A 72,089-nucleotide genomic window follows, 5' to 3' on the forward strand; every position below is an offset into this window, starting at 1 on the left:
TGGAGAGAGAGAGGGAGGGAGAGAGAGAGGGAGGGAGAGAGAGGGAGGGAGAGAGAGAGGGAGGGAGAGAGAGGGAGGGAGAGAGAGGAGGGAGAGAGAGAGGGAGGGAGAGAGAGGGAGGGAGAGAGAGGGAGGGAGAGAGAGGGAGGGAGAGAGAGAGGGGAAGGGAGAGAGAGAGGGAGAGGAGAGAGAGAGGGGGGGAGAGAGAGAGGGGGGGAGAGAGAGAGGGGGGGAGAGAGAGAGAGGGGAGAAGAGGAGAGAGAAGAGAGAGGAGAGAGAGAGAGAAGAGAGAGAGGAGAAAGAGGGAGAGAGAGAGAGAGAGAGAGAGAGAGAGAGAGAGAGAGAGAGGAGTGAGGGAAACATATACAGAGCACACCATAGACATAGAGGAGAGAACGTATAGAGTGTTTCATACAGAGGAGAGAACATATAGAGTGTAAGAGACGGTGGGATCCGCACTTACCATCCACCCATATCTGCCTTCTCCCTCTCTCCAGGGATATGACCCTCATGAATGTTGGACTCCGCCCCCTGCACCTCACCTGTCACTATGGAAACCTATAGAGGAAAGCCCATAGGGTCACTCGCGGCGGGCCATGGCGGCCCAGCATCCACCTCCAGTAATGGCCGGCACTGACCTGTTCACACTGTCCATACAGGTCAACCACAACATAACACAGCTCGGGCAGGTCTTGTGCCCCGACCCCCTGATCCAGGCCATTAATGTATAAGTGGAGACCACCCGAGGAATCCAGCAGGAGACCCACACACGTTCCCTCAGGACACAAATCAAGGTTAGGTCCATAACCTTCACGGATCTAGGAGAGATGGAGCAGTCATGTGACAAGGCATGGAGGACACGTTATGTATAGATCACCTATAGATCAGAGGCGGACATACCTTGGCTCCATTGTAGAGCGCTGCACTGCGCTGGAAGATCCATGCGCTCCTCTTAATGGCGGCCGCTGTGGCCGGGAAGTTAATCCTCTCAGGTGAAACCCCAATAACACCGATGGAAAGGAGGACGTCCAGTGCTGGGAGAGCTGGTCTATGCGGACCTGGGTGGGTGGAAAACAACAATCCCAGAATCAGAGGAGGAGAAACGTGCAGCAGCAAACGTGACACCCACGGCAGGTGGCCTGGCCATAAAGGAGAACCCTACATGAGACACAGGGAGCCAGTGGCCTGACCATATAGGACTATACATGAAGAAGAGGTCTATACCACTCCTGGAGGACCCTACATGAGACACAGGGAGCCAGTGGCCTGACCATATAGGACTATACATGAAGAAGAGGTCTATACCACTCCTGGAGGACCCTACATGAGACACAGGGAGCCAGTGGCCTGACCATATAGGACTACACATGAAGAAGAGGTCTATACCACTCCCTGGAGAACCCTACATGAGACACAGGGAGCAGGTGGCCTGGCCATATAGGACTACACATGAAGAGGTCTATACCACTCCTGGAGGACCCTACATGAGACATAGGGAGCAGGTGACCTGGCCATACAGGACTATACATGAAGAAGAGGTGTATACCATTCCTGGAGAACCCTATACAGGAGTCAGGTGGCCTGGCCATATAGGACTATACATGAAGAAGAGGTCTATACCACTCAGGAGGACCCTACATGAGACACAGGGAGCAGGTGGCCTGGCCATACAGGACTATACATGAAGAAGAGGTCTATACCACTCCAGGAGGACCCTACATGAGACACAGGGAGCAGGTGGCCTGGCCATACAGGACTATACATGAAGAAGAGGTCTATACACTCCAGGAGGACCCTACATGAGACATAGGGAGCAGGTGGCCTGGCCATATAGGACTATACATGAAGAAGAGGTCTATACCATTCCTGGAGAACCCTACATGAGACATAGGGAGCAGGTGGCCTGGCCATACAGGACTATACATGAAGAAGAGGTCTATACCATTCCTGGAGAACCCTACATGAGACATAAGGAGCAGGTGGCCTGGCCATATAGGACTACACATGAAAAAGAGGTCTATACCATTCCTGGAGAACCCTACATGAGACATAAGGAGCAGGTGGCCTGGCCATACAGGACTATACATGAAGAAGAGGTCTATACCATTCCTGGAGAACCCTACATGAGACATAGGGAGCAGGTGGCCTGCCATACAGGACTATACATGAAGAAGAGGTCTATACCATTCCTGGAGAAACCCTACATGAGACATAAGGAGCAGGTGGCCTGGCCATATAGGACTACACATGAAGAAGAGGTCTATACCATTCTGGAGAACCCTACATGAGACATAAGGAGCAGGTGGCCTGGCCATACAGGACTATACATGAAGAAGAGGTCTATACCACTCCTGGAGGACCCTACATGAGACACAGGAGCAGGGTGGCCTGGCCATACAGGACTACACATGAAGAAGAGGTCTATACCACTCCTGGAGGACCCTACATGAGACATAGGGAGCAGGTGGCCTGGCCATATAGGACTACACATGAAGAAGAGGTCTATACCACTCCTGGAGAACCCTACATGAGACACAGGGAGCAGGTGGCCTGGCCATACAGGACTATACATGAAGAAGAGGTCTATACCATTCCTGGAGGACCCTACATGAGACACAGGGAGCAGGTGGCCTGGCCATACAGGACTACACATGAAGAAGAGGTCTATACCATTCCTGGAGGACCCTACATGAGACACAGGGAGCAGGTGGCCTGACCATATAGGACTACACATGAAGAAGAGGTCTATACCACTCCAGGAGGACCCTACATGAGACACAGGGAGCAGGTGGCCTGGCCATATAGCACTATACATGAAGAAGAGGTCTATACCACTCCTGGAGGACCCTACATGAGACATAGGGAGCAGGTGGCCTGGCCATACAGGACTATACATGAAGAGGTCTATACCACTCCTGGAGGACCCTATACAGGGAGTCGGGTGGCCTGGCCATATAGGACTACACATGAAGAAGAGGTCTATACCACTCCAGGAGGACCCTACATGAGACACAGGGAGCAGGTGGCCTGGCCATACAGGACTACACATGAAGAAGAGGTCTATACCACTCCTGGAGGACCCTACATGAGACACAGGGAGCAGGTGGCCTGGCCATATAGGACTATACATGAAGAAGAGGTCTATACCACTCCAGGAGGACCCTACATGAGACACAGGGAGCAGGTGGCCTGGCCATATAGGACTACACATGAAGAAGAGGTCTATACCACTCCAGGAGGACCCTACATGAGACAGAGGGAGCAGGTGCCTGGCCATATAGGACTATACATGAAGAAGAGGTCTATACCACTCCTGGAGGACCCTACATGAGACACAGGGAGCAGGTGGCCTGGCCATACAGGACTACACATGAAGAAGAGGTCTATACCATTCCTGGAGGACCCTACATGAGACACAGGGAGCAGGTGGCCTGGCCATATAGGACTACACATGAAGAAGAGGTCTATACCATTCCTGGAAGGACCCTACATGAGACACAGGGAGCAGGTGGCCTGGCCATATAGGACTACACATGAAGAAGAGGTCTATACCATTCCTGGAGGACCCTACATGAGACACAGGGAGCAGGTGGCCTGGCCATATAGGACTACACATGAAGAAGAGGTCTATACCATTCCTGGAGGACCCTACATGAGACACAGGGAGCAGGTGGCCTGGCCATATAGGACTATACATGAAGAAAAGGTCTATACCACTCCTGGAGGACCCTACATGAGACACAGGGAGCAGGTGGCCTGGCCATATAGGACTACACATGAAGAAGAGGTCTATACCACTCCAGGAGGACCCTACATGAGACAGAGGGAGCAGGTGGCCTGGCCATATAGGACTACACATGAAGAAGAGGTCTATACCACTCCTGGAGGACCCTACATGAGACACAGGGAGCAGGTGGCCTGGCCATACAGGACTACACATGAAGAAGAGGTCTATACCACTCCTGGAGGACCCTACATGAGACAGAGGGAGCAGGTGGCCTGGCCATATAGGACTACAGATGAAGAAGAGGTCTATACCACTCCTGGAGGACCCTACATGAGACACAGGGAGCAGGTGGCCTGGCCATATAGGACTACACATGAAGAAGAGGTCTATACCATTCCTGGAGGACCCTACATGAGACACAGGGAGCAGGTGGCCTGGCCATATAGGACTACACATGAAGAAGAGGTCTATACCACTCCTGGAGCACCCTACATGAGACACAGGGAGCAGGTGGCCTGGCCATACAGGACTACACATGAAGAAGAGGTCTATACCACTCCTGGAGGACCCTACATGAGACATAGGGAGCAGGTGGCCTGGCCATACAGGACTATACATGAAGAAGAGGTGTATACCATTCCTGGAGGACCCTACATGAGACACAGGGAGCAGGTGGCCTGGCCATATCCTATTAATATTATAAATGTGAAAGTTTGTGAGTTTGGATGTTTGTGGGTTTGTGTGTTCGGATGTTTGTTCCTCAATCACGCAAAACCCGCTCGACTGATTTGGCTGAAATTTTCCACAAACATAGTCACTACACTCGATTGCGCAATAGGCTACTTTTCGTCACAATAGCGCACATACGTTTGTGCCAGGACCCCCACAAAACCCAAACTCACACCACCATCTCTGCAATCTCACACACTTTGGACCATAGCAAGCCACAAAATTCCTATTGCCCTCTCCAGCCTCGCCCCTAACCCCACACAATCACATATACATAGACTTTACCACTTTGCCCCTCCCCTTACTGATACTCCAGGAGGCGCTCTATAACGCTCCGGAGCAGCCATGTTTGCTGACCCCCACCGCTCTGACAATCCGCGACACCGCCCACCCATGTCAATACCCCTAGGCGGTCTAATAAATGCAAAAAAAAAAGTTAATGTAAAAAAAATATAAAAACAAATAAAAAGGATTAAAAATTCAAATCACCCCCTTTCCCTAGAACACATATGAAAGTAGTTAAAAACTGTGAAACACATACATGTTAGGTATCCCCGCATCCGAAATCGCCCGCTCTACAAACTCATACAAATATTTTTCCTGTTCGGTAAACGCCGTAGCGGGAAAAATGGTCAAAAGTGCCAAACCGCCGTTTTTTCACTATATTGATTCTGATAAAAATTTGAATAAAAAGTGATCAAAGCAATAACATTTCCCGAAAATGGTAGAACTACAAAGTACACCCAGTCCCGCAAAAAAAGTCGCCCTATACATCCCCGTACACGGACGTATAAAAAAGTTACGGCTGTCGGAATATGACGACTTTTCAAAAAAAAAATGTTTTAACACAGTTTTGGATTTTTTTTAAGGGGTCAAAATGTAAATAAAACCATATAAATTTGGTATCCCCGGCATCGTAACGAAGCACAGAATACAGGGGACATGTCATTTTGGTTGCACAGTGAACGCCGTAAAACCAAAGCCCGTAAGAAAGTTGCAGAAATGCACTTTTTCTTCAAATCCCCCCCATTCTGAATTTTTTCCCTGCTTCCCAGTACATTATATAGAATAAATAATGGCGGCATCAGGAAGAAAAATTTGTCCCAAAAAAACATTAAGACCTCATATGGCTCTGGGAGCGGAGAAATAAAAAAGTTATGGGGTTTAGAAGGAGGGGAGTCAAGAATGAAAAATGAAAATCAAAAAATGCCATCGGAGGGAAAGGGTTAACTTCAAATCCTTCTGTCCCAAAGTCACTATGTACAGTATATACCAACACCGTATATATAGCAGCTCTAATACAAAGTAACTGCAACACAAAAGTCTCACGGATTCTCTGAATTACAGCAACAACAAGATACAAAGTTACATTTCATATCCTATACCTTATACACAGTACGAAAACCTTACCCCCGCCTGTATATACCCACTGCTACAGTCACCGCAGACCAAGTCGCGGGTACCAGCTAGTAGGACTACACATGAAGAAGAGGTCTATACCACTCCAGGAGCACCCTACATGAGACACAGGGAGCAGGTGGCCTGGCCATACAGGACTATACATGAAGAAGAGGTCTATACCACTCCTGGAGAACCCTACATGAGACACAGGGAGCAGGTGACCTGGCCATATAGGACTACACATGAAGAGGTCTATATCACTCCTGGAGGACCCTACATGAGACACAGGGAGCAGGTGGCCTGGCCATACAGGACTACACATGAAGAAGAGGTCTATACCATTCCTGGAGGACCCTACATGAGACACAGGGAGCAGGTGGCCTGGCCATATAGGACTACACATGAAGAGGTCTATACCATTCCTGGAGGACCCTACATGAGACACAGGGAGCAGGTGGCCTGGCCATATAGGACTACACATGAAGAAGAGGTCTATACCACTCCTGGAGGACCCTACATGAGACACAGGGAGCAGGTGGCCTGGCCATATAGGACTACACATGAAGAAGAGGTCTATACCACTCCTGGAGAACCCTACATGAGACACAGGGAGCAGGTGGCCTGGCCATATAGGACTATACATGAAGAAGAGGTCTATACCACTCCTGGAGAACCCTACATGAGACATAGGGAGCAGGTGGCCTGGCCATATAGGACTACACATGAAGAGGTCTATACCACTCCTGGAGGACCCTACATGAGACACAGGGAGCAGGTGGCCTGGCCATACAGGACTATACATGAAGAAGAGGTCTATACCACTCCTGGAGAACCCTACATGAGACACAGGGAGCAGGTGGCCTGGCCATATAGGACTACACATGAAGAGGTCTATATCACTCCTGGAGGACCCTACATGAGACACAGGGAGCAGGTGGCCTGGCCATACAGGACTACACATGAAGAAGAGGTCTATACCACTCCAGGAGGACCCTACATGAGACACAGGGAGCAGGTGGCCTGGCCATATAGGACTACACATGAAGAAGAGGTCTATACCATTCCTGGAGGACCCTACATGAGACACAGGGAGCAGGTGGCCTGGCCATATAGGACTACACATGAAGAAGAGGTCTATACCACTCCAGGAGGACCCTACATGAGACACAGGGAGCAGGTGGCCTGGCCATATAGGACTACACATGAAGAAGAGGTCTATACCACTCCAGGAGGACCCTACATGAGACACAGGGAGCAGGTGGCCTGGCCATATAGGACTACACATGAAGAAGAGGTCTATACCACTCCAGGAGGACCCTACATGAGACAGAGGGAGCAGGTGGCCTGGCCATATAGGACTATACATGAAGAAGAGGTCTATACCACTCCTGGAGCACCCTACATGAGACACAGGGAGCAGGTGGCCTGGCCATATAGGACTACACATGAAGAAGAGGTCTATACCACTCCAGGAGGACCCTACATGAGACACAGGGAGCAGGTGGCCTGGCCATATAGGACTACACATGAAGAGGTCTATATCACTCCTGGAGGACCCTACATGAGACACAGGGAGCAGGTGGCCTGGCCATACAGGACTATACATGAAGAAGAGGTCTATACCACTCCTGGAGAACCCTACATGAGACACAGGGAGCAGGTGGCCTGGCCATATAGGACTACACATGAAGAGGTCTATATCACTCCTGGAGGACCCTACATGAGACACAGGGAGCAGGTGGCCTGGCCATACAGGACTATACATGAAGAAGAGGTCTATACCACTCCAGGAGAACCCTACATGAGACACAGGGAGCAGGTGGCCTGGCCATACAGGACTACACATGAAGAAGAGGTCTATACCACTCCAGGAGGACCCTACATGAGACACAGGGAGCAGGTGGCCTGGCCATATAGGACTACACATGAAGAAGAGGTCTATACCATTCCTGGAGGACCCTACATGAGACACAGGGAGCAGGTGGCCTGGCCATATAGGACTACACATGAAGAAGAGGTCTATACCACTCCAGGAGGACCCTACATGAGACACAGGGAGCAGGTGGCCTGGCCATATAGGACTACACATGAAGAAGAGGTCTATACCACTCCAGGAGAACCCTACATGAGACACAGGGAGCAGGTGGCCTGGCCATATAGGACTATACATGAAGAAGAGGTCTATACCACTCCAGGAGGACCCTACATGAGACACAGGGAGCAGGTGGCCTGGCCATATAGGACTACACATGAAGAAGAGGTCTATACCATTCCTGGAGGACCCTACATGAGACACAGGGAGCAGGTGGCCTGGCCATATAGGACTACACATGAAGAAGAGGTCTATACCACTCCAGGAGGACCCTACATGAGACACAGGGAGCAGGTGGCCTGGCCATATAGGACTACACATGAAGAAGAGGTCTATACCACTCCAGGAGGACCCTACATGAGACACAGGGAGCAGGTGGCCTGGCCATATAGGACTACACATGAAGAAGAGGTCTATACCACTCCAGGAGGACCCTACATGAGACAGAGGGAGCAGGTGGCCTGGCCATATAGGACTATACATGAAGAAGAGGTCTATACCACTCCTGGAGCACCCTACATGAGACACAGGGAGCAGGTGGCCTGGCCATATAGGACTACACATGAAGAAGAGGTGTATACCATTCCTGGAGGACCCTACATGAGACACAGGGAGCAGGTGGCCTGGCCATATAGGACTACACATGAAGAAGAGGTGTATACCATTCCTGGAGGACCCTACATGAGACACAGGGAGCAGGTGGCCTGGCCATATAGGACTACACATGAAGAAGAGGTGTATACCATTCCTGGAGGACCCTACATGAGACACAGGGAGCAGGTGGCCTGGCCATATAGGACTATACATGAAGAAGAGGTCTATACCACTCCAGGAGGACCCTACATGAGACATAGGGAGCAGGTGGCCTGGCCATACAGGACTACACATGAAGAAGAGGTCTATACCATTCCTGGAGGACCCTACATGAGACACAGGGAGCAGGTGGCCTGGCCATATAGGACTACACATGAAGAAGAGGTCTATACCATTCCTGGAGGACCCTACATGAGACACAGGGAGCAGGTGGCCTGGCCATATAGGACTATACATGAAGAAGAGGTCTATACCACTCCAGGAGAACCCTACATGAGACACAGGCCAAAATGAACCCACTTGCAGTTGTGTACCTGGAATAAGAAGAGGCGCGGTAACGGCTGAGCCAGCACCACGATGCCCTGGTTGTAGCTGCCCACGCGTGTCGCAGTTCTGTTTCCATGTGAGAGTTGTATGTTCTTTCCATGATTACCCATAAAATGTAAGGAGTGCAGCTGGAGGGCCGGCAGAGGGTCGCCCTGAAACGAGAGGAACCCAAGATCTCTAGAATTTGCCTATGAGGGGGCAGGCTGACCACGTGGGGCAGGACGGGGACACTCACGTTCTGCTCAACATCTTCTTCCTCTTCGCTCTCAGAATTCACAGATGGCGGCTTCGTGGCGTCAGATTCTTCTAGAACTGAGGAGCTGACAACAGACAGAGTAGTGATGGCGCCGTGGAGGTCCAGGATGGCGTACACACCCTGGGGGGACAGAAAGACGTGTGAAGTTCGCCATCCTAGACAAGTGTTAATATCTCGCTCCTTGTCAGACCTAATCTGGACCAAACTAAAGACCAGGCTAAACTAAAGCTGGATCAAAACGTCTCACCTCAAATCCCCCGCCTCCCCGCCGTTGCTATCTGAAGCTGGACATGTATGTTCTGGTCTCCTAAACATATTACACCGAGCAGCTGCCTCCATCTTACATGGCCTCTGACCTTACACAGTCTCTGACCTTCGGGATCCACTGACTGCCTCTACCTGACATAGTCCCTTACCTTAGGGATCCACTGACTGCCTCTACCTCACATAGTCTCTGACCTTCGGGATCCACTGACTGCCTCTGACCTTACATAGTCTCTGACCTTAGGGATCCACTGACTGCCTCTACCTTACATAGTCTCTCACCTTAGGGATCCACTGACTGCCTCTACCTCACATAGTCCCTTACCTTAGGGATCCACTGACTGCCTCTACCTCACATAGTCTCTTATCTTAGGGATCCATTGACTGCCTCTACCTCACATAGTCTCTTACCTTAGGGATCCACTGACTGCCTCTACCTCACATAGTCTCTTACCTTAGGGATCCACTGACTGCCTCTACCTCACATAGTCTCTGACCTTCGGGATCCACTGACTGCCTCTGACCTTACATAGTCTCTGACCTTAGGGATCCACTGACTGCCTCTACCTTACATAGTCTCTCACCTTAGGGATCCACTGACTGCCTCTACCTCACATAGTCCCTTACCTTAGGGATCCACTGACTGCCTCTACCTCACATAGTCTCTCACCTTAGGGATCCACTGACTGCCTCTACCACACATAGTCCCTTACCTTAGGGATCCACTGACTGCCTCTACCACACATAGTCTCTTATCTTAGGGATCCACTGACTGCCTCTACCTCACATAGTCCCTTACCTTAGGGATCCACTGACTGCCTCTACCACACATAGTCTCTTATCTTAGGGATCCATTGACTGCCTCTACCTCACATAGTCTCTTACCTTAGGGATCCACTGACTGCCTCTACCTCACATAGTCTCTTACCTTAGGGATCCACTGACTGCCTCTACCTCACATAGTCCCTTACCTTAGGGATCCACTGACTGCCTCTACCTCACATAGTCCCTTACCTTAGGGATCCACTGACTGCCTCTACCTCACATAGTCTCTTACCTTAGGGATCCACTGACTGCCTCTACCACACATAGTCTCTTACCTTAGGGATCCACTGACTGCCTCTACCTCACATAGTCTCTTACCTTAGGGATCCACTGACTGCCTCTGACCTTACATAGTCTCTCACCTTAGGGATCCACTGACTGCCTCTACCTCACATAGTCCCTTACCTTAGGGATCCACTGACTGCCTCTACCTCACATAGTCTCTTACCTTAGGGATCCACTGACTGCCTCTACCACACATAGTCCCTTACCTTAGGGATCCACTGACTGCCTCTACCTCACATAGTCTCTCACCTTAGGGATCCACTGACTGCCTCTACCACACATAGTCCCTTACCTTAGGGATCCACTGACTGCCTATACCACACATAGTCTCTTATCTTAGGGATCCATTGACTGCCTCTACCTCACATAGTCTCTTACCTTAGGGATCCACTGACTGCCTCTACCTCACATAGTCTCTCACCTTAGGGATCCACTGACTGCCTCTACCACACATAGTCCCTTACCTTAGGGATCCACTGACTGCCTCTACCACACATAGTCTCTTACCTTAGGGATCCACTGACTGCCTCTACCTCACATAGTCTCTTACCTTAGGGATCCACTGACTGCCTCTACCACACATAGTCCCTTACCTTAGGGATCCACTGACTGCCTCTACCTCACATAGTCTCTCACCTTAGGGATCCACTGACTGCCTCTACCTCACATAGTGGATCCCTAAGGTGAGAGACTGACTGCCTCTACCTCACATAGTCTCTTACCTTAGGGATCCACTGTCTGCCTCTACCTCACAGTCTCTCACCTTAGGGATCCACTGACTGCCTCTACCTCACATAGTCTCTTACCTTAGGGATCCACTGACTGCCTCTACCACACATAGTCTCTCACCTTAGGGATCCACTGACTGCCTCTACCACACATAGTCTCTTACCTTAGGGATCCACTGACTGCCTCTACCACACATAGTCTCTCACCTTAGGGATCCACTGACTGCCTCTACCACACATAGTCTCTTACCTTAGGGATCCACTGACTGCCTCTACCTCACATAGTCTCTCACCTTAGGGATCCACTGACTGCCTCTACCTCACATAGTCTCTCACCTTAGGGATCCACTGACTGCCTCTACCTCACATAGTCTCTCACCTTAGGGATCCACTGACTGCCTCTACCTCACATAGTGGATCCCTAAGGTGAGAGACTGACTGCCTCTACCTCACATAGTCTCTTACCTTAGGGATCCACTGACTGCCTCTGACCTTACATAGTCTCTCACCTTAGGGATCCACTGACTGCCTCTACCACACATAGTCTCTTACCTTAGGGATCCACTGACTGCCTCTACCTCACATAGTCTCTCACCTTAGGGATCCACTGACTGCCTCTACCTCACATAGTCTCTTACCTTAGGGATCCACTGACTGCCTCTACCTCACATAGTCTCTCACCTTAGGGATCCACTGACTGCCTCTACCACACATAGTCTCTTACCTTAGGGATCCACTGACTGCCTCTACCACACATAGTCTCTCACCTTAGGGATCCACTGACTGCCTCTACCACACATAGTCTCTTACCTTAGGGATCCACTGACTGCCTCTACCTCACATAGTCTCTCACCTTAGGGATCCACTGACTGCCTCTACCTCACATAGTCTCTTACCTTAGGGATCCACTGACTGCCTCTGACCTTACATAGTCTCTCACCTTAGGGATCCACTGACTGCCTCTACCACACATAGTCTCTTACCTTAGGGATCCACTGACTGCCTCTACCTCACATAGTCTCTTACCTTAGGGATCCACTGACTGCCTCTGACCTTACATAGTCTCTCACCTTAGGGATCCACTGACTGCCTCTACCACACATAGTCTCTTACCTTAGGGATCCACTGACTGCCTCTACCTCACATAGTCTCTCACCTTAGGGATCCACTGACTGCCTCTACCTCACATAGTCTCTTACCTTAGGGATCCACTGACTGCCTCTACCTCACATAGTCTCTCACCTTAGGGATCCACTGACTGCCTCTACCACACATAGTCTCTTACCTTAGGGATCCACTGACTGCCTCTACCACACATAGTCTCTCACCTTAGGGATCCACTGACTGCCTCTACCACACATAGTCTCTTACCTTAGGGATCCACTGACTGCCTCTACCTCACATAGTCTCTCACCTTAGGGATCCACTGACTGCCTCTACCTCACATAGTCTCTCAACTTAGGGATCTACTGACTGCCTCTACCTCACATAGTCTCTCACCTTAGGGATCCACTGACTGCCTCTACCTCACATAGTCTCTCACCTTAGGGATCTACTGACTGCCTCTACCACACATAGTCTCTTACCTTAGGGATCCACTGACTGCCTCTACCACACATAGTCCCTTACCTTAGGGATCCACTGACTGCCTCTACCACACATAGTCCCTTACCTTAGGGATCCACTGACTGCCTCTACCACACATAGTCCCTTACCTTAGGGATCCACTGACTGCCTCTACCTCACATAGTCTCTCACCTTAGGGATCCACTGACTGCCTCTACCACACATAGTCCCTTACCTTAGGGATCCACTGACTACCTCTACCTCACATAGTCTCTTACCTTAGGGATCCACTGACTGCCTCTGACCTTACATAGTCTCTCACCTTAGGGATCCACTGACTGCCTCTACCACACATAGTCTCTTACCTTAGGGATCCACTGACTGCCTCTACCTCACATAGTCTCTTACCTTAGGGATCCACTGACTGCCTCTGACCTTACATAGTCTCTCACCTTAGGGATCCACTGACTGCCTCTACCTCACATAGTCCCTTACCTTAGGGATCCACTGACTGCCTCTACCTCACATAGTCTCTCACCTTAGGGATCCACTGACTGCCTCTACCTCACATAGTCTCTTACCTTAGGGATCCACTGACTGCCTCTACCACACATAGTCTCTTACCTTAGGGATCCACTGACTGCCTCTACCTCACATAGTCTCTCACCTTAGGGATCCACTGACTGCCTCTACCTCACATAGTCTCTCACCTTAGGGATCCACTGACTGCCTCTACCTCACATAGTCTCTCACCTTAGGGATCCACTGACTGCCTCTACCACACATAGTCTCTCACCTTAGGGATCCACTGACTGCCTCTACCACACATAGTCTCTCACCTTAGGGATCCACTGACTGCCTCTACCACACATAGTCTCTTACCTTAGGGATCCACTGACTGCCTCTACCTCACATAGTCTCTCACCTTAGGGATCCACTGACTGCCTCTACCACACATAGTCTCTTACCTTAGGGATCCACTGACTGCCTCTACCTCACATAGTCTCTCACCTTAGGGATCCACTGACTGCCTCTACCTCACATAGTCTCTTACCTTAGGGATCCACTGACTGCCTCTACCACACATAGTCTCTCACCTTAGGGATCCACTGACTGCCTCTACCACACATAGTCTCTCACCTTAGGGATCCACTGACTGCCTCTACCACACATAGTCTCTTACCTTAGGGATCCACTGACTGCCTCTACCTCACATAGTCTCTCACCTTAGGGATCCACTGACTGCCTCTACCACACATAGTCTCTCACCTTAGGGATCCACTGACTGCCTCTACCTCACATAGTCTCTCACCTTAGGGATCCACTGACTGCCTCTACCTCACATAGTCTCTTACCTTAGGGATCCACTGACTGCCTCTACCACACATAGTCTCTCACCTTAGGGATCCACTGACTGCCTCTACCACACATAGTCTCTTACCTTCGGGATTCCGTTGGCTGCTGCTCCCATGTCCTCTCCATTTATCAAAATGTGCAACGTGTCATCACTATCACGACGGAGCCCAAGTCTGCAGCCGACCTGAAGGAGATGTGTAGAAAGACAGGGGGACGTATTCTAGATTAGAGGACAGTTCTGTATAATAGATCAATATATTACAGCGAGGAATCATTTTCTACCACGGTACATTACACAGACTAAGGGGGGAGGGGCTGTGTTCTAGATTACTACAATACAGTCATACTCTAGAACATAACACTATAGAGGCTGAGAGAGGGGGATGTGTTCTAGATTACTACAATACAGTCATACTCTAGAACATAACACTATAGAGGCTGAGAGAGGGGGATGTGTTCTAGATTACTACAATACAGTCATACTCTAGAACATAACACTATAGAGGCTGAGAGGGGCTGTGTTCTAGATTGCTACATTACAGAGTCATACTCTAGAACATAACACTATAGAGGCTGAGAGAGGGGGATGTGTTCTAGATTACTACATTACAGAGTCATACTCTAGAACATAACACTATAGAGGCTGAGAGAGAGGACTGTGTTCTAGATTACTACATTACAGAGTCATACTCTAGAACATAACACTATAGAGGCTGAGAGAGAGGACTGTGTTCTAGATTACTACATTACAGAGTCATACTCTAGAACATAAGACTATAGAGGCTGAGAGAGGGGGATGTGTTCTAGATTGCTACATTACAGAGTCATACTCTAGAACATAACACTATAGAGGCTGAGAGAGGGGGATGTGTTCTAGATTGCTACATTACAGAGTCATACTCTAGAACATAAGACTATAGAGGCTGAGAGAGGGGGATGTGTTCTAGATTACTACAATACAGAGTCATACTCTAGAACATAACACTATAGAGGCTGAGAGAGGGGGATGTGTTCTAGATTACTACAATACACAGTCATACTGTAGAACATAACACTATAGAGGCTGAGAGAGGGGGATGTGTTCTAGATTACTACATTACAGAGTCATACTCTAGAACATAACACTATAGAGGCTGAGAGAGGGGGATGTGTTCTAGATTACTACAATACACAGTCATACTGTAGAACATAACACTATAGAGGCTGAGAGAGGGGGATGTGTTCTAGATTACTACATTACAGAGTCATACTCTAGAACATAACACTATAGAGGCTGAGAGAGGGGGATGTGTTCTAGATTACTACAATACACAGTCATACTCTAGAACATAACACTATAGAGGCTGAGAGAGGGGGATGTGTTCTAGATTACTACAATACACAGTCATACTCTAGAACATAACACTATAGAGGCTGAGAGAGGGGGATGTGTTCTAGATTACTACAATACAGAGTCATACTCTAGAACATAACACTATAGAGGCTGAGAGAGAGGACTGTGTTCTAGATTACTACATTACAGAGTCATACTCTAGAACATAACACTATAGAGGCTGAGAGAAGGGGATGTGTTCTAGATTACTACATTACAGAGTCATACTCTAGAACATAACACTATAGAGGCTGAGAGAGGGTGCTGTGTTCTAGATTACTACATTACAGAGTCATACTCTAGAACATAACACCATAGAGGCTGAGAGAGGGGGCTGTGTTCTAGATTACTACATTACAGAGTCATACTCTAGAACATAACACCATAGAGGCTGAGAGAGGGGGCTGTGTTCTAGATTACTACATTACAGAGCCATACTCTAGAACATAACACTATAGAGGCTGAGAGAGGGGGCTGTGTTCTAGATTACTACATTACAGAGCCATACTCTAGAACATAACACCATAGAGGCTGAGAGAGGGGGCTGTGTTCTAGATTACTACATTACAGAGCCATACTCTAGAACATAACACTATAGAGGCTGAGAGAGGGGGATGTGTTCTAGATTACTACATTACAGAGTCATACTCTAGAACATAACACTATAGAGGCTGATACAGAGTCATAGTCTAGAGATGTGTTGACTATATTCTATAGGGGCTCTCATTCTAGATTATAATATTAGGGTCTAGATCATGTTCTAGTCTTCTATGACTCAGGACTCTGCATCCACACGTATTACTGTCAGACTCCAGAACTCGACCTACATGGATCCGATCCAGACTACTGCAGTAATTCTCGCGCAGGCGCTGGCCGTTCCTCAGAACCTCAGACCCAGAAACCAGCCAAGTGACCCGCGAGCGAAGATCCACAGCAGATGGTGGCAGACCGCCCCCCAGGAAGGGCGCCTCGTGAGGTGGGATGGAGGTGACGCCGATATGGCAGGATCCAGACCAGTGCGGGTCCAGACGCTCGACTTTCACCTGAGAAGAAGATGGAGGATGAGGCGGCAGATCTGCCCGGGCGCTCACTCATGTCATCCAGATTATAGCAAGTGACTGGACCCCCCCATTGTGTCCCCCCTAAAATCCAAGTACCCCATCTGCTACGTACCTCAAAGACCTCATTGACCAGGAGTTCACTACTACTGAACACAATGCCATCCCCAAACCCCGCGGTGCGCTCTGCTCGAGTCCCATCACACAGCATCGACACGTTCTTCCCACAGATGGAGTGGAACCGGTGAGACACACTGGGAACTGGAGCAGGAAGAAAACGAAAGGTAGTGAGGTGAGGAGAGGCGGGGGAGCTGAAAACAGAGGCGGCGAGGGGCGCAGACGGTCAACATGGCTTCTCCATACAGTGCCGGCCACCAACACTGGTGGGCGGTGAAGAGGAAGGCCATGGATTGGATATACCAACAGGGGGAGACCAACTCACCTGGAGAGGGGGTGGGCAGGGATTTGTCAGTCACATGACTCGCTGACAAACTGTTGTCTATAAGGCCACTCCCACCAGTCAGCGACACCTGGACACACTGACCGTACAGATCAATAACCGCATAGATATCTGAGGATGGAGAGAGACCGAGGGGGTGAGCAGTCCAGAACAGAACGCAACGCACATCCCCCCGCCCCCCCAGCAACATCGGCAGTCCTGTACAGAATGCACCGCATATCCCCCCGCAACATCGGCAGTCATGTACAGAATGCACCGCATATCCCCCGCCCCCCCCCAGCAACATCAGCAGTCCGGAACAGAACGCAACGCACATCCCCCCGCCCCCCCCAGCAACATCGGCAGTCATGTACAGAATGCACCGCATATCCCCCCGCAACATCGGCAATCATGTACGCAACGCACCGCATATCCCCCCGCCCCCCCCCCCCCCCGCAACATCGGCAGTCATGTACGCAACGCACATCCCCCCGCCCACATCAGCAGTCCTGAACAGAATGCACCGCATATCCCCCGCCCCCCCAGCAACATCAGCAGTCCTGAACACAATGAACCGCATGTCCCCCGCCCCCCCAGCAACATCGGCAGTCATGTACAGAACGCACCGCATATCCCCCCGCAACATCGGCAGTCCTGTACAGAATGCACCGCATATCCCCCCGCAACATCGGCAATCATGTACAGAACGCACCGCATATCCCCCCGCAACATCGGCAATCATGTACGCTACGCAACGCACCGCACATCCCCCCGCCCCCCCCAGCAACATCGGCAGTCCTGTACAGAATGCACCGCATATCCCCCCGCCCCCCCCCGCAACATCGGCAGTCATGTACGCAACGCACCGCACATCCCCCCGCCCACATCAGCAGTCCTGAACAGAACGCACCGCATATCCCCCGCCCCCCCCAGCAACATCAGCAGTCCTGAACACAACGCACCGCATGTCCCCCGCCCCCCCCAGCAACATCGGCAGTCCTGTACAGAATGCACCGCATATCCCCCCGCAACATCGGCAGTCATGTACAGAACGCATCGCATATCCCCCCCGCCCACATCGGCAGTCATGTACAGAACGCATCGCATATCCCCCCGCCCCCCCCCGCAACATCGGCAGTCATGTACGCAACGCACCGCACATCCCCCCGCCCACATCAGCAGTCCTGAACAGAACGCACCGCATATCCCCCGCCCCCCCCAGCAACATCAGCAGTCCTGAACACAACGCACCGCATGTCCCCCGCCCCCCCAGCAACATCGGCAGTCCTGTACAGAATGCACCGCATATCCCCCCGCAACATCGGCAGTCATGTACAGAACGCACCGCACATCCCCCCGCAACATCGGCAGTCATGTACAGAACGCATCGCATATCCCCCCCGCCCACATCGGCAGTCATGTACAGAACGCATCGCATATCCCCCCGCAACATCGGCAGTCATGTACAGAACGCATCGCATATCCCCCCCGCCCACATCGGCAGTCATGTACGCAACGCACTGCATATCCCCCCGCCCCTACCCCCCCCCCCCCGCAACATCGGCAGTCATGTACAGAACGCACCGCATATCCCCCGCCCCCCAAGCAACATCGGCAGTCATGTACAGAACGCACCACATATCCCCCGTCCACATTGGCAGTCATGTACGCAACGCACATCCCCCCGCCCACATTAGCAGTCCTGTACAGAACGCACCGCATATCCCCCCCCGCCCACATCAGCAGTCCTGTACAGAACGCACCGCATATCCCCCATCCCCCCGCCCACATCGGCAGTCATGTACAGAACGCACCGCATATCCTCCCCGCCCACATCGGCAGTCATGTACAGAACGCACCGCATATCCCCCCGCCCACATCAGCAGTCCTGTACAGAACGCACCGCATATCCCCCCGCCCACATCAGCAGTCCTGTACACAATGCACCGCATATCCCCCCGCCCACATCAGCAGTCCTGTACACAACGCACCGCATATCCCCCCGCCCACATCAGCAGTCCTGTACACAACTCACCGCATATCCCCCGCCCACATCAGCAGTCCTGTACAGAACGCACCGCATATCCCCCCGCCCACATCAGCAGTCCTGTACAGAACGCACCGCATATCCCCCCCCACCCACATCGGCAGTCCTGTACACAACGCACCGCATATCCCCCCACCCACATCAGCAGTCCTGTACACAATGCACCGCATATCCCCCCGCCCACATCAGTAGTCCTGTACAGAACACACCGCATATCTCCCCGCCCACATCAGCAGTCCTGTACAGAACACACCGCATATCCCCCATCCCCCCGCCCACATTGGCAGTCCTGTACAGAACGCACCGCATATCCCCCATCCCCCCGCCCACATCAGCAGTCCTGTACAGAACGCACCGCATATCCCCCATCCCCCCGCCCACATTGCCAGTCATGTACAGAACGCACCGCATATCCCCCATCCCCCATCAGCAGTCCTGTACAGAACGCACCGCATATCCCCCATCCCCCAGCCCACATTGGCAGTCATGTACAGAACGCACCGCATATCCCCCATCCCCCCGCCCACATTGGCAGTCATGTACAGAACGCACCGCATATCCCCCCCCTCCACACACACAGCGACGCCAACACCCGGCAGTCCTGTCCAGACCTCCCAATCTTCCCATCCTACAGAGCTCACCTCTCCCTGCCGGCAGTCCGGTACAGGCCACCCCTTGGTCTTCCCCATTAATGTAGTAGTGCAAGTCCCCCCGGGCCGTCTTCATCATGCCGATCCTTGACCCTGCGCCCAGAGAATCCAGATCACAGCCATAGTTGTTCCTTAAGGTGTTGCCGTCCTGCATGATGGCTGTGCCGCTGAGAATATAGAAGAGCAGAGGTGTCACCTCCCAACCAGAGACGACATGGTGGGCAATATATTTACCTCCTGCCCCCCTGAAGGGCACCCACAGGACTTACCTCAGCATCCATGTGTCATAGTCAATGTCAGTCATCGTGTTGGGAAACTCCAGGTCCTCTGGACGGATGGCTGTGACCCCTGAGAAGCAGATATATAAGTGATCGCAAAATGGGGAGGATTGGGGGGGCAGCTAGTAGTGACCGCCATACTTGGGCCCTCACCTGCTTCTATGGAGCCTGACCAGCGATCCACCATCTTCTGGATAACAATCTCAAACAGCTCGCCGTCCCTCAGAGGCCTGGCGGCAGAGGAAGAGAATGGTAGGAAACAAAAGGCAGGGCAATATGGCCGCCGAGGAGAAAGCCACTCACCGGTTAGACATAACGATGGCGTCATTGAATTCACTGCGCGAGTTATTTCTCAGGGCGGTGCGGCCACCATTGGTGATGAGCGCGTTACTGCCGTGTAGGTGATGGAAGCGAAGGTCTGACAGCGACAACTGAGTGCACGGCGTCCCGGGTGTCAGGGCCAGGGCCTCGTCGTCTTCTCCAGGCAGAGGAACAGAGTCTTGGAGAAGAGAGATGTTAATACAGGCGGAGTCCTTCTACCATCCCCAGTCACTGGTGGAGACCACCTTAGGGGGCACTTACCAGCCTCATCAACTATGGTGGCCTGGGCAGCCTGACCGTACAAATCCACCACAGCAAAAACGTTGGGCGGCACATTCCAGGCGGCCACACCCTGAGCCACGCCATTCACAAAGAAGTTGAGGGTGCCATCTTCTCTGCGCACCACCCCCACAGTGTCACCTGCCTGAAGGAAGGAGAAGAGGCCATGAGCACCGGTCCTGCACCGCACAGCCCCGGCACCGCCACACGCAGCGCACCTTCAGCCGGTCCAGGTTATGCCCGTACTCGTCCAGGATGGTGGTGCCGTTGTGCATGACTCCATTGCCGGTCATCATCCAGGTTCCTGCAGGAGATGCAGAGAAGTCAGAGCAGCACAAGAGCGCCCCCTGCTTGGCCCACGTCCTGCCACACAACTTACCTGAGCGCAGATTGGTCATGGTGGACGGCAGCTGTAAATAAGCTGGATTATGGGTGGTGACACCAATCTCAATAGACCCCGCCCACTTATCCACCATTTTGTCTATCCGCACCTGGAAAACCTCGTTATTATGAAGGGGCCGGTTGCTGAGAACCACGCCATGGTTGAAATCATCGGTGGCACTGGAGGGATAAGGAAAACAATGTCACCATGGAAATACTGCTGTGATGGGAGGGGCCAGTACGAAAACGTGCGCATGTACATACTGTGGACGGAGAGCAGTGCGTCCGCCATTGATGATTGAAGCCTTCTGACCACAGTTTGTATGAAAAAGAAGCTGCCCGGGGTCGGGGGTTTGTGAATTCTGGCGTCCGGCATCCGGGGATCTGGCCCTTAAAATCGCATTATTTCTCCGCAGTCGGTCAGCGTGGTTGTGGTTATGAACTATCGTCACTTTCACCGCCATTCCATACAGGTCCACAACTCCATAAACCACCGGGGGGGTCTGACACGAGGCGACGCCTGCAGGAGAAGCACAGAACCGAAAAAACTCCTTACAACCCCTAGACACATGACACACAGGAAAGGAGTCTGTGGTCGCACAGTGGTCTACTGGAATAGACGGGCGCAACATAGCGCCAACATCACCGGACAGGACAGCGCCAACATCACCGGACAAGACAGCGCCAACATCACCAGACAGGACAGCGCCAACATCACCGGACAGGACAGCGCCAACATCACCGGACAGGACAGCGCCAACATCACCGGACAGGACAGCGCCAACATCACCGGACAGGACAGCGCCAACATCACCGGACAGGACAGCGCCAACATCACCGGACAGGACAGCGCCAACATCACCAGACAGGACAGCGCCAACATCACCAGACAGGACAGCGCCAACATCACCAGACAGGACAGCGCCAACATCACCAGACAGGACAGCGCCAACATCACCAGACAGGACAGCGCCAACATCACCAGACAGGACAGCGCCAACATCACCAGACAGGACAGCGCCAACATCACCAGACAGGACAGCGCCAACATCACCGGACAGGACAGCGCCAACATCACCGGACAGGACAGCGCCAACATCACCGGACAGGACAGCGCCAACATCACCGGACAGGACAGCGCCAACATCACCGGACAGGACAGCGCCAACATCACCAGACAGGACAGCGCCAACATCACCAGACAGGACAGCGCCAACATCACCAGACAGGACAGCGCCAACATCACCAGACAGGACAGCGCCAACATCACCAGACAGGACAGCGCCAACATCACCAGACAGGACAGCGCCAACATCACCAGACAGGACAGCGCCAACATCACCGGACAGGACAGCGCCAACATCACCAGACAGGACAGCGCCAACATCACCAGACAGGACAGCGCCAACATCACCAGACAGGACAGCGTCAACATCACACAACATCCCCAGACAGGACAGCGCCAACATCACCAGACAGGACAGCGCCAACATCACCGGACAGGACAGCGCCAACATCACCAGACAGGACAGCGCCAACATCACCAGACAGGACAGCGCCAACATCACCAGACAGGACAGCGCCAACATCCCCAGACAGGACAGCGCCAACATCACCAGACAGGACAGCGCCAACATCACCAGACAGGACAGCGCCAACATCACCAGACAGCGCCAACATCACCAGACAGGACAGCGCCAACATCACCGGACAGGACAGCGCCAACATCACACAACATCCCCAGACAGGACAGCGCCAACATCCCCAGACAGGACAGCGCCAACATCACCAGACAGGACAGCGCCAACATCACCAGACAGGACAGCGCCAACATCCCCAGACAGGACAGCGCCAACATCACCAGACAGGACAGCGCCAACATCCCCAGACAGGACAGCGCCAACATCACCAGACAGGACAGCGCCAACATCACCAGACAGGACAGCGCCAACATCACCAGACAGCGCCAACATCCCCAGACAGGACAGCGCCAACATCCCCAGACAGGACAGCGCCAACATCCCCAGACAGGACAGCGCCAACATCACCGGACAGGACAGCGCCAACATCACCAGACAGGACAGCGCCAACATCACCAGACAGGACAGCGCCAACATCACCAGACAGGACAGCGCCAACATCACCAGACAGGACAGCGCCAACATCACCAGACAGCGCCAACATCACCAGACAGCGCCAACATCACCAGACAGGACAGCGCCAACATCACCGGACAGGACAGCGCCAACATCACCGGACAGGACAGCGCCAACATCACCGGACAGGACAGCGCCAACATCACCGGACAGGACAGCGCCAACATCACCGGACAGGACAGCGCCAACATCACCGGACAGGACAGCGCCAACATCCCCAGACAGGACAGCGCCAACATCCCCAGACAGGACAGCGCCAACATCACCAGACAGGACAGCGCCAACATCACCAGACAGGACAGCGCCAACATCACCGGACAGGACAGCGCCAACATCACCAGACAGGACAGCGCCAACATCACCGGACAGGACAGCGCCAACATCACCGGACAGGACAGCGCCAACATCACCGGACAGGACAGCGCCAACATCACCGGACAGGACAGCGCCAACATCACCAGACAGGACAGCGCCAACATCACCGGACAGGACAGCGCCAACATCACCAGACAGGACAGCGCCAACATCCCCAGACAGGACAGCGCCAACATCACCAGACAGGACAGCGCCAACATCACCAGACAGGACAGCGCCAACATCACCAGACAGGACAGCGCCAACATCACCAGACAGGACAGCGCCAACATCACCAGACAGGACAGCGCCAACATCACCGGACAGGACAGCGCCAACATCACCGGACAGGACAGCGCAAACATCACCGGACAGCACAGCGCCAACATCACCGGACAGGACAGCGCCAACATCACCGGACAGGACAGCGCCAACATCACCGGACAGGACAGCGCCAACATCACCAGACAGGACAGCACCAACATCACCAGACAGGACAGCGCCAACATCACACAACATCCCCAGACAGGACAGCGCCAACATCACCAGACAGGACAGCGCCAACATCACCGGACAGGACAGCGCCAACATCACACAACATCCCCAGACAAGACAGCGCCAACATCACCAGACAGGACAGCGCCAACATCCCCAGACAGGACAGCGCCAACATCCCCAGACAGGACAACGCCAACATCACCAGACAGGACAACGCCAACATCACCGGACAGGACAGCGCCAACATCACCGGACAGGACAGCGCCAACATCACCAGACAGGACAGCGCCAACATCACCAGACAGGACAGCGCCAACATCACCAGACAGGACAGCGCCAACATCACCAGACAGGACAGCGCCAACATCACCAGACAGGACAGCGCCAACATCACCAGACAGGACAGCGCCAACATCACCAGACAGGACAGCGCCAACATCACCGGACAGGACAGCGCCAACATCACCGGACAGGACAGCGCCAACATCACCGGACAGGACAGCGCCAACATCACCGGACAGGACAGCGCCAACATCACCGGACAGGACAGCGCCAACATCACCGGACAGGACAGCGCCAACATCACCGGACAGGACAGCGCCAACATCACCGGACAGGACAGCGCCAACATCACCAGACAGGACAGCGCCAACATCACCAGACAGGACAGCGCCAACATCACCAGACAGGACAGCGCCAACATCACCAGACAGGACAGCGCCAACATCAGACAGGACAGCGCCAACATCACCAGACAGGACAGCGCCAACATCACCAGACAGGACAGCGCCAACATCACCAGACAGGACAGCGCCAACATCACCAGACAGGACAGCGCCAACATCACCAGACAGGACAGCGCCAACATCACCAGACAGGACAGCGTCAACATCACACAACATCCCCAGACAGGACAGCGCCAACATCACCAGACAGGACAGCGCCAACATCACCGGACAGGACAGCGCCAACATCACCAGACAGGACAGCGCCAACATCACCAGACAGGACAGCGCCAACATCCCCAGACAGGACAGCGCCAACATCACCAGACAGGACAGCGCCAACATCACCAGACAGGACAGCGCCAACATCACCAGACAGCGCCAACATCACCAGACAGGACAGCGCCAACATCACCGGACAGGACAGCGCCAACATCACACAACATCCCCAGACAGGACAGCGCCAACATCCCCAGACAGGACAGCGCCAACATCACCAGACAGGACAGCGCCAACATCACCAGACAGGACAGCGCCAACATCCCCAGACAGGACAGCGCCAACATCACCAGACAGGACAGCGCCAACATCCCCAGACAGGACAGCGCCAACATCACCAGACAGGACAGCGCCAACATCACCAGACAGGACAGCGCCAACATCACCAGACAGCGCCAACATCCCCAGACAGGACAGCGCCAACATCCCCAGACAGGACAGCGCCAACATCCCCAGACAGGACAGCGCCAACATCACCGGACAGGACAGCGCCAACATCACCAGACAGGACAGCGCCAACATCACCAGACAGGACAGCGCCAACATCACCAGACAGGACAGCGCCAACATCACCAGACAGGACAGCGCCAACATCACCAGACAGGACAGCGCCAACATCACCAGACAGCGCCAACATCACCAGACAGGACAGCGCCAACATCACCGGACAGGACAGCGCCAACATCACCGGACAGGACAGCGCCAACATCACCGGACAGGACAGCGCCAACATCACCGGACAGGACAGCGCCAACATCACCGGACAGGACAGCGCCAACATCACCGGACAGGACAGCGCCAACATCCCCAGACAGGACAGCGCCAACATCCCCAGACAGGACAGCGCCAACATCACCAGACAGGACAGCGCCAACATCACCAGACAGGACAGCGCCAACATCACCGGACAGGACAGCGCCAACATCACCAGACAGGACAGCGCCAACATCACCGGACAGGACAGCGCCAACATCACCGGACAGGACAGCGCCAACATCACCGGACAGGACAGCGCCAACATCACCGGACAGGACAGCGCCAACATCACCAGACAGGACAGCGCCAACATCACCGGACAGCGCCAACATCACCAGACAGGACAGCGCCAACATCCCCAGACAGGACAGCGCCAACATCACCAGACAGGACAGCGCCAACATCACCAGACAGGACAGCGCCAACATCACCAGACAGGACAGCGCCAACATCACCAGACAGGACAGCGCCAACATCACCGGACAGGACAGCGCCAACATCACCGGACAGGACAGCGCAAACATCACCGGACAGCACAGCGCCAACATCACCGGACAGGACAGCGCCAACATCACCGGACAGGACAGCGCCAACATCACCGGACAGGACAGCGCCAACATCACCAGACAGGACAGCACCAACATCACCAGACAGGACAGCGCCAACATCACACAACATCCCCAGACAGGACAGCGCCAACATCACCAGACAGGACAGCGCCAACATCACCGGACAGGACAGCGCCAACATCACACAACATCCCCAGACAAGACAGCGCCAACATCACCAGACAGGACAGCGCCAACATCCCCAGACAGGACAGCGCCAACATCCCCAGACAGGACAACGCCAACATCACCAGACAGGACAACGCCAACATCACCGGACAGGACAGCGCCAACATCACCGGACAGGACAGCGCCAACATCACCGGACAGGACAGCGCCAACATCCCCAGACAGGACAGCGTCAACATCACCGGACAGGACAGCGCCAACATCACCAGACAGGACAGCGCCAACATCACCAGACAGCGCCAACATCACCAGACAGGACAGCGTCAACATCACCAGACAGCGCCAACATCACCAGACAGGACAGCGTCAACATCCCCAGACAGGACAGCGCCAACATCACCAGACAGGACAGCGCCAACATCACCGGACAGGACAGCGCCAACATCACCGGACAGGACAGCGCCAACATCACCGGACAGGACAGCGCCAACATCACCGGACAGGACAGCGCCAACATCACCGGACAGGACAGCGCCAACATCACCGGACAGCACAGCGCCAACATCACCAGACAGGACAGCTTCAACATCACCAGACAGGACAGCGCCAACATCACCAGACAGCGCCAACATCACCAGACAGCGCCAACATCACCAGACAGCGCCAACATCACCAGACAGCGCCAACATCACCAGACAGCGCCAACATCACCAGACAGCGCCAACATCACCAGACAGCGCCAACATCACCAGACAGGACAGCGCCAACATCACCGGACAGGACAGCGCCAGCATCACCAGACAGGACAGCGCCAACATCCCCAGACAGGACAGCGCCAACATCCCCAGACAGGACAGCGCCAACATCACCGGACAGGACAGCGCCAACATCACCAGACAGGACAGCGCCAACATCACCAGACAGGACAGCGCCAACATCACCAGACAGGACAGCGCCAACATCCCCAGACAGGACAGCGCCAACATCACCAGACAGGACAGCACCAACATCACCGGACAGGACAGCGCCAACATCACCAGACAGCGCCAACATCACCAGACAGGACAGCGCCAACATCCCCAGACAGGACAGCGCCAACATCCCCAGACAGGACAGCGCCAACATCACCGGACAGGACAGCGCCAACATCACCGGACAGGACAGCGCCAACATCACCAGACAGGACAGCGCCAACATCACCAGACAGCGCCAACATCACCGGACAGGACAGCGCCAACATCACCAGACAGGACAGCGCCAACATCACCAGACAGGACAGCGCCAACATCACCAGACAGGACAGCGCCAACATCACCAGACAGGACAGCACCAACATCACCGGACAGGACAGCGCCAACATCACCGGACAGGACAGCGCCAACATCACCGGACAGGACAGCGCCAACATCACCGGACAGGACAGCGCCAACATCACCGGACAGGACAGCACCAACATCACCGGACAGGACAGCGCCAACATCACCGGACAGGACAGAGCCAACATCACCATAAGGCGCCGGACAGGACAGCACCGAGAATCACTATATAGCATTGTACAGGGCAGCACCAGACATCACATGAAAGATCTAGTGACATCAGTATCTCACCTTGGTCCATGCCATTGATGTAGAAGTGGAGGGCGCCATTAGATTTCCTGGTCAGCCCAATATGATCTCCTTCCTAGATACAAGAACAAGAGATACCGTATATACTCGAGTATAAGCCAACGTTTTCAGCACATATTTCATGCTCTCCTCGGCGTATACATGAGTCAGGGTCCACGGAGCACGGAAAACTGGAAGGACCTGGAAGGGGGACGTCCTTTAGTGCTACTGCTCTGTGATTGGCTTGTCATGAGGTCACGTGACTGTGAGGTCATCAAAAGTAACGTGACAGTAACACACAGGTCCCTGCCGGGGTCACTAGTCCTAGTAATGTCTGCTGTATGGAGGAGGAGGCTGCAGTAATGTGACAGTAACACACAGGGACCTGCTGGAGTCACTAGTCCTAGTAATGTCTGCTGTATGGAGGAGGAGGCTGCAGTAATGTGACAGTAACACACAGGTACCTGCCGGGGTCACTAGTCCTAGTAATGTCTGCTGTATGGAGGAGGAGGCTGCAGTAACGTGACAGTAACACACAGGGACCTGCCGGGGTCACTAGTCCTAGTAATGTCTGTGGTATGGAGGAGGAGGCTGCAGTAACGTGACAGTAACACACAGGGACCTGCCGGGGTCACTAGTCCTAGTAATGTCTGTGGTATGGAGGAGGAGGCTGCAGTAATGTGACAGTAACACACAGGGACCTGCCGGGGTCACTAGTCCTAGTAATGTCTGTGGTATGGAGGAGAGGAGGCTGCAGTAACGTGACAGTAACACACAGGGACCTGCCAGGGTCACTAGTCCTAGTAATGTCTGTGGTATGGAGGAGGAGGCTGCAGTAATGTGACAGTAACACACAGGGACCTGCCGGGGTCACTAGTCCTAGTAATGTCTGTGGTATGGAGGAGGAGGCTGCAGTACGGTGACAGTAACACACAGGTACCTGCCGGGGTCACTAGTCCTAGTAATGTCTGTGGTATGGAGGAGGAGGCTGCAGTAATGTGACAGTAACACACAGGGACCTGCCGGGGTCACTAGTCCTAGTAATGTCTGCTGTATGGAGGAGGAGGCTGCAGTAATATGACAGTAACACACAGGTCCCTGCCAGGGTCACTAGTCCTAGTAATGTCTGTGGTATGGAGGAGGAGGCTGCAGTAATGTGACAGTAACACACAGGTACCTGCCGGGGTCACTAGTCCTAGTAATGTCTGTGGTATGGAGGAGGAGGCTGCAGTAATGTGACAGTAACACACAGGTCCCTGCCGGGGTCACTAGTCCTAGTAATGTCTGTGGTATGGAGGAGAGGAGGCTGCAGTAACGTTACACACAGGTACCTGCCGGGGTCACTAGTCCTAGTAATGTCTATGGTATGGAGGAGGAGGCTGCAGTAATGTGACAGTAACACACAGGTACCTGCCGGGGTCACTAGTCCTAGTAATGTCTGTGGTATGGAGGAGGAGGCTGCAGTAAGGTGACAGTAACACAAAGGTACCTGCCGGGGTCACTAGTCCTAGTAATGTCTATGGTATGGAGGAGGAGGCTGCAGTAACGTGACAGTAACACACAGGTACCTGCCGGGGTCACTAGTCCTAGTAATGTCTGTGGTATGGAGGAGGAGGCTGCAGTAACGTGACAGTAACACATAGGTACCTGCCGGAGTCACTAGTCCTAGTAATGTCTGTGGTATGGAGGAGGAGGCTGCAGTAACGTGACAGTAACACACAGGTACCTGCCGGGGTCACTAGTCCTAGTAATGTCTATGGTATGGAGGAGGAGGCTGCAGTAACGTGACAGTAACACACAGGTACCTGCCGGGGTCACTAGTCCTAGTAATGTCTGTGGTATGGAGGAGGAGGCTGCAGTAATGTGACAGTAACACACAGGTACCTGCCGGGGTCACTAGTCCTAGTAATGTCTGTGGTATGGAGGAGGAGGCTGCAGTAATGTGACAGTAACACGCAGGGACCTGCCGGGGTCACTAGTCCTAGTAATGTCTGCTGTATGGAGGAGGAGGCTGCAGTAATATGACAGTAACACACAGGTACCTGCCAGGGTCACTAGTCCTAGTAATGTCTGTGGTATGGAGGAGGAGGCTGCAGTAATGTGACAGTAACACACAAGTACCTGCCGGGGTCACTAGTCCTAGTAATGTCTGTGGTATGGAGGAGGAGGCTGCAGTACGGTGACAGTAACACACAGGTACCTGCCGGGGTCACTAGTCCTAGTAATGTCTGTGGTATGGAGGAGGAGGCTGCAGTAACGTGACAGTAACACACAGGTACCTGCCGGGGTCACTAGTCCTAGTAATGTCTGCTGTATGGAGGAGGAGGCTGCAGTAACGTGACAGTAACACACAGGTACCTGCCGGGGTCACTAGTCCTAGTAATGTCTGTGGTATGGAGGAGGAGGCTGCAGTAACGTGACAGTAACACACAGGTACCTGCCGGAGTCACTAGTCCTAGTAATGTCTGTGGTATGGAGGAGGAGGCTGCAGTAATGTGACAGTAACACATAGGTACCTGCCGGAGTCACTAGTCCTAGTAATGTCTGCTGTATGGAGTAGGAGGCTGCAGTAATATGACAGTAACACACAGGTACCTGCCGGAGTCACTAGTGCTAGTAATGTCTGTGGTATGGAGGAGGAGGCTGCAGTAATGTGACAGTAACACACAGGTCCCTGCCGGGGTCACTAGTCCTAGTAATGTCTGTGGTATGGAGGAGGAGGCTGCAGTAATGTGACAGTAACACACAGGGACCTGCCGGGGTCACTAGTCCTAGTAATGTCTGTGGTATGGAGGAGGAGGCTGCAGTAATGTGACAGTAACACACAGGTACCTGCCGGGGTCACTAGTCCTAGTAATGTCTGTGGTATGGAGGAGGAGGCTGCAGTAATGTGACAGTAACACGCAGGGACCTGCCGGGGTCACTAGTCCTAGTAATGTCTGCTGTATGGAGGAGGAGGCTGCAGTAATATGACAGTAACACACAGGTACCTGCCAGGGTCACTAGTCCTAGTAATGTCTGTGGTATGGAGGAGGAGGCTGCAGTAATGTGACAGTAACACACAAGTACCTGCCGGGGTCACTAGTCCTAGTAATGTCTGTGGTATGGAGGAGGAGGCTGCAGTAATGTGACAGTAACACACAGGTACCTGCCGGGGTCACTAGTCCTAGTAATGTCTGTGGTATGGAGGAGGAGGCTGCAGTAACGTGACAGTAACACACAGGTACCTGCCGGGGTCACTAGTCCTAGTAATGTCTGCTGTATGGAGGAGGAGGCTGCAGTAACGTGACAGTAACACACAGGGACCTGCCGGAGTCACTAGTCCTAGTAATGTCTGTGGTATGGAGGAGGAGGCTGCAGTAATGTGACAGTAACACACAGGGACCTGCCGGGGTCACTAGTCCTAGTAATGTCTGTGGTATGGAGGAGGAGGCTGCAGTACGGTGACAGTAACACACAGGTACCTGCCGGGGTCACTAGTCCTAGTAATGTCTGTGGTATGGAGGAGGAGGCTGCAGTAATGTGACAGTAACAAACAGGGACCTGCCGGGGTCACTAGTCCTAGTAATGTCTGCTGTATGGAGGAGGAGGCTGCAGTAACGTGACAGTAACACACAGGGACCTGCCGGAGTCACTAGTCCTAGTAATGTCTGTGGTATGGAGGAGGAGGCTGCAGTAATGTGACAGTAACACACAGGGACCTGCCGGGGTCACTAGTCCTAGTAATGTCTGTGGTATGGAGGAGGAGGCTGCAGTACGGTGACAGTAACACACAGGTACCTGCCGGGGTCACTAGTCCTAGTAATGTCTGCTGTATGGAGGAGGAGGCTGCAGTAATATGACAGTAACACACAGGTCCCTGCCAGGGTCACTAGTCCTAGTAATGTCTGTGGTATGGAGGAGGAGGCTGCAGTAATGTGACAGTAACACACAGGTACCTGCCGGGGTCACTAGTCCTAGTAATGTCTGTGGTATGGAGGAGGAGGCTGCAGTAATGTGACAGTAACACGCAGGGACCTGCCGGGGTCACTAGTCCTAGTAATGTCTGTGGTATGGAGGAGGAGGCTGCAGTAATGTGACAGTAACACACAGGTCCCTGCCGGGGTCACTAGTCCTAGTAATGTCTGTGGTATGGAGGAGAGGAGGCTGCAGTAACGTTACACACAGGTATCTGCCGGGGTCACTAGTCCTAGTAATGTCTGTGGTATGGAGGAGGAGGCTGCAGTAAGGTGACAGTAACACACAGGTACCTGCCGGGGTCACTAGTCCTAGTAATGTCTATGGTATGGAGGAGGAGGCTGCAGTAACGTGACAGTAACACACAGGTACCTGCCGGGGTCACTAGTCCTAGTAATGTCTGTGGTATGGAGGAGGAGGCTGCAGTAACGTGACAGTAACACACAGGTACCTGCCGGGGTCACTAGGTCTAGTAATGTCTATGGTATGGAGGAGGAGGCTGCAGTAACGTGACAGTAACACACAGGTACCTGCCGGGGTCACTAGTCCTAGTAATGTCTGCTGTATGGAGGAGGAGGCTGCAGTAACGTGACAGTAACACACAGGGACCTGCCGGGGTCACTAGTCCTAGTAATGTCTGTGGTATGGAGGAGGAGGCTGCAGTAACGTGACAGTAACACACAGGTACCTGCCGGAGTCACTAGTCCTAGTAATGTCTGTGGTATGGAGGAGGAGGCTGCAGTAATGTGACAGTAACACACAGGTACCTGCCGGAGTCACTAGTCCTAGTAATGTCTGCTGTATGGAGTAGGAGGCTGCAGTAATATGACAGTAACACACAGGTACCTGCCGGAGTCACTAGTGCTAGTAATGTCTGTGGTATGGAGGAGGAGGCTGCAGTAATGTGACAGTAACACACAGGTCCCTGCCGGGGTCACTAGTCCTAGTAATGTCTGTGGTATGGAGGAGGAGGCTGCAGTAATGTGACAGTAACACACAGGGACCTGCCGGGGTCACTAGTCCTAGTAATGTCTGCTGTATGGAGGAGGAGGCTGCAGTAACGTGACAGTAACACACAGGTACCTGCCGGAGTCACTAGTCCTAGTAATGTCTGCTGTATGGAGGAGGAGGCTGCAGTAACGTGACAGTAACACACAGGTACCTGCCGGAGTCACTAGTCCTAGTAATGTCTGCTGTATGGAGGAGGAGGCTGCAGTAATGTGACAGTAACACACAGGTCCCTGCCGGGGTCACTAGTCCTAGTAATGTCTGCTGTATGGAGGAGGAGGCTGCAGTAACGTGACAGTAACACACAGGTACCTGCCGGGGTCACTAGTCCTAGTAATGTCTGTGGTATGGAGGAGAGGAGGCTGCAGTAACGTGACAGTAACACACAGGTACCTGCCGGGGTCACTAGTCCTAGTAATGTCTGCTGTATGGAGGAGGAGGCTGCAGTAACGTGACAGTAACACACAGGGACCTGCCGGGGTCACTAGTCCTAGTAATGTCTGTGGTATGGAGGAGGAGGCTGCAGTAAGGTGACAGTAACACACAGGGACCTGCCGGGGTCACTAGTCCTAGTAATGTCTGCTGTATGGAGGAGGAGGCTGCAGTAACGTGACAGTAACACACAGGTACCTGCCGGGGTCACTAGTCCTAGTAATGTCTGTGGTATGGAGGAGGAGGCTGCAGTAACGTGACAGTAACACACAGGTACCTGCCGGGGTCACTAGTCCTAGTAATGTCTGTGGTATGGAGGAGAGGAGGCTGCAGTAACGTGACAGTAACACACAGGTACCTGCCGGGGTCACTAGTCCTAGTAATGTCTGCTGTATGGAGGAGGAGGCTGCAGTAACGTGACAGTAACACACAGGTACCTGCCGGGGTCACTAGTCCTAGTAATGTCTGTGGTATGGAGGAGGAGGCTGCAGTAACGTGACAGTAACACACAGGTACCTGCCGGGGTCACTAGTCCTAGTAATGTCTGTGGTATGGAGGAGGAGGCTGCAGTAACGTGACAGTAACACACAGGTACCTGCCGGGGTCACTAGTCCTAGTAATGTCTGTGGTATGGAGGAGAGGAGGCTGCAGTAACGTGACAGTAACACACAGGTACCTGCCGGGGTCACTAGTCCTAGTAATGTCTGCTGTATGGAGGAGGAGGCTGCAGTAACGTGACAGTAACACACAGGTACCTGCCGGGGTCACTAGTCCTAGTAATGTCTGTGGTATGGAGGAGGAGGCTGCAGTAACGTGACAGTAACACACAGGTACCTGCCGGGGTCACTAGTCCTAGTAATGTCTGCTGTATGGAGGAGGAGGCTGAAGTAACGTGACAGTAACACACAGGTACCTGCCGGGGTCACTAGTCCTAGTAATGTCTGCTGTATGGAGGAGGAGGCTGAAGTAACGTGACAGTAACACACAGGTACCTGCCGGAGTCACTAGTCCTAGTAATGTCTGTGGTATGGAGGAGGAGGCTGCAGTAACGTGACAGTAACACACAGGTACCTGCCGGAGTCACTAGTCCTAGTAATGTCTATGGTATGGAGGAGGAGGCTGCAGTAACGTGACAGTAACACACAGGTACCTGCCGGGGTCACTAGTCCTAGTAATGTCTATGGTATGGAGGAGGAGGCTGCAGTAATGTGACAGTAACACACAGGTACCTGCCGGAGTCACTAGTCCTAGTAATGTCTATGGTATGGAGGAGGAGGCTACAGTAACACGCAGGGACCTGCCGGAGTCACTAGTCCTAGTAATGTCTGTGGTATGGAGGAGGAGGCTGCAGTAACGTGACAGTAACACACCGGGACCTTCCTCTAGTTACTCTGCCTAGTAATGTCAGGCATTTGGGGTTATTCATTTAGTAACTCCATGGGCCTCACATTAATAACAGGTAACCCCATCATGTCCCTCCTATTAACCCCTGTGTGCCCCATATAAGGGTTACTAATATGTGAGACACATGAGGGGACTAATGAGGGACATTAATTATGAAGATACCTACTGTATATACTCGAGTATAAGCCAAATTTTTCAGCACAGTTTTTGTGATGAAAGCCCCCCTCGGCTTATACTTGAGTCAGCAAAAAAAAAAATAAAAAAAATTTTGACCTATGACCAGCCGCAATATGAATGTATAGCAGCTCCCATAAAATAGTGGTAAAAAATAAAGAAGCTTTAAAAAAAAAATAAAAAAATTAAAGTTTCAAATCCCTCCTTTCCCTAGAATACATACAAAAGTAGAAGATGACTGAGACACAAACACATGAGGTCTCCCTGTGTCTACTGTATATAGGGGATCTGCTCCTGTGCCGTCAGGAAGGGGTTAATAGGAGCTCCGCAGATCCCCTATAGTCAGCCAGGCTGAATTCCAAGTGGGGGAAGAAAAAACAGTCCTCAAGCTCAGGGAAGGGGCCGACAGACACCAAAACACCCCCTCCCCTCCCCAGCAACTACTGCACCCAAAAACTCCCACCATTTTAATTTTTGAAATTTCCCAGTAGCCGCTGCATCCCCCCCCCCCCCTCGGCTTATACTCGAGTCAATAAGTGTTCCCAGTTTTTTGTGGAAAAATTAGGGGCGTGGGCTTATATTCAGGTCGGCTTATACTCGAGTATATATGGTAAACCAAAATAAAGCAACCCCCGAATAGACACTTTACAACCTATCCCCCCCACCAACCACCAGAGATGACCCATCCCCCTCACCAATCACCAGAGATGACCCATCCCCCCCACCAATCACCAGAGATGACCCTATCCCCCTCACCAATCACCAGAGATGACCCTATCCCCCTCACCAATCACCAGAGATGACCCTATCCCCCTCACCAATCACCAGAGATGACCCTATCCCCCTCACCAATCACCAGAGATGACCCTATCCCCCTCACCAATCACCAGAGATGACCCTATCCCCCTCACCAATCACCAGAGATGACCCTATCCCCCCCCACCAATCTCCCTCACCAATCACCAGAGATGACCCTATCCCCCACCAATCACCAGAGATGACCCTATCCCCCTCACCAATCACCAGAGATGACCCTATCCCCCCTCACCAATCACCAGAGATGACCCTATCCCCCTCACCAATCAGAGATGACCCTATCCCCCTCCCAATCACCAGAGATGACCCTATCCCCCTCACCAATCACCAGAGATGACCCTATCCCCCCACCAATCACCAGAGATGACCCTATCCTCCCCACCAATCACCAGAGATGACCCTATCCTCCTCACCAATCAGAGATGACCCTATCCCCCCCCCACCAATCTCCCTCACCAATCACCAGAGATGACCCTATCCCCCTCACCAATCACCAGAGATGACCCTATCCCCCCCACCAATCACCAGAGATGACCCTATCCTCCCCACCAATCACCAGAGATGACCCTATCCCCCTCACCAATCAGAGATGACCCTATCCCCCTCACCAATCACCAGAGGTGACCCATCCCCCTCACCAATCACCAGAGATGACCCATCCCCCCCACCAATCACCAGAGATGACCCATCCCCCCCACCAATCACCAGAGATGACCCATCCCCCCCACCAATCACCAGAAATGACCCATCCCCCCCACCAATCACCAGAGATGACCCTATCCCCCCCACCAATCACCAGAGATGACCCTATCCCCCTCACCAATCACCAGAGATGACCCTATCCCCCCCACCAATCACCAGAGATGACCCTATCCTCCCCACCAATCACCAGAGATGACCCTATCCTCCCCACCAATCACCAGAGATGACCCTATCCCCCTCACCAATCACCAGAGATGACCCATCCCCCTCACCAATCACCAGAGATGACCCATCCCCCCCACCAATCACCAGAAATGACCCTATCCCCCTCACCAATCACCAGAGATGACCCTATCCCCCTCACCAATCACCAGAAATGACCCATCCCCCCCACCAATCACCAGAAATGACCCATCCCCCCCACCAATCACCAGAAATGACCCTATCCCCCTCACCAATCACCAGAAATGACCCTATCCCCCTCACCAATCAGAGATGACCCTATCCCCCTCACCAATCAGAGATGACCCTATCCTCCCCACCAATCACCAGAGATGACCCATCCCCCTCACCAATCACCAGAGATGACCCATCCCCCTCACCAATCACCAGAGATGACCCATCCCCCCCACCAATCACCAGAGATGACCCTATCCCCCCCACCAATCACCAGAGATGACCCTATCCCCCTCACCAATCAGAGATGACCCTATCCCCCCCCACCAATCTCCCTCACCAATCACCAGAGATGACCCTATCCCCCCACCAATCACCAGAGATGACCCTATCCCCCTCACCAATCACCAGAGATGACCCTATCCCCCTCACCAGAGATGACCCTATCCCCCCCACCAATCACCAGAGATGACCCTATCCCCCTCACCAATCAGAGATGACCCTATCCCCCTCACCAATCACCAGAGATGACCCTATCCCCCCACCAATCACCAGAGATGACCCTATCCCCCTCACCAATCACCAGAGATGACCCTATCCCCCTCACCAGAGATGACCCTATCCCCCCCACCAATCACCAGAGATGACCCTATCCCCCCACCAATCACCAGAGATGACCCTATCCCCCTCACCAATCAGAGATGACCCTATCCCCCTCACCAATCAGAGATGACCCTATCCCCCACCAATCACCAGAGATGACCCTATCCCCCTCACCAATCACCAGAGATGACCCTATCCCCCCCACCAATCACCAGAGATGACCCTATCCCCCTCACCAATCACCAGAGATGACCCTATCCCCCTCACCAATCACCAGAGATGACCCTATCCCCCCCACCAATCACCAGAGATGACCCTATCCCCCCCACCAATCACCAGAGATGACCCTATCCCCCTCACCAATCACCAGAGATGACCCTATCCCCCTCACCAATCACCAGAGATGACCCTATCCCCCTCACCAATCACCAGAGATGACCCTATCCCCCTCACCAATCACCAGAGATGACCCTATCCCCCTCACCAATCACCAGAGATGACCCTATCCCCCACCCTCCCAATCACCAGAGATGACCCTATCCCCCTCACCAATCACCAGAGATGACCCTATCCCCCTCACCAATCACCAGAGATGACCCTATCCCCCACCCTCCCAATCACCAGAGATGACCCTATCCCCCTCACCAATCACCAGAGATAACACAATCCCCCCCCACCAATCACCAGAGATGACCCTATCCCCCACCAATCACCAGAGATGACCCTATCCCCCTCACCAATCACTAGAGATAACACAATCCCCCCACCAATCACCAGAGATGACCCTATCCCCCTCACCAATCACTAGAGATAACACAATCCCCCCACCAATCACCAGAGATGACCCTATCCCCCACCAATCACCAGAGATAACACAATCCCCCCACCCTCCCAATCATCAGAGATAACTTGTAACTCCTCCAGTCACCCCTCACTGACCTGTAGCTCGTCCAGGCTGAATTCGCAGTACTCCCTCCGAGTCCCCTTCCCATTGGTTAGAATCCCGCAGCCGCTCATCATGATGGTTCCTAGAGGAGATGACCAGAGGTGATCATCATTGGAGGAGCCACAGACTGAAGTGCAATGGCAGAACTAGTGGACAAGACATGTACGGTAACTCGTGGCTCCACAGGCGGCGCTCTCCACCACTTACCTGAGCGCAGGTTGGTCATGGTGGCCGGATACTCCAGGCTGTTGGGGTTGTGAGTGGTGACTCCAATCTCAATGGAACCGGACCATTTATCTACCAGCTTATCGATGCGGATCTACTAGGGCAAAAGCAGGGCATTAGGTGATGCAGTGTCCACCCAGACAAGACTGAGCAGACCCCTCCTCACCTCAAACATCTCTGAGTCCTTCAGGGGCCGGTTGGTCATCACAACACCATTGTTGAACTCATCGAGAGGTCTCCGCCTCTCGGCCGTCTTGTTGCCGTTGCTGAGCTTTATGAGAGTACCGCACTTCTCATGGAACAACAGAGCGTCATTAGAGGTGGGGGGAGAGTGGTCGGTCGCTGCCGGAGGAGACCCCAGACTCACACTCAGCAGGTTTCCATGGTATGCAGATAGGATGGCGTTACTGACAACAGCTGACAGCTCAGTGCTTGGGAACCCTGAGGACACCAAGCAAGGAGAGACCCATTCCATCATCATCATCATCATCATCATCATCATCATCATCAATCCATCCATACAGTCACACCCTGTACATGCATACGTCATACACACGTCCAGATACCACGTGAAGTATCTACAACCACCATCCCCTCATCTTCAGTAACCTCCATCACCACCATCCTCAGCCTTATCAAGGACATTGTCCACCACCACTTGCCACGCTCTTATAGAGACCACCTTTACTCGGGGGCATGGGGTGGGTATACGGACGGATCCGTGGTATATTCAGGTTATCATGGCAGATCATGTAAGAGGTGGGAGTGTCAAAGGGGCTAAGACCTGAAGACAACATATGGGTTGGATGGATGTTGGCGGAGACGCGGGCACACAGACTGGGGCCAGTGACTAGTAGGACGCACAACAGGGCAAGGGGCTCTCGGGCTCTGCAGACAATGGGCTTGGATTCTATGAGCTCCATCTTCGGTGAATGAAAGTGATCTGGATGTATAACATAGTGGAGCATAGGGTAAGATCCCAGGTAGGGGCTAGTGCCCAAGAGTGGGTGGGTGTGATCTAGTGTCCAAGATCTGTAAGACAATGGGACAGGAATAGTAACGAGGATCTAAAAGATAGTAGGTGGAGTCTAGAGCCCAGGATCTATTAGATGGTGGGTGGAGTCTAGCATGCAGAATCTATAACAGTTTGTGGGACCAGGGTCAGAATCTGTAAGAATTCCAAGTAGTGATCTAGTATCCAGGATCTATAAGACAGAAGGTGGGATCTAGTATTTGGGATCTATAAGACAGAAGGTGGGATCTAGTATCCGGGATCTATAAGACAGAAGGTGGGATCTAGTACCCGAGATCTATAAGACAGAAGGTGGGATCTATTGAGCAGGATCAATAAGATTGAAGGTGGGATCTATTGAGCAGGATCAATAAGATTGAAGGTGGGATCTAGTGAGCAGGATCTATAAGATCGATGGTAGGATCTAGTGTTTGGGATCTATAAGATAGAAGGCAGGATCTAGTGAGCAGGATCTATAGGATAGAAGGTGGGATCTAGTGGTAAGGATCTATAAGATAGGAGGTGGGATCTAGTGAGCAGGATCTATAAGATAGAAGGCAGGATCTAGTGAGCAGGATCTATACGATAGAAGGTGGGATCTAGTGGTCAGGATCTATAAGATAGGAGGTGGGATCTAGTGGTCAGGATCTATAAGATAGAAGGCGGGATCTAGTGAGTAGGATCTATAAGATAGAAGGTGGGATCTAGTGAGCAGGATCTATAAGATAGAAGTTGGGAGCTAGTATCTGGGATCTATAAGATAGAAGGTGGGATCTAGTAAACAGGATCTATAAGACAGAAGGTGGAATCTAGTGTTCAGGATCTATAAGATAGAAGGTGGGATCTAGTGGTCAGGATCTATTAAAAAAAGGTGGAATCTAATGGTCAGGATCTATAAGATAGAAGGTGGGATCTAGTGGTAAGGATCTATAAGATAGAAGGTGGGATCTACAGTCATGGACATGTTTTGGCACCCCTGGCAGATATTTCTTACTTTCCCACACAGATTTTCTTATTCTCTGGTTTTATTTCCTTTGCATTTTGGACAAAAAACAGAGAAAGAAAAAAAAAATTCACAGAAAACTAAAACAAGTGTCAAACAAAATTCCTGAGCTTAATATCTGTCTGCAGATGGTGTGCACAGAAACCAGGGAAAAGGTTTTCTAAAACTGCCTGTTAGTGCTATCAAGGGGTTAATAAATGCCCCTGTATACCTATAGCCGTATACTGAGTGAACTCTGGGGCTCCTGCATTTATTTACATGGTGCAGCTTCCTTACTAACCCCTCTCACATTCTTCCCCCCTCTGTCCTCACTAGGATTTATAAGATGGTAAGTGGAATCTAGCTTCTAGGATCTATAGGATAGTAAGTGGGATCTAGCATCTATAAGATAGTAAGTGGGATCTAGCTTCTAGGATCTATAGGATAGTAAGTGGGATCTAGCTTCTAGGATCTATAGGATAGTAAGTGGGATCTAGCATCTATAAGATAGTAAGTGGGATCTAGCTTCTAGGATTTATAAGATGGTAAGTGGGATCTAGCGCCTAGGATCTATAGGACAGTAAGTGGGATCTAGCTTCTAGGATCTATAGGATAGTAAGTGGGATCTAGCATCTATAAGATAGTAAGTGGGATCTAGCTTCTAGGATCTATAGGATAGTAAGTGGGATCTAGCATCTATAAGATAGTAAGTGGGATCTAGCTTCTAGGATCTATAGGACAGTAAGTGGGATCTAGCTTCTAGGATCTATAGGATAGTAAGTGGGATCTAGCATCTATAAGATAGTAAGTGGGATCTAGCTTCTAGGATCTATAGGACAGTAAGTGGGATCTAGCTTCTAGGATCAATAGGATAGTAAGTGGGATCTAGCATCTATAAGATAGTAAGTGGGATCTAGCTTCTAGGATTTATAAAATGGTAAGTGGGATCTAGCGCCTAGGATCTATAGGACAGTAAGTGGGATCTAGCTTCTAGGATCTATAGGATAGTAAGTGGGATCTAGCATCTATAAGACAGTAAGTGGGATCTAGCTTCTAGGATCTACAGGATAGTAAGTGGGATCTAGCATCTATAAGATAGTAAGTGGGATCTAGCTTCTAGGATTTATAAGATGGTAAGTGGGATCTAGTGCCTAGGATCTATAGGACAGTAAGTGGGATCTAGCTTCTAGGATCTATAGGATAGTAAGTGGGATCTAGCATCTATAAGATAGTAAGTGGGATCTAGCGCCTGGGATCTATAGGACAGTAAGTGGGATCTAGCATCTATAAGATAGTAAGTGGGATCTAGCTTCTAGGATCTATAGGATAGTAAGTGGGATCTAGCATCTATAAGATAGTAAGTGGGATCTAGCGCCTGGGATCTATAGGACAGTAAGTGGGATCTAGCATCTATAAGATAGTAAGTGGGATCTAGCTTCTAGGATCTATAGGATAGTAAGTGGGATCTAGCATCTATAAGATACTAAGTGGGATCTAGCTTCTAGGATCTATAGGATAGTAAGTGGGATCTAGCTTCTAGGATCTATAGGATAGTAAGTGGGATCTAGCATCTATAAGATAGTAAGTGGGATCTAGCTTCTAGGATCTATAGGATAGTAAGTGGGATCTAGCATCTATAAGATAGTAAGTGGGATCTAGCTTCTAAGATCTATAGGATAGTAAGTGGGATCTAGCATCTATAAGATAGTAAGTGGGATCTAGCTTCTAGGATCTATAGGATAGTAAGTGGGATCTAGCTTCTAGGATCTATAGGATAGTAAGTGGGATCTAGCATCTATAAGATAGTAAGTGGGATCTAGCTTCTAGGATCTATAGGATAGTAAGTGGGATCTAGCATCTATAAGATAGTAAGTGGGATCTAGCATCTATAAGATAGTAAGTGGGATCTAGCGCCTGGAATCTATAGGACAGTAAGTGGGATCTAGCATCTATAAGATAGTAAGTGGGATCTAGCTTCTAGGATCTATAGGATAGTAAGTGGGATCTAGCATCTATAAGATACTAAGTGGGATCTAGCTTCTAGGATCTATAGGATAGTAAGTGGGATCTAGCTTCTAGGATCTATAGGATAGTAAGTGGGATCTAGCATCTATAAGATAGTAAGTGGGATCTAGCGCCTAGGATCTATAGGACAGTAAGTGGGATCTAGCATCTATAAGATAGTAAGTGGGATCTAGCTTCTAGGATCTATAGGATAGTAAGTGGGATCTAGCATCTATAAGATAGTAAGTGGGATCTAGCTTCTAGGATCTATAGGATAGTAAGTGGGATCTAGCTTCTAGGATCTATAGGATAGTAAGTGGGATCTAGCATCTATAAGATACTAAGTGGGATCTAGCTTCTAGGATCTATAGGATAGTAAGTGGGATCTAGCTTCTAGGATCTATAGGATAGTAAGTGGGATCTAGCATCTATAAGATAGTAAGTGGGATCTAGCTTCTAGGATCTATAGGATAGTAAGTGGGATCTAGCATCTATAAGATAGTAAGTGGGATCTAGCTTCTAGGATCTATAGGATAGTAAGTGGGATCTAGCATCTATAAGATAGTAAGTGGGATCTAGCTTCTAGGATCTATAGGACAGTAAGTGGGATCTAGCATCTATAAGATAGTAAGTGGGATCTAGCTTCTAGGATCTATAGGATAGTAAGTGGGATCTAGCATCTATAAGATAGTAAGTGGGATCTAGCGCCTAGGATCTATAGGACAGTAAGTGGGATCTAGCATCTATAAGATAGTAAGTGGGATCTAGCTTCTAGGATCTATAGGATAGTAAGTGGGATCTAGCATCTATAAGATAGTAAGTGGGATCTAGCGCCTAGGATCTATAGGACAGTAAGTGGGATCTAGCATCTATAAGATAGTAAGTGGGATCTAGCTTCTAGGATCTATAGGATAGTAAGTGGGATCTAGCATCTATAAGATAGTAAGTGGGATCTAGCTTCTAGGATCTATAGGATAGTAAGTGGGATCTAGCATCTATAAGATTATAAGTGGGATCTAGCGCCTAGGATCTATAGGACAGTAAGTGGGATCTAGCATCTATAAGATAGTAAGTGGGATCTAGCTTCTAGGATCTATAGGATAGTAAGTGGGATCTAGCTTCTAGGATCTATAGGACAGTAAGTGGGATCTAGCATCTATAAGATAGTAAGTGGGATCTAGCTTCTAGGATCTATAAGATAGTAAGTGGGATCTAGCATCTATAAGATAGTAAGTGGGATCTAGCTTCTAGGATCTATAGGATAGTAAGTGGGATCTAGCTTCTAGGATCTATAAGATAGTAAGTGGGATCTAGCATCTATAAGATAGTAAGTGGGATCTAGCTTCTAGGATCTATAAGATAGTAAGTGGGATCTAGCTTCTAGGATCTATAAGATAGTAAGTGGGATCTAGCATCTATAAGATAGTAAGTGGGATCTAGCTTCTAGGATCTATAAGATAGTAAGTGGGATCTAACGTCTAGGATCTATAAGATAGTAAGTGGGAGCTAGCATCTATAAGATAGTAAGTGGGATCTAGCGTCTAGGATCTATAGGATAGTAAGTGGGATCTAGCGTCTAAGATCTATAAGATAGTAAGTGGGATCTAGGATCTATAAGATAGTAAGTGGGATCTAGCATCTATAAGATAGTAAGTGGGATCTAGCGTCTAGGATCTATAGGACAGTAAGTGGGATCTAGCATCTAGGATCTATAAGATAGTAAGTGGGATCTAGCGTCTAGGATCTATAAGATAGTAAGTGGGATCTAGTGTCTAGGATCTATAAGATAGTAAGTGGGATCTAGGATCTATAAGATAGTAAGTGGGATCTAGGATCTATAAGATAGTAAGTGGGATCTAGGATCTATAAGATAGTAAGTGGGATCTAGGATCTATAAGATAGTAAGTGGGATCTAGGATCTATAAGATAGTAAGTGGGATCTAGTGTCTAGGATCTATAAGATAGTAAGTGGGATCTAGGATCTATAAGATAGTAAGTGGGATCTAGGATCTATAAGATAGTAAGTGGGATCTAGTGTCTAGGATCTATAAGATAGTAAGTGGGATCTAGGATCTATAAGATAGTAAGTGGGATCTAGTGTCTAGGATCTATAAGATAGTAAGTGGGATCTAGGATCTATAAGATAGTAAGTGGGATCTAGTGTCTAGGATCTATAAGATAGTAAGTGGGATCTAGGATCTATAAGATAGTAAGTGGGATCTAGCGCCTAGGATCTATAGGACAGTAAGTGGGATCTAGCATCTATAAGATAGTAAGTGGGATCTAGCTTCTAGGATCTATAGGATAGTAAGTGGGATCTAGCATCTATAAGATAGTAAGTGGGATCTAGCGCCTAGGATCTATAGGACAGTAAGTGGGATCTAGCATCTATAAGATAGTAAGTGGGATCTAGCTTCTAGGATCTATAGGATAGTAAGTGGGATCTAGCATCTATAAGATAGTAAGTGGGATCTAGCTTCTAGGATCTATAGGATAGTAAGTGGGATCTAGCTTCTAGGATCTATAGGATAGTAAGTGGGATCTAGGATCTATAAGATAGTAAGTGGGATCTAGTGTCTAGGATCTATAAGATAGTAAGTGGGATCTAGGATCTATAAGATAGTAAGTGGGATCTAGTGTCTAGGATCTATAAGATAGTAAGTGGGATCTAGGATCTATAAGATAGTAAGTGGGATCTAGCGCCTAGGATCTATAGGACAGTAAGTGGGATCTAGCATCTATAAGATAGTAAGTGGGATCTAGCTTCTAGGATCTATAGGATAGTAAGTGGGATCTAGCATCTATAAGATAGTAAGTGGGATCTAGCGCCTAGGATCTATAGGACAGTAAGTGGGATCTAGCATCTATAAGATAGTAAGTGGGATCTAGCTTCTAGGATCTATAGGATAGTAAGTGGGATCTAGCATCTATAAGATAGTAAGTGGGATCTAGCTTCTAGGATCTATAGGATAGTAAGTGGGATCTAGCATCTATAAGATAGTAAGTGGGATCTAGCTTCTAGGATCTATAGGACAGTAAGTGGGATCTAGCATCTATAAGATAGTAAGTGGGATCTAGCTTCTAGGATCTATAGGATAGTAAGTGGGATCTAGCATCTATAAGATAGTAAGTGGGATCTAGCTTCTAGGATCTATAGGATAGTAAGTGGGATCTAGCATCTATAAGATTGTAAGTGGGATCTAGCGCCTAGGATCTATAGGACAGTAAGTGGGATCTAGCATCTATAAGATAGTAAGTGGGATCTAGCTTCTAGGATCTATAGGATAGTAAGTGGGATCTAGCTTCTAGGATCTATAGGACAGTAAGTGGGATCTAGCATCTATAAGATAGTAAGTGGGATCTAGCTTCTAGGATCTATAGGATAGTAAGTGGGATCTAGCTTCTAGGATCTATAAGATAGTAAGTGGGATCTAGCATCTATAAGATAGTAAGTGGGATCTAGCTTCTAGGATCTATAGGATAGTAAGTGGGATCTAGCTTCTAGGATCTATAAGATAGTAAGTGGGATCTAGCATCTATAAGATAGTAAGTGGGATCTAGCTTCTAGGATCTATAAGATAGTAAGTGGGATCTAGCTTCTAGGATCTATAAGATAGTAAGTGGGATCTAGCATCTATAAGATAGTAAGTGGGATCTAGCTTCTAGGATCTATAAGATAGTAAGTGGGATCTAACGTCTAGGATCTATAAGATAGTAAGTGGGAGCTAGCATCTATAAGATAGTAAGTGGGATCTAGCGTCTAGGATCTATAGGATAGTAAGTGGGATCTAGCGTCTAAGATCTATAAGATAGTAAGTGGGATCTAGGATCTATAAGATAGTAAGTGGGATCTAGCATCTATAAGATAGTAAGTGGGATCTAGCGTCTAGGATCTATAGGACAGTAAGTGGGATCTAGCATCTAGGATCTATAAGATAGTAAGTGGGATCTAGCGTCTAGGATCTATAAGATAGTAAGTGGGATCTAGTGTCTAGGATCTATAAGATAGTAAGTGGGATCTAGGATCTATAAGATAGTAAGTGGGATCTAGGATCTATAAGATAGTAAGTGGGATCTAGGATCTATAAGATAGTAAGTGGGATCTAGGATCTATAAGATAGTAAGTGGGATCTAGGATCTATAAGATAGTAAGTGGGATCTAGTGTCTAGGATCTATAAGATAGTAAGTGGGATCTAGGATCTATAAGATAGTAAGTGGGATCTAGGATCTATAAGATAGTAAGTGGGATCTAGTGTCTAGGATCTATAAGATAGTAAGTGGGATCTAGGATCTATAAGATAGTAAGTGGGATCTAGTGTCTAGGATCTATAAGATAGTAAGTGGGATCTAGGATCTATAAGATAGTAAGTGGGATCTAGTGTCTAGGATCTATAAGATAGTAAGTGGGATCTAGGATCTATAAGATAGTAAGTGGGATCTAGTGTCTAGGATCTATAAGATAGTAAGTGGGATCTAGTGTCTAGGATCTATAAGATAGTAAGTGGGATCTAGGATCTATAAGATAGTAAGTGGGATCTAGCGTCTAGGATCTATAAGATAGTAAGTGGGATCTAGTGTCTAGGATCTATAAGATAGTAAGTGGGATCTAGGATCTATAAGATAGTAAGTGGGATCTAGGATCTATAAGATAGTAAGTGGGATCTAGGATCTATAAGATAGTAAGTGGGATCTAGTGTCTAGGATCTATAAGATAGTAAGTGGGATCTAGGATCTATAAGATAGTAAGTGGGATCTAGTGTCTAGGATCTATAAGATAGTAAGTGGGATCTAGGATCTATAAGATAGTAAGTGGGATCTAGTGTCTAGGATCTATCTTTGGTGACTTCCATCCTGTCAATGTCCATCAATATCATCCACCACCACCACGTGCACAGCAATGCCTGGATTCTGATTCCCACACATCCTAAAGTAAGGAGGATCCCCATTATCCTGGGACATGACTACTACTTGCCCACTCACCGGTGTCCGAGTCCAGGCTGCTGGGGAACTTGTCTGGTCGCGGATGTCCTATGGAGACCAGAGGACCTAGATGGAGGGAAAGCAGGAAGACCTTCATACCCAGACGTCACCCATCACCCATCAGTGTGAGAAGACCAGACAAGTATCCTCACCTGTATCCACATCCTCCAGGTCATCATCTTCCTCCTCCACCTCCGGCGGCTGACAGGATAAGACGGTGATCTGAGTGCACTTCCCATACAGGTCCACCACAGCCCAGACCCCAGGGGGAATGGCCGCAGCAGCACAGCCACAGTCCCGGCCATTCACCCATAGATGCAGCTCCCCTGAGTGTGTGCGCTGAATGCCCACGCGGTCACCCTCGCCCAGCTGGTCCAGATCTTGTCCATATTCCTCCAAGATGGAACGCCCATCTTCTAAGACCGAGCAGCCAGACACAATCCACGAGCCGCCCTTCAACCCTGTGGCACTGCTAGGGAAGTCCAGCATGGACGGGTCTTGTGTGGTCAGGCCAATCTCCATGGAACCGCTCCAAGAGTTCATCTACGAGGGAGGGACATATAGGATTGTAATATATGACACGGTGACTTTAGGGGAGGTGAATAATTATACAACACATAAAGTACGAGAGAGGAGGACACATATAGCACAGGGGTATTATATACAAGGAAGACTAATATATATATATATGACACATAGTGCAGGAGTATTATATATAAGGAAGACTATAATATATATGACACATATAGTACAGGAGTATTATATATAAGGAAGACTATAATATATATGGCACATATAGCGCAGGGGTATTATATACAAGGAAGACTAATATATATGACACATATAGTACAGGAGTATTATATATAAGGAAGACTATAATATATATGACACATAGCACAGGGGTATTATATATAAGGAAGACTATAATATATATGACACATATAGCACGGGTATTATATACAAGGAAGACTAATATATATATATATGACACATATAGCACAGGGGTATTATATATAAGGAAGACTATAATATATATGACACATATAGCACAGAGGTATTATATATAAGGAAGACTATAATATATATGACACATATAGCACAGGGGTATTATATATAAGGAAGACTATAAAATATATGACACATATAGCACAGAGGTATTATATATAAGGAAGACTATAATATATATGACACCTATAGCACAGGGGTATTATATATAAGGAAGACTATAATATATATGACACATATAGCACAGGGGTATTATATATAAGGAAGACTATAATATATATGACACATATAGTACAGGAGTATTATATACAAGGAAGACTATAATATATATGACACATATAGCACCGGGGTATTATATACAAGGAAGACTATAATATATATGACACATATAGCACAGGGGTATTATATATAAGGAAGACTAATATGACACATATAGCTCAGGGGTATTATATACAAGGAAGACTATAATATATATGGCACATATAGCACAGGAGTATTATATATAAGGAAGACTATAATATATATGACACATATAGCACAGGAGTATTATATATATAAGGAAGACTATAATATATATGACACATAGCACAGGGGTATTATATATAAGGAAGACTATAATATATATATATATATATATATATATGACACATATAGCACAGGGGTATTATATACAAGGAAGACTATAATATACATGGCACATATAGCACAGAGGTATTATATATAAGGAAGACTATAATATATATGACACATATAGTACAGGAGTATTATATATAAGAAAGACTATAATATACATGGCACATATAGCACAGGGGTATTATATATAAGGAAGACTATAATATATATGACACATATAGTACAGGAGTATTATATACAAGGAAGACTATAATATATATGACACATATAGCACCGGGGTATTATATACAAGGAAGACTATAATATATATGGCACATATAGCACAGGGGTATTATATACAAGGAAGACTATAATATATATGACACATATAGCACAGGAGTATTATATATAAGGAAGACTATAATATATATGACACATATAGCACAGGAGTATTATATATATAAGGAAGACTAATATATATGACACATAGCACAGGGGTATTATATATAAGGAAGACTAATATGACACATATAGCACAGGGGTATTATATACAAGGAAGACTATAATATATATGGCACATATAGCACAGGGGTATTATATATAAGGAAGACTAATATATATATATGACACATAGCACAGGAGTATTATATATAAGGAAGACTATAATATATATGTCACATATAGCACAGGGGTATTATATACAAGGAAGACTATAATATATATGACATATAGTACAGGAGTATTATATACAAGGAAGACTATAATATATATGACACATATAGCACAGGGGTATTATATATAAGGAAGAGTATAATATATATGACACATATAGCACAGGGGTATTATATATAAGGAAGACTATAATATATATGACACATAGCACAGGGGTATTATATATAAGGAAGACTATAATATATATGTCACATATAGCACAGGGGTATTATATACAAGGAAGACTATAATATATATGACACATATAGTACAGGGGTATTATATATAAGGAAGACTATAATATATATATGACACATATAACACAGGGGTATTATATATAAGGAAGACTAATATGGCACATATAGCACAGGGGTATTATATACAAGGAAGACTATAATATATATGGCACATATAGTACAGGAGTATTATATACAAGGAAGACTATAATATATATATGACACATAGCACAGGGGTATTATATACAAGGAAGACTATAATATATATGACACATATAGCACAGGAGTATTATATACAAGGAAGACTATAATATATATGACACATATAGCACCGGCGTATTATATACAAGGAAGACTATAATATATATGACACATATAGTACAGGAGTATTATATACAAGGAAGACTATAATATATATGACACATATAGCACAGGGGTATTATATATAAGGAAGACTATAATATATATGACACATATAGTACAGGAGTATTATATATAAGGAAGACTATAATATATATGACACATAGCACAGGGGTATTATATACAAGGAAGACTATAATATATATATGACATATAGCACAGGGGTATTATATATAAGGAAGAGTATAATATATATGACACATATAGCACAGGGGTATTATATATAAGGAAGACTATAATATATATGACACATACAGCACAGAGGTATTATATATAAGGAAGACTATAATATATATGACACATAGCACAGGAGTATTATATATAAGGAAGACTATAATATATATGACACATATAGCACAGAGGTATTATATATAAGGAAGACTATAATACATATGACACATAGCACAGGGGTATTATATATAAGGAAGACTATAATATATATGTCACATATAGCACAGGGGTATTATATACAAGGAAGACTATAATATATATGACACATATAGTACAGGAGTATTATATATAAGGAAGACTATAATATATATGACACATATAGCACCGGGGTATTATATACAAGGAAGACTATAATATATATGACATATATAGTACAGGAGTATTATATATAAGAAAGACTATAATATATATGACACATATAGCACAGGGGTATTATATACAAGGAAGACTATAATATATATGACACATAGCACAGGAGTATTATATATAAGGAAGACTATAATATATATGGCACATATAGTACAGGAGTATTATATACAAGGAAGACTATAATATATATGGCACATATAGTACAGGAGTATTATATACAAGGAAGACTATAATATATATGACACATATAGCACCGGGGTATTATATACAAGGAAGACTATAATATATATGACACATATAGCACAGGGGTATTATATCTAAGAAAGACTATAATATATATATGACATATAGCACAGGGGTATTATATACAAGGAAGACTATAATATATATGACACATAGCACAGGAATATTATATATAAGGAAGACTATAATATATATGGCACATATAGTACAGGAGTATTATATACAAGGAAGACTATAATATATATGGCACATATAGTACAGGAGTATTATATACAAGGAAGACTATAATATATATGACACATATAGCACCGGGGTATTATATACAAGGAAGACTATAATATATATGACACATATAGCACAGGGGTATTATATCTAAGAAAGACTATAATATATATATGACATATAGCACAGGTGTATTACATATAAGGAAGACTATAATATATATGACAAATATAGCACAGGGGTATTATATACAAGGAAGACTATAATATATATGACACATATAGCACAGGGGTATTATATATAAGGAAGACTATAATATATATGACACATATAGCACAGAGGTATTATATATAAGGAAGACTATAATATATATGGCACATATAGCACCGGGGTATTATATACAAGGAAGACTATAATATATATGGCACATATAACACAGGGGTATTATATATAAGAAAGACTATAATATATATGGCACATATAACACAGGGGTATTATATATAAGAAAGACTATAATATATATGACACATATAGCACCGGGGTATTATATACAAGGAAGACTATAATATATATGACACATATAGCACCGGGGTATTATATACAAGGAAGACTATAATATATATGACACATATAGCACAGAGGTATTATATATAAGGAAGACTATAATATATATGACACATATAGCACAGGGGTATTATATATAAGGAAGACTATAATATTTATGACACATATAGTACAGGAGTATTATATACAAGGAAGACTATAATATATATGACACATATAGTACAGGAGTATTATATACAAGGAAGACTATAATATATATATATGACACATATAGTACAGGAGTATTATATACAAGGAAGACTATAATATATATGACACATATAGCACAGAGGTATTATATATAAGGAAGACTATAATATATATGACACATATAGTACAGGGGTATTATATATAAGGAAGAGTATAATATATATGACACATATAGTACAGGAGTATTATATATAAGGAAGACTATAATATATATATATATGACATATAGCACAGGTGTATTATATATAAGGAAGACTATAATATATATGACACATATAGCACAAGGGTATTATATACAAGGAAGACTATAATATATATGACACATATAGCACAGGGGTATTATATATAAGGAAGACTATAATATATATGACACATATAGCACAGGGGTATTATATATAAGGAAGACTATAATATATATGACACATATAGCACAGGGGTATTATATACAAGGAAGACTATAATATATATGGCACATATAACACAGGGATATTATATATAAGAAAGACTATAATATATATATGACACATATAGCACAGGGGTATTATATATAAGGAAGACTATAATATATATATGACACATATAACACAGGGGTATTATATATAAGGAAGACTAATATGGCACATATAGCACAGGGGTATTATATATAAGGAAGACTATAATATATATGACACATATAGCACCGGGGTATTATATATAAGAAAGAATATAATATATATGACACATATAGCACAGGGGTATTATATACAAGGAAGACTATAATATATATGACACATATAGTACAGGGGTATTATATATAAGGAAGACTATAATATATATATGACACACATAACACAGGGGTATTATATATAAGGAAGACTAATATGGCACATATAGCACAGGGGTATTATATACAAGGAAGACTATAATATATATGACACATATAGCACAAGGGTATTATATACAAGGAAGACTATAATATATATGACACATATAGCACAAGGGTATTATATACAAGGAAGACTATAATATATATGACACATATAGCACAGGGGTATTATATACAAGGAAGACTATAATATATATGACACATATAGTACAGGGGTATTATATATAAGGAAGACTATAATATATATATGACACATATAACACAGGGGTATTATATATAAGGAAGACTAATATGGCACATATAGCACAGGGGTATTATATACAAGGAAGACTATAATATATATGGCACATATAGTACAGGAGTATTATATATAAGAAAGACTATAATATATATGACACATATAGCACAGGGGTATTATATATAAGGAAGACTATAATATATATGACACATATAGCACAGGGGTATTATATACAAGGAAGACTAATATATATGACACATATAGTACAGAGGTATTATATACAAGGAAGACTATAATATATATGACACATATAGCACAGGAGTATTATATATAAGGAAGACTATAATATATATGACACATAGTACAGGAGTATTATATACAAGGAAGACTATAATATATATGACACATATAGCACAGGGGTATTATATACAAGGAAGACTATAATATATATGGCACATATAGTACAGGAGTATTATATATAAGGAAGACTATAATATATATGACACATATAGCACAGGGGTATTATATATAAGGAAGACTATAATATATATGACACATATAGCACAGAGGTATTATATATAAGGAAGACTATAATATATATGACACACAGCACAGGGGTATTAGATACAAGGAAGACTATAATATATATATATGACATATAGCACAGGGGTATTATATATAAGGAAGAGTATAATATATATGACACATATAGCACAGGGGTATTATATATAAGGAAGACTAATATATATGACACATATAGCACAGAGGTATTATATATAAGGAAGACTATAATATATATGACACATATAGCACGGGTATTATATACAAGGAAGACTAATATATATATATATATGACACATATAGCACAGGGGTATTATATATAAGGAAGACTATAATATATATGACACATATAGTACAGGAGTATTATATATAAGGAAGACTATAATATATATGACACATATAGCACAGGGGTATTATATATAAGAAAGACTATAATATATATGACACATATAGCACCGGGGTATTATATACAAGGAAGACTATAATATATATGACACATAGCACAGGGGTATTATATATAAGGAAGACTATAATATATATGGCACATATAGCACAGAGGTATTATATATAAGGAAGACTATAATATATATATGACACATATAGTACAGGAGTATTATATATAAGGAAGACTATAATATATATGACACATAGCACAGGGGTATTATATACAAGGAAGACTATAATATATATGGCACATATAGCACAGGGGTATTATATATAAGGAAGACTATAATATATATGACACATAGCACAGGGGTATTATATATAAGGAAGACTATAATATATATATCACATATAGCACAGGGGTATTATATATAAGGAAGACTATAATATATATGACACATATAGCACAGAGGTATTATATATAAGGAAGACTATAATATATATGACACATATAGTACAGGGGTATTATATATAAGGAAGACTATAATATATATGACACATATAGCACCGGGGTATTATATATAAGGAAGACTATAATATATATGACACATATAGCACAGGAGTATTATATATAAGGAAGACTATAATATATATGACACATATAGTACAGGAGTATTATATACAAGGAAGACTATAATATATATGACACATATAGTACAGGAGTATTATATACAAGGAAAACTATAATATATATATGACACATAGTACAGGAGTATTATATACAAGGAAGACTATAATATATGACACATATAGCACAGAGGTATTATATATAAGGAAGACTATAATATATATGACACATATAGTACAGGGGTATTATATATAAGGAAGAGTATAATATATATGACACATATAGTACAGGAGTATTATATATAAGGAAGACTATAATATATATATGACATATAGCACAGGTGTATTATATATAAGGAAGACTATAATATATATGACACATAGTACAGGAGTATTATATACAAGGAAGACTATAATATATGACACATATAGCACAGAGGTATTATATATAAGGAAGACTATAATATATATGACACATATAGTACAGGAGTATTATATACAAGGAAGACTATAATATATATGACACATATAGTACAGGAGTATTATATACAAGGAAGACTATAATATATATATGACACATATAGTACAGGAGTATTATATACAAGGAAGACTATAATATATATATGACACATATAGTACAGGAGTATTATATATAAGGAAGACTATAATATATATGACACATATAGTACAGGAGTATTATATACAAGGAAGACTATAATATATATGACACATATAGCACAGGAGTATTATATACAAGGAAGACTATAATATATATATATGACACATATAGTACAGGAGTATTATATATAAGGAAGACTATAATATATATATGACACATATAGTACAGGAGTATTATATACAAGGAAGACTATAATATATATGACACATAGTACAGGAGTATTATATACAAGGAAGACTATAATATATATATGACACATATAGTACAGGGGTATTATATATAAGGAAGAGTATAATATATATGACACATATAGTACAGGAGTATTATATACAAGGAAGACTATAATATATATATGACACATATAGTACAGGGGTATTATATATAAGGAAGAGTATAATATATATGACACATATAGTACAGGAGTATTATATATAAGGAAGACTATAATATATATATGACATATAGCACAGGTGTATTATATATAAGGAAGACTATAATATATATGACACATATAGCACAGGGGTATTATATACAAGGAAGACTAATATATATATATATATATATATATATATATATATATATATATGACACATATAGCACAGGGGTATTATATACAAGGAAGACTATAATATATATGACACATATAGCACAGGGGTATTATATACAAGGAAGACTATAATATATATGACACATAGTACAGGAGTATTATATACAAGGAAGACTATAATATATATATGACACATATAGTACAGGGGTATTATATATAAGGAAGAGTATAATATATATGACACATATAGTACAGGAGTATTATATACAAGGAAGACTATAATATATATGACACATATAGCACAGGGGTATTATATACAAGGAAGACTATAATATATATGGCACATATAGTACAGGAGTATTATATATAAGGAAGACTATAATATATATGACACATATAGCACAGGGGTATTATATATAAGGAAGACTATAATATATATGACACATATAGCACAGAGGTATTATATATAAGGAAGACTATAATATATATGACACACAGCACAGGGGTATTAGATACAAGAAAGACTATAATATATATATGACATATAGCACAGGGGTATTATATATAAGGAAGAGTATAATATATATGACACATAGCACAGGGGTATTATATATAAGGAAGACTATAATATATATGTCACATATAGCACAGGGGTATTATATACAAGGAAGACTATAATATATATGACACATATAGCACAGAGGTATTATATATAAGGAAGACTATAATATATATGACACATAGCACAGGGGTATTATATATAAGGAAGACTATAATATATATGTCACATATAGCACAGGGGTATTATATACAAGGAAGACTATAATATATATGACACATATAGCACAGAGGTATTATATATAAGGAAGACTATAATATATATGACACATATAGCACAGAGGTATTATATATAAGGAAGACTATAATATATATGACACATATAGCACCGGGGTATTATATACAAGGAAGACTATAATATATATGGCACATATAGCACAGGGGTATTATATACAAGGAAGACTATAATATATATGACACATAGCACAGGAGTATTATATATAAGGAAGACTATAATATATATGACACATATAGTACAGGAGTATTATATATAAGGAAGACTATAATATATATGGCACATATAGTACAGGAGTATTATATACAAGGAAGACTATAATATATATGGCACATATAGTACAGGAGTATTATATACAAGGAAGACTAATATATATATGACACATATAGCACAGGAGTATTATATATAAGGAAGACTATAATATATATGACACATAGCACAGGGGTATTATATATAAGGAAGACTATAATATATATGGCACATATAGTACAGGAGTATTATATATAAGAAAGACTATAATATATATGACACATATAGTACAGGAGTATTATATATAAGGAAGACTATAATATATATATGACACATATAGTACAGGAGTATTATATATAAGGAAGACTATAATATATATGACACATATAGTACAGGAGTATTATATATAAGAAAGACTATAATATATATGACACATATAGCACCGGGGTATTATATATAAGGAAGACTATAATATATATATGACACATATAGTACAGGAGTATTATATATAAGGAAGACTATAATATATATATGACACATATAGTACAGGAGTATTATATATAAGGAAGACTATAATATATATATATGACATATAGCACAGGTGTATTATATATAAGGAAGACTATAATATATATGACACATATAGCACGGGTATTATATACAAGGAAGACTAATATATATATATATATATATGACACATAGCACAGGGGTATTATATATAAGGAAGACTATAATATATATGGCACATATAGCACAGGGGTATTATATATAAGGAAGACTATAATATATATATCACATATAGCACAGGGGTATTATATATAAGGAAGACTATAATATATATGGCACATATAGCACAGGGGTATTATATATAAGGAAGACTATAATATATATGGCACATATAGCACAGGGGTATTATATATAAGGAAGACTAATATATATGGCACATATAGCACAGGGGTATTATATATAAGGAAGACTATAATATATATGACATATAGCGCAGGGGTATTATATATAAGGAAGACTATAATATATATGACACATATAGTACAGGAGTATTATATACAAGGAAGACTATAATATATATGACACATATAGCACAGAGGTATTATATATAAGGAAGACTATAATATATATGACACATATAGCACAGGAGTATTATATACAAGGAAGACTATAATATATATGACACATATAGCACAGGGGTATTATATATAAGGAAGACTATAATATATATGACACATATAGCACAGAGGTATTATATATAAGGAAGACTATAATATATATGACACATATAGCACAGGAGTATTATATACAAGGAAGACTATAATATATATGACACATAGTACAGGAGTATTATATACAAGGAAGACTATAATATATATATGACACATATAGTACAGGAGTATTATATACAAGGAAGACTATAATATATGACACATATAGCACACAGGTATTATATATAAGGAAGACTATAATATATATGACACATATAGTACAGGGGTATTATATATAAGGAAGAGTATAATATATATGACACATATAGTACAGGGGTATTATATATAAGGAAGACTATAATATATATGACTCATATAGCACAGGAGTATTATATATAAGGAAGACTATAATATATATGGCACATATAGCACAGAGGTATTATATATAAGGAAGACTATAATATATATGACACATATAGCACAGAGGTATTATATACAAGGAAGACTATAATATATATGACACATAGTACAGGAGTATTATATACAAGGAAGACTATAATATATATGACACATATAGTACAGGAGTATTATATACAAGGAAGACTATAATATATGACACATATAGCACAGAGGTATTATATATAAGGAAGACTATAATATATAGGACACATATAGTACAGGGGTATTATATATAAGGAAGAGTATAATATATATGACACATATAGTACAGGAGTATTATATATAAGGAAGACTATAATATATATGACACATATAGCACAGGGGTATTATATACAAGGAAGACTATAATATATATGACACATATAGCACAAGGGTATTATATACAAGGAAGACTAATATATATATATATATATATATATATATATATTTATATATATATATATATGACACATATAGCACAGGGGTATTATATATAAGGAAGACTATAATATATATGACACATATAGCACAAGGGTATTATATACAAGGAAGACTATAATATATATGACACATATAGCACAAGGGTATTATATATAAGGAAGACTATAATATATATGACACATATAGCACAGGAGTATTATATATAAGGAAGACTAATATATATGACACATATAGTACAGGAGTATTATATATAAGGAAGACTATAATATATATGACACATATAGCACAGGGGTATTATATACAAGGAAGACTAATATATATATGACACATATAGCACAGGGGTATTATATATAAGGAAGACTATAATATATATGACACATATAGCACAGGGGTATTATATATAAGGAAGACTATAATATATATGGCACATATAGCACAGGGGTATTATATACAAGGAAGACTATAATATATATGGCACATATAGCACAGGGGTATTATATATAAGGAAGACTATAATATATATGGCACATATAGCACAGGGATATTATATATAAGAAAGACTATAATATATATATGACACATATAGCACAGGGGTATTATATATAAGGAAAACTAATATATATATGGCACATATAGCACAGGGGTATTATATACAAGGAAGACTATAATATATATGACACATATAGTACAGGGGTATTATATATAAGGAAGACTATAATATATATATGACACATATAACACGGGTATTATATATAAGGAAGACTAATATGGCACATATAGCACAGGGGTATTATATATAAGGAAGACTATAATATATATGACACATATAGCACAGGGGTATTATATATAAGGAAGACTAATATATATGACACATATAGCACAGGAGTATTATATATAAGGAAGACTATAATATATATGACACATATAGTACAGGGGTATTACATACAAGGAAGACTATAATATATATGACACATATAGCACAGGAGTATTATATATAAGGAAGACTATAATATATATGACACATAGTACAGGAGTATTATATACAAGGAAGACTATAATATATATGACACATAGCACAGGGGTATTATATATAAGGAAGACTATAATATATATGTCACATATAGCACAGGGGTATTATATACAAGGAAGACTATAATATATATGACACATATAGCACAGAGGTATTATATATAAGGAAGACTATAATATATATGACACATATAGCACAGAGGTATTATATATAAGGAAGACTATAATATATATGACACATATAGCACAGAGGTATTATATATAAGGAAGACTATAATATATATGACACATATAGCACCGGGGTATTATATACAAGGAAGACTATAATATATATATGACACATATAGTACAGGAGTATTATATATAAGGAAGACTATAATATATATATGACACATATAGTACAGGAGTATTATATATAAGGAAGACTATAATATATATATGACATAGCACAGGTGTATTATATATAAGGAAGACTATAATATATATGACACATATAGCACAGGGGTATTATATATAAGGAAGACTAATATATATGGCACATATAGCACAGGGGTATTATATATAAGGAAGACTATAATATATATATCACATATAGCACAGGGGTATTATATATAAGGAAGACTATAATATATATATCACATATAGCACAGGGGTATTATATATAAGGAAGACTATAATATATATGACACATATAGCACAGAGGTATTATATATAAGGAAGACTATAATATATATGGCACATATAGCACAGGGGTATTATATATAAGGAAGACTATAATATATATGGCACATATAGCACAGGGGTATTATATATAAGGAAGACTATAATATATATGACATATAGCGCAGGGGTATTATATATAAGGAAGACTATAATATATATGACACATATAGTACTGGAGTATTATATACAAGGAAGACTATAATATATATGACACATATAGCACAGAGGTATTATATATAAGGAAGACTATAATATATATGACACATATAGTACAGGGGTATTATATATAAGGAAGACTATAATATATATGACACATATAGTACAGGAGTATTATATACAAGAAAGACTATAATATATATGACACATATAGTACAGGAGTATTATATACAAGGAAGACTATAATATATATATGACACATAGTACAGGAGTATTATATACAAGGAAGACTATAATATATGACACATATAGCACAGAGGTATTATATATAAGGAAGAGTATAATATATATGACACATATAGTACAGGAGTATTATATATAAGGAAGACTATAATATATATATGACATATAGCACAGGTGTATTATATATAAGGAAGACTATAATATATATGACACATATAGCACAGGGGTATTATATACAAGGAAGACTAATATATATATATGACACATATAGCACAAGGGTATTATATACAAGGAAGACTATAATATATATGACACATATAGCACAGGGGTATTATATATAAGGAAGACTATAATATATATGACACATATAGCACAAGGGTATTATATACAAGGAAGACTAATATATATGACACATATAGCACAAGGGTATTATATATAAGGAAGATATATATATATATATATATATATATATATATATATATATATGACACATATAGCACAGGGGTATTATATACAAGGAAGACTATAATATATATGACACATATAGTACAGGAGTATTATATACAAGGAAGACTATAATATATATATGACACATATAGTACAGGAGTATTATATATAAGGAAGACTATAATATATATATGACACATATAGTACAGGAGTATTATATACAAGGAAGACTATAATATATATGACACATATAGCACAGGAGTATTATATATAAGGAAGACTATAATATATATGACACATATAGCACAGGGGTATTATATATAAGGAAGACTATAATATATATGGCACATATAGTACAGGAGTATTATATATAAGGAAGACTATAATATATATGACACATATAGTACAGGAGTATTATATATAAGGAAGACTATAATATATATGACACATATAGTACAGGGGTATTATATATAAGGAAGACTATAATATATATGACACCTATAGCACAGGAGTATTATATACAAGAAAGACTATAATATATATGACACATATAGCACAGGAGTATTATATATAAGGAAGACTATAATATATATGACACATAGTACAGGAGTATTATATACAAGGAAGACTATAATATATATATGACACATATAGTACAGGAGTATTATATACAAGGAAGACTATAATATATATATATGACACATATAGTACAGGGGTATTATATATAAGGAAGAGTATAATATATATGACACATAGTACAGGAGTATTATATACAAGGAAGACTATAATATATATATATGACACATAGTACAGGGGTATTATATACAAGGAAGACTATAATATATATGACACATATAGCACAGGGGTATTATATACAAGGAAGACTATAATATATATGACACATATAGCACAGGGGTATTATATACAAGGAAGACTATAATATATATGACACATATAGTACAGGAGTATTATATACAAGGAAGACTATAATATATATGACACATATAGCACAGGGGTATTATATATAAGGAAGACTATAATATATATATGACACATATAGTACAGGAGTATTATATACAAGGAAGACTATAATATATATGGCACATATAGCACCGGGGTATTATATACAAGGAAGACTATAATATATATGACACATATAGCACAGGGGTATTATATATAAGGAAGACTATAATATATATGACATATAGCACAGGGGTATTATATACAAGGAAGACTATAATATATATGACACATATAGTACAGGAGTATTATATACAAGGAAGACTAATATATATATGACACATATAGCACAGGGGTATTATATACAAGGGAGACTATAATATATATGACACATATAGCACAGAGGTATTATATATAAGGAAGACTATAATATATATGACACATATAGCACAGGGGTATTATATATAAGGAAGACTATAATATATATTGCACATATAGTACAGGAGCATTATATACAAGGAAGACTATAATATATATGACACATATAGCACAGAGGTATTATATATAAGGAAGACTATAATATATATGACACATATAGCACAGGGGTATTATATATAAGGAAGACTATAATATATATGACACATATAGCACAGAGGTATTATATATAAGGAAGACTATAATATATATGACACATATAACACAGGAGTATTATATATAAGGAAGACTATAATATATATGACACATATAGCACAGAGGTATTATATATAAGGAAGACTATAATATATACGACACATATAGCACAGAGGTATTATATATAAGGAAGACTATAATATATATGACACATATAACACAGGAGTATTATATATAAGGAAGACTATAATATATATGACACATATAGCACAGAGGTATTATATATAAGGAAGACTATAATATATACGACACATATAGCACAGAGGTATTATATACAAGGAAGACTATAATATATATGACACATATAGCACAGAGGTATTATATATAAGGAAGACTATGATATATATGACACATATAGCACAGAGGTATTATATATAAGGAAGACTATGATATATATGACACATATAGCACAGAGGTATTATATATAAGGAAGACTATCCTATTAATATTATAAATGTGAAAGTTTGTGAGTTTGGATGTTTGTGGGTTTGTGTGTTCGGATGTTTGTTAGTCAATCACGCAAAACCCGCTTGACCGATTTGGCTGAAATTTTCCACAAACATAGTTAATACACCCCATTGCGCAATAGGCTACTTTTCGTCACAATAGCGCACATACGTTTTTCCCAGGACCCCCACAAACCCCAAACTCACACCACCATCTCTGCAATCTCACACACTTTGGACCCCGATTTGGCTGAAATTTTCCACAAACATAGTCCCTACACTCGATTGCGCAATAGGCTACTTTTCGTCACAATAGCGCACATACGTTTTTCCCAGGACCCTTTGGATGTTCGGATGTTTGTTCCTCAATCACGCAAAAACCGCTCCACCGATTTGGCTGAAATTTTCCACAAACATAGTCCCTACACTCGACTGCGCAATAGGCTACTTTTCGTCACAATAGCGCACATACGTTTTTCCCAGGACCCCCACAAAACCCAAACTCACATCACTATCTCTGCAATCTCACACACTTTGGACCATAGCAAGCCCCAAAATTCATATTACCCCCTACAGCAGAGGTCAGCAACCCCTGGCACACATGCCAAGAGTGGCACTCCTGCCATATTTCACTGGCATGCCAGCAGCACAGGACCTGCAAGAGTTACATGAAGTCTCTGCTAGAGCTGAGGCATAAGGACACTCCCCTTTGCGAGATGTGCAGGAAACCCAGGGGGTGGAGCTTAATCGCTCAGGTCTCTGCCTGCTATAGTGATCGCTCCTGCCGAAGCTGCTAGCAAACTGAAAGTAAGAAACACACAGCTCCCTTCCTTTACTTCCTATTCTCATTAATGTCAGGCATGGGGTTATTAGTTTAGTGTTAGTAACTCCATGTACCTCACATTAATAGGAATAAACCCCATCATGTCCCTCATATTAACCCCTGTGTGCCTCACATTAATAGGAATAACCCCATCATGTCCCTCATATTAACCCCTGTGTGCCCCATATAAAGGTTACTAATATGTGAGACATATGGAGGGACTAATAAAAGACCTCAGTAATGAAGATACTTCATTATTACCTCCAAGTCTCTCCCATATCAGTAACTAGAGATGAGCGAGTACTGTGGGGATCAGCCAATCCGAACAGCACGCTCCATAGAAATGAATGGATGCACCTGGTACTTCCGCTTGGACGTAGCCGGCGCGCTTAACCCCCCGTGTGCCGGCTACGTCCATTCATTTCTATGCGAGCGTGCTGTTCGGATCGGCTGATCCCAACAGTACTTGCTCATCTCTATCAGTAACTCTTACACAGGGGTTAATGTGAGGGACATGATGGGGTTAATTGCTATTAATAAGAGGCACATGGAGTTACTGAACTGTCCTGCACAGGGCCAGACTTTATGTGGCTGCTCAAGAATATCCTGTGCCCAAAACTTACATGTACTGGCGGAAAATAACAAATCCTACAATGTCGTATATCGAAGTATATTAACCTGAAATCCCTCTGTCCCAAAGTCACTATGTACAGTTTATACCAACACCGTATATATAGCGGCTGAAATACAAATTACATCCAACACAAAAGTCTCATGTGCTCTCAGAATTACAGCAACAACAAGATACAAAGTTACATTTTATATCCCATACCTTATACACAGTATGAAAACCTTACCCGCGCCTGTATATACCCACTGCTACAATCACCGCAGACCAAGTAGCGGGTACCAGCTAGATATATATAAGGGAGACTATAATATATATGGCACATATAGCACAGGGGTATTATAAACATATACACACACAGAGGTGAATAACTATAAAGGGGGGTGACTACTAATACACCCGGGTCTATAAATACAGGGGAGTGAATATATATAGAACACATATAGCATAGAGGTATTATATATAAGGATGCCTATATATACACGGGAGGTGAATAACTACACAAGGGTCTATCTATACAGTCCTATGAAAAAGTTTGGGCCCCCCTATTAATCTTAATCATTTTTAGTTCTAAATATTTTGGTGTTTGCAGCAGCCATTTCAGTTTGATATATCTAATAACTGATGGACACAGTAATATTTCAGGATTGAAATGAGGTTTATTGTACTAACAGAAAATGCGCAATATGCATTAAACCAAAATTTGACTGGTGCAAAAGTATGGGCACCTCAACAGAAAAGTGACATTAATATTTAGTAGATCCTCCTTTTGCCTCTAGTCGCTTCCTGTAGCTTTTAATCAGTTCCTGGATGAAGGGATTTTGGACCATTTCTTTCTACAAAACAATTCAAGTTCAGTTAAGTTAGATGGTCGCCGAGCATGGACAGCCCGCTTCCAATCATCCCACAGATGTTCAATGATATTCAGGTCTGGGGACTGGGATGGCCATTCCAGAACATTGTAATTGTTCCTCTGCATGAATGCCTGAGGATTTGGAGCTTTGGTGTTTTGGATCATTGTCTTGCTGAAATCTCCATCCCCGGCGTAACTTCAACTTCGTCACTGATTCTTGAACATTATTCTCAAGAATCTGCTGATACTGAGTGGAATCCATGCGACCCTCAACTTTAACAAGATTCCCGGTGCCGGCATTGGCCACACAGCCCCAAAGCATGATGGAACCTCCACCAAATCTTACAGTGGGTAGCATGTGTTTTTCTTGGAATGCGGTTTCTTTTTGGACGCCATGCATAACGCCTTTTTTTTTTATAACCAAACAACTCAATTTTTGTTTCCAAAATGAAGCTGCCTTGTCCAAATGTGCTTTTTCATACCTCAGGCAACTCTATTTGTGGCATGCTTGCAGAAACGGCTTCTTTCCCATCACTCTCCCATACAGCTTCTCCTTGTGCAAAGTGCGCTGTATAGTTACCGATGCACAGTGACACCATCTGCAGCAAGATGATGCTGCAGCTCTTTGGAGGTGTCTGTGGATTGTCCTTGACTGTTCTCACCATTCTTCTTCTCTGCCTTTCTGATATTTTTCTTGGCCTGCCACTTCTGGGCTTAACAAGAACTGTCCCTGTGCTCTTCCATTTCCTTACTATGTTCCTCACAGTGGAAACTGACAGGTTAAATCTCTGAGACAACGTTTTGTATCCTTCCCCTGAACAACTATGTTGAACAATCTTTGTTTTCAGATCATTTGAGAGCGGGCTGTCCATGCTCGGCGACCATCAAACTTAACTGAACTTGAATTGTTTTGTAGAAAGAAATGGTCCAAAATCCCTTCATCCAGGATCCAGGAACTGATTAAAAGCTACAGGAAGCGACTAGAGGCTGTTATCTCTGCAAAAGGAGGATGTACTAAATATTAATGTCACTTTTCTGTTGAGGTGCCCATACTTTTGCACCGGTCAAATTTTGGTTTAATGCATATTGCGCATTTTCTGTTAGTACAATAAACCTCATTTCAATCCTGAAATATTACTGTGTCCATCAGTTATTAGATATATCAAACTGAAATGGCTGCTGCAAACACCAAAATATTTAGAACTAAAAATGATTAAGATTAATAGGGGTGCCCAAACTTTTTCATAGGACTGTATATACACACACACACACATACAGGGAGTGAATGCTAATGCACAAGGGTATATATATATATATATATATATATATATATATATATATATATATATATATATATATATATATACACACCTATCCTACTAATATTATAAATGTGAAAGTTTGTGACGCAAAAACGGGTGATGGATTTGCATGAGATTTGTCACACACAGATAGGAACCCGGATTAAACCATCGGCTACATTTTATCCCGGTAAAAGACATCACTACACGACCGCAGTGAAGGAATGTAGCTTCACACTACACTAAAGGACCTGTGATGACGTCATTACAGGTCCTTGAGCCATTCTCAGATAGGATCATGCTAGGCAGTGGGCGGAGCTACATGCTATTTTGTGGGCGGAGCTATATAGGATGAAGTTGGAGACTACAGAACATGCCGGCTGTGTGTGGGTATGAGGAGTATATCGGGTGTAGAGTTTCAGTAAGTAGGACGGGGAATGTGTTGTTCTGCCTCTGATGGGGGAGGGGGGAGAACTTTGGCACATTTCAGCAACATCCATTCAGCCCTTTGTAACACAGAAGCTGCTCAGACACTGACATAAGAGAACACCCCTCTAATCCAAATGTCCAGATGTAGCAGAGCTTAGGCAGCGCTGTAGCACAGCTGAGTACGCTCTCCATATGCAAGAGATGTACATACACCTGAGTATGCTGCACATATACAGCGATGTAGCAGAGCCGAGAGCAGGCGGATCATCCACAACAGCAATTGGCTAAATATAAGCGGCTCACACCAACACCAGCCCGCAGACGCTAATATATACACATACATACGGGGTGAATACTAATGCACAGGAGTATCTATATACTGAGGGGGGGTGAATACTAATGCACAGGAGTATCTATATACTGAGGGGGGGTGAATACTAATGCACAGGAGTATCTATATACTGAGGGGGGGTGAATACTAATGCACAGGAGTATCTATATACTGAGGGGGGGTGAATACTAATGCACAGGAGTATCTATATATACACTGAGGGGGGGTGAATACTAATGCACAGGAGTATCTATATACTGAGGGGGGGTGAATACTAATGCACAGGAGTATATATATACACATACACTGAGGGGGGGTGAATACTAATGCACAGGAGTATATATATATATATATATATATATATATATATATATATATATACACTGAGGGGGGGATGAATACTAATGCACAGGAGTATATATATATATATATACACACATACTGAGGGGGGATGAATACTAATGCACAGGAGTATATATATATATATACACTGAGGGGGGGATGAATACTAATGCACAGGAGTATATATATATATATATATATATATATATATATATACACACATACTGAGGGGGGATGAATACTAATGCAGAGCAGTATATATACACTGAGGGGGGGTGAATACTAATGCACAGGAGTATATATATATATATATATATATATATATATATATACACACATACTGAGGGGGGATGAATACTAATGCACAGCAGTATATATACACTGAGGGGGGGGTGAATACTAATGCACAGCAGTATATATACACTGAGGGGGGGTGAATACTAATGCACAGCAGTATATATACACTGAGGGGGGGTGAATACTAATGCACAGGAGTATATATATATATATACACACACATACTGAGGGGGGATGAATACTAATGCAGAGCAGTATATATACACTGAGGGGGGGTGAATACTAATGCACAGGAGTATATATATATATATATATATATATATACACATACTGAGGGGGGATGAATACTAATGCACAGCAGTATATATACTCTGAGGGGGGGGGGTGAATACTAATGCACAGCAGTATATATACACTGAGGGGGGGGTGAATACTAATGCACAGGAGTATATATATATATACACATACTGAGGGGGGATGAATACTAATGCACAGCAGTATATATACACTGAGGGGGGGGTGAATACTAATGCACAGGAGTATATATATATATATATACACATACTGAGGGGGGATGAATACTAATGCACAGCAGTATATATACACTGAGGGGGGGTGAATACTAATGCACAGGAGTATATATATATATATATATATATATATATATATATATATACACATACTGAGGGGGGATGAATACTAATGCAGAGCAGTATATATACACTGAGGGGGGGGGTGAATACTAATGCACAGGAGTATATATATATATATATATATATACACATACTGAGGGGGATGAATACTAATGCACAGGAGTATATATACACTGAGGGGGGGGGTGAATACTAATGCACAGCAGTATATATACTCTGAGGGGGGGGTGAATACTAATGCACAGGAGTATATATATACTGAGGGGGATGAATACTAATGCACAGGAGTGTATATATATACTGAGGGGGGGGTGAATACTAATGCACAGGAATATATATATATATATATATATATATATACACTCACCGGCCACTTTATTAGGTACACCTGTCCAACTGCTCGTTAACACTTAATTTCTAATCAGCCAATCACATGGCGGCAACTCAGTGCATTTCGGCATGTAGACATGGTCAAGACAATCTCCTGCAGGTCAAACCGAGCATCAGTATGGGGAAGAAAGGTGATTTGAGTGCCTTTGAACGTGGCATGGTTGTTGGTGCCAGAAGGGCTGGTCTGAGGATTTCAGAAACTGCTGATCTACTGGGATTTTCACGCACAACCATCTCTAGGGTTTACAGAGAATGGTCCGAAAAAGAAAAAACATCCAGTGAGCGGCAGTTCTGTGGGGGGCGGAAATGCGTTGTTGATGCCAGAGGTCAGAGGAGAATGGCCAGACTGGTTCCAGCTGATAGAAAGGCAACAGTGACTCAAATAGCCACCCGTTACACCCAAGGTAGCCAGAAGAGCATCTCTGAACGCCGCACAGGACGTCCAACTTTGAGGCTACAGATGGGCTACAGCAGCAGAAGACCACACCGGGTGCCACTCCTTTCAGCTAAGAACAGGAAACTGAGGCTACAATTTGCACAAGCTCATCGAAATTGGACAATTGAAGATTGGAAAAACGTTGCCTGGTCTGATGAGTCTCGATTTCTGCTGCGACATTCGGATGGTAGGGTCAGAATTTGGTGTCAACAACATGAAAGCATGGATCCATCCTGCCTTGTATCGGTAACGGTTCAGGCTGGTGGTGGAGGTGTCATGGTGTGGGGAATATTTTCTTGGCACTCTTTGGGCCCCTTGGTACCAATTGAGCATCGTTGCAACGCCAAAGCCTACCTGAGTATTGTTGCTGACCATGTCCATCCCTTTCTGACCACAATGTACCCAACATCTGATGGCTACTTTCAGCAGGATAATGCAATGCCATGTCATAAAGCTGGAATCATCTCAGACTGGTTTCTGGAACATGACAATGAGTTCACTGTACTCCAATGGCCTCCACAGTCACCAGATCTCAATCCAATAGAGGAGCATCTTTGGGATGTGGTGGAACGGGAGATTCGCATCATGGATGTGCAGCCGACAAATCTGCGACTGCAACTGTGTGATGCCATCATGTCAATATGGACCAAATCTCTGAGGAATGCTTCCAGCACCTTGTTGTATCTATGCCACCAAGAATTGAGGCAGTTCTGAAGGCAAAAGGGGGTCCAACCCGTTACTAGCATGGTGTACCTAATAAAGTGGCCGGTGAGTGTGTGTATATATATATATATATATATATATATATATATATATATATATATATATATTGGGGGGATGAATACTAATGCACAACAGTATATATACTCTGAGGGGGGGGGGTGAATACTAATGCACAGGAATATATATATATACACTGAGGGGGGGGTGAATACTAATGCACAGGAGTATATATATATACTGAGGGGGGATGAATACTAATGCACAGGAGTATATATATATACTG

General features: G+C 44.7%; 1 protein-coding gene across 1 annotated transcript; it reads right to left on the minus strand.

Annotated features, from left to right (window-relative positions):
• Nucleotides 1-463: 463 nt before the first annotated feature.
• NEURL4 (neuralized E3 ubiquitin protein ligase 4) lies at nucleotides 464-48,488 on the minus strand (the record flags this gene model as incomplete). Its single annotated transcript, XM_075261915.1, is given in 25 exon segments — nucleotides 464-470; nucleotides 472-558; nucleotides 639-818; nucleotides 901-1,022; nucleotides 1,025-1,058; nucleotides 9,077-9,241; nucleotides 9,325-9,465; nucleotides 14,455-14,553; nucleotides 16,569-16,784; nucleotides 16,915-17,060; nucleotides 17,242-17,370; nucleotides 19,927-20,102; nucleotides 20,205-20,283; nucleotides 20,367-20,443; nucleotides 20,517-20,712; nucleotides 20,796-20,958; nucleotides 21,032-21,117; nucleotides 21,193-21,374; nucleotides 21,459-21,714; nucleotides 28,307-28,379; nucleotides 38,735-38,823; nucleotides 38,949-39,060; nucleotides 39,133-39,407; nucleotides 47,946-48,011; nucleotides 48,098-48,488. Coding segments are annotated over 25 exon segments (3,547 nt in total), but the record flags the coding sequence as incomplete, so codon positions are not given.
• Nucleotides 48,489-72,089: the final 23,601 nt, after the last annotated feature.

Source organism: Leptodactylus fuscus, unplaced genomic scaffold (assembly GCF_031893055.1).
Source record: "Leptodactylus fuscus isolate aLepFus1 unplaced genomic scaffold, aLepFus1.hap2 HAP2_SCAFFOLD_612, whole genome shotgun sequence".
Taxonomy (NCBI): Eukaryota; Metazoa; Chordata; class Amphibia; order Anura; family Leptodactylidae; genus Leptodactylus; species Leptodactylus fuscus.